Source organism: Geotrypetes seraphini, chromosome 12 (genome assembly GCF_902459505.1).
Source record: "Geotrypetes seraphini chromosome 12, aGeoSer1.1, whole genome shotgun sequence".
Lineage (NCBI taxonomy): Eukaryota > Metazoa > Chordata > Amphibia > Gymnophiona > Dermophiidae > Geotrypetes > Geotrypetes seraphini.
In genome coordinates, this window is record NC_047095.1 from 48,700,718 (window position 1) to 48,772,806 (window position 72,089).

The following is a 72,089-nucleotide window of genomic DNA, read 5'->3' on the forward strand; positions in this document are numbered from 1 at the left end:
GATTGTTCTATACTTGGCTCACATAAGAATTGCCATACTGGGACAGACCAATGGTCCATCAAGCCCAGTAGCCCGTTCTCACGGTGGCCAATCCAGGTCACTAGTACCTGGCCAAAACCCAAAGAGTAGCAACATTCCAGCATCTCAAAGAATAGCAAGATTCCGGAACCCCAATGAGAGCAACATTCCAGAGCTGAGATTATGATGTCATGATGCCTCATTCCACAGTGCCTCAAAGCCAACATCATCAATGATGTTACAATTGCTTGATTGTTCTATACTTGGCTCACATAAGAATTGCCATACTGGGACAGACCAAAGGTCCATTAAGCCCAGTAGCCCATTCTCATGGTGGCAAATCCAGGTCCATAGTACCTGGTCAAAACCCAAGAGAACATTCCATGCTACCAATCCAGAGCAAGGAGTTACCCTAGATAAACATCTTACATTGGAGAAACATTCTGACTTAGTATTTAAGAAGAGTATCTCAGTGCTTTGGAAACTCTGCACCATAAAAAAGTACTTCGACGATGCCTCCTTTCGTCTGTTAGTACAATCTTCCATTCTGAGTATTCTTGATTATTGCAACATCTGGGCGCCTTTAAGAAAATTATCAAGAAATTGAGGATGGTTCGGAATACGTCCGTCCGTCTTATTTTTGGCCTGAAGAAATGGGAACATGTTACCCCCTTCTATCAAAAGCTACATTGGTTGCCATTGGAATCCAGAGTTCTGTTCAAATTCTCATGCATCTGCTACAAAACAGTATTTGGTACATCACCGGGTTATCTCAACCCCCACTTCACTTTGAGTTATAACAATAAGAGCTCTCGAAGAATACATTTGTTTGCTTTTCCCTCATTAAAATTATGTCATTATAAAAGGTTCTTTTCAGGCGGCCAAACTAAATTCATGGCTCGCCAAAACTGTGCTAGATGCCTCTTCTTATCTTGATTTTAGAAAGCAGATAAAAACTCAATTATTTAACAGGCTGAGTTCTTAACATATTTTATTATCATAATCTTTTATTCTTTTAAGATTGTTGTACCCTCTTTATATGGCATGTATGTATTTTTCTTATATGCATATAACTTGTTGATTTTCAATGATTTGCATTTTTTGTATTACAATTAATTGTTGTGAACCGCCTAGAACTTTTTGGCAGTATATAAAATAAAATTATTATTATTATTATTCTCAATAACAGACTATGGACTTTTCCTCCAGGAAATTGTCCAAACCTTTCTTAAAACTAGCTACGCTATCCACTCTTACCACATCCTCCGGCAATGTGTTCTAGCTTAACTATTCTCTGAGCGAAAAAATATTTCCTCCTATTGGTTTTAAAAATATTTCCCTGTAACTTCATCGAGTGTCCCCTAGTCTTTGTAATTTTTGACAGAGTGAAAAATCGATCCACTTGTACCCATTCTACTCCACTCAGGATTTTGTAGACTTCAATCATATCCCCCCTCAGCCGTCTCTTTTCCAAGCTGAAGAGCCCTAACCTTTTTAGGCTTTCCTCATACAAGAGGAGTTCCATCCCCTTTATCATCTTGATCACTCTTCTTTGAACCTTTTCTAGCACCGCTATATCTTTCATGAGATAAGGAGGCCAGAACTGAATGCAGTACTCCAGATGAGGTCACACCATGGAGCGATACAGGGGCATTATAACATTCTTAGTCTTGTTAACCATCCCTTTTTTAAATAATTCCGAGCATCTTGTTTGCTTTTTTGGCTGCCGCCGCACATTGGCACCGTTATGTGGTTGACATGCGATCACTGGCCATTTTTTAGATAGCCAACAATGACCACCTTTTATAGAATCCAGCCCATAGGATCAGATTCTATAAACAGTGCCTAAGTGTGATTGACACACGGCTAGCGCCTTTTTTTTCTAAGGTGCCTGACAATTTAGGGGCTGATACAAAATCTGGCCCATAACCTATAGTATTCTGTAAAATGTATGTTTAAATTTTGGCTCTGTGTCTGCTTCATCCATGCCCCTCCTCTGTGAATGCCCTTCTAGTAATTATGTGACTGCCATTGTGGCGTGTCATTTTAGAACACTGCTTAGGCACGATACTGCCGTAAGTGTACATTTACTCACGTGGCAGGAAGATTTCGTAAACTTAAAATTAATGGCCACCCTCATACATTGTTAATTTTATCATCTGAATGATGTTATTGTACTGTGTTTTAGCTCAAACATTTTTGATCCACAAAAATTGCTAGATGGTAACGCTAAAATGTCAAAAACATCAACTTAACTTAAGATAATTAAATGTTGCTTAATAATATGTTTATTTTATTTATTCAGTTTTCTATACTGTACTTCCAGGGGAACTCAAAATTATTTACATGAATTTATTCAGGTACTCAAGCATTTTTCCCCTGTCTGTCCTGATGGGCTCACAATCTGTCTAATGTACCTGGGGCAGTGGGGGAATTGAGTGACTTGCCCAGGGTCACAAGGAGCAGCATGGGTTTGAACCCACAACCTTGGGGTGCTGAGGTTGTAGAGTGAACCACTGCACCACTTTAGAAATCAACATATAGTAAAAGTGAGCCAAGTACAGGACAATCAAGCCATTGTGACATCACTGATGAGGTTGGCTCTTAGGCATTGGTGGAATGAGGCATTATGATGTCACAATATCAGCTCTGGTTATCAGAAGCTGAAATTTTTCATGCTATTTATTCCCAGGGAAGCTCAGAACAGTTTACATGATTTTATTCAGGTACTCAAGTATTTTCCCTGTCTGTCCTGGTAGGCTCACAATCTATCAAATGTAGCTGGGGCAATGGGGGGATTAGGTGAGTTGCCCAGGGTCACAAGAAACAGTGTGGGTTTGAACCTACAACCTCAGAATGCTGAGGCTTTAGTTTTAACCACTGCACCACACAAAATAAGTACATAAAATTTTTCATTGAAATTCAAAGTGGTTGCTGAGAAAATGGCAAAAAAAAAAAAAAAAATCCCTCTAAGGGATTACTTTTTTTTTTTTTTTTTTTTGCCTCACCTTGTACATAAAAGCAGTGATATTCACTAACAGTGGATTTTGTATAGTCATATCACCACGTAAGATAAGATACATACATAGTTCTAAGAGTAATCTTATGTGACGATGCACTGTAGTAATGCTATGACTATTGAACCGTAACCCGTTCTGAGCTCTTTCAGGAGGATGGGATATAAAACTAAATAGATAATGGCCAGTGTTTTATTTAAATCCTGGCCACTATGGGGTTTTCTATTCCAGAATACTGACCCAGGTTTTTGGTGGCTGCCAGAAGGTATCAGGATCTTGCCAGTATTCAGCACAAGTACCTCGATAAAAAATATGAACACGTCACTCCCCTATTAACTAAAGCTCACTGGTTACCAGTAGAACACAGAATCACTTATAAAATAGGATGAGCTAACATTCAAAGCTCGCTTAAGTCACCAGCCAGAATTCATCAACAGGCTCCTCATACCTTATACCCCTCTCAAAACTCTTCGCTCAGTCACACATAACCTCCTCACTATCCCATCCCTAAAACATATTAATGCGATGCGATCTAATATCTTCTCCGTTGCCGCACCATCCCTCTGGAATTCCATATCGAATTACTTACGAGAAGAAACTACCCTAACCCCCCTCTTTTACTACGGTGCGCTAACCCATTAGCGCGTGCTAATTGAATTAGCGCATGCTAAACGCGACCGCATCCTTAGACGCGTTGGCGTTTAGCATGTGCTAAATCAATTAACGGGTGCTAAATGGTTAGCGCACCTTAGTTAAACAGGGCCTAAATCAAATCCAAAATAAAAAAATTCCTGCTTACCGACGCATTTGGACTATAACTGTCCTTATAAGGATAAAATGAATCCCATCTACTATGATATTTTCCTACCTCGTCTTTCTCCCTTTTTTTTTTTTTTTTTCTTTCCTTTCTTTGTAGTTCTATCCACGTCCCTTATGTTCAGCGTTCATCTTGTTTCAATTGTCAGTTGCATTAAGTCTCCCTCGTGATGTTCCACCGTACTAATTTTGTAACCTTGTTTTAACTTTAAGGGCTCCTTTTACTAAGGTGTGCTAGCGTTTTTAGTGCCCGCACAAGATTGGCATGCGCTAGCCGAAAAATTACCGCCTGCTTAAAAGGAGGTGGTAGCGGCTAGCGTGTGCAGCATTTTAGCATGCAGTATGCGCGCATTTGTAAAAGGAGCCCTTAATGTATTTTGCATAATCCTTTTTTTTTTTTTTTTGATATCTGAGATTTGTTATTACATGTTCTATATTTTGAGATTGTTGTACTCTATTCAGGAAGACTTTCACAAACAAAGTTTTTGTCTTTTGTCACTTTTTTTTAAGCGCCATTACTGACAATTTTTTTTTTTTTTTTTAATGTTTGCTGCAGTGTCAGAATATTAGCTTGATGAAAACAATTTTCAAAGAAACTTACCTGAATAACTTTGGAGGTAACTTTGTAAAAATTTCATCACATGAAACATGCCAGAAACAAAAATGGCTCCTACAAAATTCTGCAGGGGAATATGCTCTCCAAAGATATGTGCTAATAGGAGCTTTACTATAAAAAGGATGGAGTCGGTCCAGAGAAAGGCTACTAAAATGATGTGTGGTCTTCGTGATAAGACGTATGGGGACAGACTTAAAGATCTCAATCTGTATACTTTGGAGGAAAGGCGGGAGAAGAGAGATATGATAGAGACATTTAAATACCTATGTAATATAAATGTGCATGAGTCGAGTCTCTTTCATTTGAAAGGAAACTCTGCAATGAGAGGGCATAGGATGAAGGTAAGAGGTGATAGGCTCTGGAGTAATCTAAGGAAATACTTTTTTACGGAAAGGGTAGTAGATGCGTGGAACAGTCTCCCGGAAGAGGTGGTGGAGACAAGAGACTGTGTCTGAATTCAAGAGGGCCTCGGATAGGCACGTGGGATATCTCAGAGAGAGAAAGAGATAATGGTTACAGCGGATGGGCAGACTAGATGGGCCATTTGGACATTATCTGCCGTCATGTTTCTATGTACTACGTCAAAACACAGAAGAGACAGTCCCTGCTCTAAAGAGCTTACAATCTAGTCAAGACAGACAAACTGGACAAGAAGCTGCATCAATACACTGTGCTCAGGTGGGGAATAGCAGAGGGAATGATAAGACAAATATTGGTGCTTAGCAGGTGGGTTGGAGTTTGGAATTGAAAGCAGGTTTTAAGAAGTGGGCTTTGGATCTGGATTTTAATAATGCCATAGACGGAGCCTGATGTATTGAGTCAGGCAGTTTGTTCCAGGCATATGATGCAGCAACGTAGAAGGGACTTTTAATGTGATCTGTACTTAGGCATTCCCAGGGAGATATCGGTAGTTTGAATAAAATTGCAGTGTTTTGCTATCAGTAATCATTCTAAATGCTGTATGAAGTGTGTCTGTAGATATTCTGTCCTATCTTTGTCATCAGTCTTTTTCTTTTTCTTCTTGGTTTTTATTGATTGTACACCACTCTGACCTGCATGCCAGATACAGTGGCATATCAAATATTAATATGTGACTGCAGGAGATAATTATATAACAAGATGCCTAGGATATGAGAGTATGCAGGTGCCTAGTTCTAGTCTATTCTATAAAGAAGGCACCTACTTTTCTTTAAATGTTTCTAGTGCAAGTGGCAGAAAACATGCTTATATTTAGGGGGAAATTCATCAAGGGGCACTAACTGCGTTAGCGTACGCTAATCGCATTAACGCACACTACAGAATTAGCATGTGCTAAACGCTATAGATGTCCATTATACCCCCCCCCCCCCCCCAACGCATGATCACTTACACCAGCTCTATGGCTGGTGTAAATGCTCACACCTAAATGTTAGCCAAAACATATGTAAATTATAGAATACTACATTGTATACTTTATGAGCACATTTGCATGCTGTCTCTCTGCTCCACCCAAATCCTCCCATGGAAATGCTCACCAGCAAATTATGCGCCGTTAATGTGCATTCTTTTGTTTTGATTGGCTACAATAAAGTCAATGTAATTGCTTCCCACAGCATTCTATTGGCTCCTCAGTAAAGCGTGACTACCTCCCATTACATTTTATTGGTTCCTTAGGTTGAGTGTTTGTATGTATATATATATATATATTTTTTTTTTTTTTTTTTTTATTTCTAGCCCATTGTCCACAAAGAGCTCAGAACAGGTTACAGGAGTTACATTAGATTTGCCATAATTTTAGTACAAGTTTTTCCTAGCTAGACACATATGTGAGGGTCTAGTACTAATTTATATAATATACAGTTTACTGGTTATAATTTACCCTGGTTATTCTTACAGTGCAAGTTTTATCTTAATTGACACACAGTTTATAGGTTGGATTTGCCATAGTTATACCAGATTTTACCTTAGAAGCTTTCCTTACGTGACACATAACGGGTTCTGATACCAATGTACATTTCTTTGTAGTTCAGTAGTCAAGGGCAGAGGTTAGGTGAAGAGGTATATTTTTATTGCTTTCCTAAAGTTGAGGATATATATTATATATCTCCAGACACCATTTTGAAATACTTTTAATAGTAGATGGACAATGTGAGTTGCTCAATGATGGAATAACAAGGATGAAATGTTATTTTGAGTTAGATTCTAATATATTACACTGGCCAAGACCTGTTTCTGGGTATATTTGACCTGCTGATTCCAAAAATGGCACCAATTTTCTCCTATCAGCTTTAGCTTTTAAGATACAGGACATGTGCCATATACCACTCTTCACTCTGCCCATAAAAAAAAAATCAGGATATTTTAATGTAGTGTTTAAATTAATATCTTTTAAGCATGAAAGAAATATTAAAAATGAAAAGAAAAGTGTACAACATGAAAATCTACTTATTTCATACCAAAAGCACAAGTTTATGATATAAACTTTCCAGTCATTAGACACATAAGACTTCTGAAAGTGGGATCTGCCTAGACAATCCCTCATAAGATTCCAACATTAGTCTGCCATCGTGTGTGCATCCCATCATCTCATGTCTTGGTGAAATCTTTCACCTTGCTCTTCGCTTAAGTCACCAAGGTTCTCTGCAAAGCAATCTAAGTGACTGTGCAGATAATGGACTTTAACCCTCATGTTACAGCCAAGTCTGTTGAAATGAAAGAGCATATCCTCTACTAATTGTGTGTAGTTGTCTGCCTTCTTATTGCCAAGAAAGTTTTTCACAACAAGAACAAATGAAGACCAGGCGCATGATTCGCCTAGAGCTTGTATAGGTATGTGTGACACACAAATGGAAGAAATAAAATAAAAAATAAATGATTCTATTTCATTTATTGATGCTATGAAATGTAGGTCATTTATAAGTTGTCTAATCTGTGGACCATCGAAAATTCCTGCTTTCATTTTTTTCCATGGTAAGTCCAGGTAACATATGTGTAATGTATTCAAAGCCTTTACAAATTGATTCATCAGACCTAGCTTTATATATAGTGGTGACAGTATGATTCTATTTTGTGTTACCAAAAGTTATTTGATTACATTTTGTCCTCCAACCATCATATTCCCTTGGAGGCAGTGGCATAGTACCGGGGGCGGACTGCCTCAGGAACCATATTAGAAAGGGCACCACGTTTGCCCACGGCCCACCGCACCAGTGCAAAAAAAATCTAACCTTTTTTACTGATGCGGCCCCCGTGGCATCAGTAAAAAATGCCTCATGAATGGAGGATAGTAGGGTGCAAATAAGCAGTCCTTGGGCCTGTAGGGCAAGCCCATTAAGACTGGAGGCAAAAGTGGACAATTGATCATACTGAAATCATTTGCAGTCTGTTGGCATGCTGGCGACTGTAGAAGAGAATTCACTGATCCAGTGGTTGAAGTCTTGACTGATGATGACGCTGGAACTGGAGACACACTGCAAGTTGAGCAAGCATAAAGACTAGGCTGGCGGGCGATGGATGCTGCCAGGTCATGTGTAGTGATAATGAGGTTCCTGAATTTTAAGCATAACATGGCCACATTAGAAGTACATCAGAAGCATCAAGAGCTACTTGTGAGTATCATGATTTCATCTCTCATCAGATTGAAAAAACGTGCTCTCTTCCTCTTTTCCAGAGACATGAGATCATGCTCAACCCATCTATTAAAAATGTTTGGGCCTTTGGATTCATGAGATGCCACGAAAGGTACTTCTATGATGCAGTTTATTTTTTTAAAATAAGACAAGGTGGATATCTAAATCAAACAATATGAGTCTTTGTTAAAATGAACAAATGTTAAATAAGTCCCAAGGATCCCCGTTTCGGCGTTTCAACATAACGCCTTCTTCAGGGGGCACTTGATTGAAAAACACTGTTCATTCAAATGTAACGCTAGAGCAGAGCTGAAAAAGCCCGTCGAGCTGGGCACTGCAAAAACGAAAGGTGTTATCTTGAAACGCCAAAACAGGGATTCTTGTTGGGACTTATTTAACATTTGTTCATTTTAATAAAGACTCATATTGGTCAAGTTAGACATCCACCTTGTCTTCTTTTTGTTGTTGCACCTTTATCCTAAGACAAGGGGGCCTTCTTTTTTTTTGCCTGCACAGTTTATTTTTGTCATGCTAGTTATCTCTTGGGATTTTTAGATGGGACAATGACATTGAATGTTTCTATCATGTCCCCTCTCAGTCTTCCTTGAAAAGAGGAGACTGAGAGGGGACATGATAGAAACATTCAAGATACTGAAGGGAATAGATGTGAGTACATAAAGACAGGTTGTTCACCCTCTCCAAGATAGGGAGAACGAGAGGGCACTCTCTAAAGTTAAAAGGGGATTGATTCCGTACAAATGTAAGGAAGTTCTTCTTTACCCAGGTGGAAAACTGGAACGCTCTTCTGGAGGCTGTTATAGGGGAAAACACCCTCCAGGGATTCAAGACAAAGTTAGACAAGTTCCTGCTGAACTGGAACGTATGCAGGTAGGGCTGGTCTCAGAACACTGGTTTTTGACCTGGGGGCCGCCGCGAGAACGGACTGCTGGGCATGATGGACCACTGGTTTGACCCAGCAGCGGCAACTTCTTATGTTCTTATTCCAAGCTGGCAAAATGAATACTTGGTTAAGTGAAACAATCTCAAAGGCCTTTTCCTACCAATCGTTTAGGAAATTGTTAAAGACCTACCTCTTTGATAAATTTGCCCCTTCATAATTTTCTCTAGTACCCTTTTCCCTGTTATTTTATAACTGCTTTTGTATTTCTCGTCATTTGTACATCCCTGGTTGTCAGTTGCCTCTTATTGTGAACCGCTTAGAGCTTGCCATGGTATTGCGGTATACAAAATAAAGTTATTATTATTATGTGGAAAAGAGAACAACCTTACTTGCTGAATTCACTGGATTTTTGGTGTGTTCTTCATCGATCAGATCTCTCCTACATCTCTCTTCCCAATAATGGCCTATCTAAAGCTAATGTGGTCAAAGGATAGGTTAGTCTTTGCCTGATGACGTCAGCTTCTTCGTTTTTATGACATCAGCACAGAGCAAACACATCCTAAAGGTCATGCTCTGTTTTCTCTGGGCAGTAAGTGAGAATATAAAAAAAATGATTTTAACCAGTAAACTAAGCAAATAGTACCTGCGACTTACAGAGCTGCTGCACACAAGCAACGCAAAAATGTCACTTTTATACAGTGATGTTTATCACCAGAAAGACGTTTTAAGACTACCTGCGTAATCTGTGTAATAAAACCACCTGCCCATAAAGGTTGAAATGTATGACCCGGTGGCAGCCATAATAGACATGTTTCATTGTGTCTATCCTGCGGTGTGTCACTTAGCACACGGGTTTTAATCTCCAAACCTGTTCTAAGACAAATATAAACAACCATGTTCAAAGGCAAAAGGCCACCTGATGGAGCACAGAGCACAGGCACAATCAATATCCAGGCCAGCAAACAGACAGAAAATTTATTAAACCATTTATAAGGTGTACCCGAGAGCTTACAGAGTGCAGTAAGCTGCTTGGGGTGATGCACTTTTTGCTTAGATATTGATTGAATACTGGTTCTGTGCTCCATCCCTGTGTTCGCCAGATGTTATACGCCATGGCATGGATTCTCCAGCTTGTTCCTCCAGCTGTGACCGAAGGGGCAAACAACCCTTTTACTATGATCTAAAACTTTTCCTCCCACAAGCATTTCCCTTTGTCTAAACACTGATGCCAAGGCATTTCCTCATGCCAGGCATTGGATAGGCAGTTATCTTAAAGGAGCTCCTCGGTTCCCTCATATCTTTCTTTTTATCCTTCTGATAAAACCCACTCACCCCCAAACAGTGGTTTCAAGGAGATCATTATTTTGCTGGATTATACTACAGACACTCAGGAGGGCAGAAGTCACTGAGCAGGAGTTATAAGCCCCTGCGGTATGATATGATCCCTCAGTGGATAACAGGCCAGGACTGTCTAGAAGGAGATGTAGGGGGCAGGACATTCAGACTGTTGACTTTCACTGCTAGCTTAATACCTATTATTTTACGTCCATAAATAACTATCATTATTTACAGACATAAATTATAATTTTAACCTGTAGGGAAGAATATACCTATTGGAACATAGAACTGCAAGAATGTACTATATTTCTCAGGGAAGACAGACTCTTAACCCTATAGAAAAAGGGTAATCGTGCGTATGATGTCATGGATCTGGATTAATTTAATATGAAAATCAGTAGATTGGAGACATTGTTTTTATCGTTAGCTTGACTCACAGCTCTTGGATGAGAGATTTTTTTTTCCCAGACTGGAGAAACTGAACTGTAGTGGACTCTACTGGACTTTCCAAGAACTTATCTGAAATAAAACTAAAGCTCCTGAGGCTTGGATCTAGCAGAGATGCTTAAGAATCTTAGATCAGACAATCCTTTTGATTCTCCTATTCACTTTTAGATCAGGTCTCTCCTTAACAATTACTCTTAGCACTAAGTCTTCATAAAAAATTGTTCTTCCCTAATTGTTATTCTATTTTAATTGTTTATTTTAAATCCAATGTAATTTAACCTCTAATTCTTTACGTATCTTTAATGTAATTATGGATAAAATTGTATGTATATGGTTATAAACTGTTTTATTTGTCCCGTCCCCCCAATTATTATTATTGTTATACGCATTGAAAATACTTGATATTGCGCTTAAATCAAAATCTCAATAAACTTGAAACTTGTGATGTAACCCATATTCATGGAAACTCCTCCCAAGGAAGAAGACCCTGCAGGATATTGAGCAGCTGTTGATAGAAGTTCATTCTTCCAGGAGGGACCTGAGTTTGGCAGTGCAGAGGTGATAAAGCAATGACCCCTTCCAGGTGGGAGGGAAGTCTGACAGCTGACCAAAAGAAGGTGGTAACCCCCCCCCTCCCCCCGATATCAGAACAGATTAGGCACCACAAGTTTTCCAGGTATTTCCAAAAACCACCATTTCAGTTGCACTCCTGCCTATGGGATATACTTGGGAATATGGTGGAAAGGACAATGGGAAGGATAGCATTGTTTAATTTTCCATCTGCTCAAGGTTGTAAGAGCAAGAAATCTTTGGAACATCCACTAGCATTTCTGGCTGCTTTCTATGACGGAATTTAGGCCACTGTTACGTGGTGCTTGCTCTTACAAGCACTTTAGAACTCAATTGAAAACTCATCTTTTTTCAAAATATTGAGGGCTCCTTTTACGAAGGTGCGCTAGCGTTTTTAGCGCACGCACCGGATTAGCACGCAGTATAGCGCGCGCCAGCTAAAAAACTACCACCTGCTCAAGAGGAGGCGGTGGCAGCTAGCAAGCACGCAAGTCCGCGCATTAAGGCCCTAACGCACCATCGTAAATGGAGCCCTTAGCGAACTAATTTAAATCATCCTTAGGTTATGTTATTTTTAATCTTTTGTTCACCACATTGAACTTACGGTTATGCGGTTTATAAGTACAATGTTATGTTATGCTATGTTATAGCTAACACTAGGCTTGAGGGGAGATATAAGTGGGGTTTTTTTTTAAAATCTAGCTGGTAATATCCAGTTGGGCTTGGTGCTATAATTTATCTGAATGTTTTATAGGAATGCATAGGAGGTTCTTGCTAATCTTTGATCAGTTCTGCTATCTGTGCTTCATAAAGTCTGATACTTCTACTACTGTACTTGAGTGCACTGTTGATACTTGCTGTATACATATAGTAGAATAATTTAGTGAAATTTGTAAATACTGCAAGTTAATCTTATTCACGGTCTCAATCGTTTATGATTTTTCCTGGGGGGGAGGGGAATCTCGCCTGCTAATACTCTTCCTCCCCAAGTGGAGGTATCAGGTGCCAAAAATCCAGGGACAGAGTCTGCTCTACAGGGACACCAGCCAGCTTGGTCCCCGAACCCTGAATGTTCCCCCAGCACCTTCTATTTCTTCCTTTCTAATCCCCCTTCTCCCTCTGGTTGGTAGACGGAGAGTAGCCCTCTTCTCGCCTTTTCACCCATTGCCAGTCCGCAGCAGATGGAAAGGCTTTTACACTGTGAGAAACTCTCCTCTTGCCCATACATAAAGCTGTGCCTCTCAGAATGCCAACGTGGTTGGGGGTAATGCATAGCGGCCACTAGGAATTCAGAAAAGTTAGGTGGTACTGAAGAGGTAGAGGGAGGAGATTCGTGGAAAAGAGATATCAGAAGCAGGGGAATGTATGGCCCTCTGAAGCAGCTGCTAGCCATCAGAAAATACTTTCCCACATAAAGGGTGGAAAATACTTGGAACAGCCTCCCTGTGGCGGCGGTGGAAACAAAAAGTGTATCTGAATTCAAGAAGGCTTGAGACAATTACATTGGATCTCTACAGGATTTGATAGTAGACAGCATAATTAGGTAGACAAGATAGGCTATATGGTCTTTATCTGCCTTCATTTTTATTTTTCCAGTGGCATATTAAAGGGAGGGGTGTCTGCCCCAGGCGCCATGTTGGTGGGGGTGCCGGCGCCCCCTCCACCTCTTCCCACTCCTCCCCTTGCCACGTGTGCGCCCCCCTTCCCTTCCCCCGTATCTCTAGCTGTTCACCGCCGCGAGCAACAACTTCAATGTGTTCCTTGCGACCGCGTCGGCTCTCCTGCTGACGTCACTTCCGGGTGTCGTGCATCGAAAGTGACGCCAGAGGGAGAGCCGCCAGGGTCGCAAGGTGCACGTTGACGTTGTTACTCATGGCGGTGAACAACTACAGGGGAAGGGGTAGGGGGGAGCTCGGGGAAGGCGCAGGAGGCGGAGATGAGGGCGGGGCATCCGTTCTGGGCACCTCTCACCCTCGCTATGCCACTGTGTGTTTCTATGATATTAAGAACTGTTCTAGCTATGCTGAATTAAGATGTCAACCATAAAAAGTATATGGGCCCAATATGCAAAAACAGGAGTCCAGAGAGCAGTAGCTGCTCCCCAAATAAGCGCTGCTGACTGGACAGTACGAGGAGGAACATGGACAGAGTGAAGGCAGAACCAAAAGTAATCTAGCAGAGCTGCTAGCTCTACTCCTCTGTTCAGTGCCATTGTCCGGGATAACAATAGGCATTGAATATCTGAGTATAACTTCAAATACCATAGCCAGTGTTTCCATGAAATGCCAGCCTCGCAGTCCGACTAGTGACCTGATAAGATTTAATCTCAGTTTGCATGAAATCATAAGAACATAAGAATTGCCGCTGCTGGGTCAGACCAGTGGTCCATCGTGCCCAGCAATCCACTCACGTGGTGGCCCCCAGGTCAAAGACCGGTGCTCTAAATGAGTCCAGCCTCACCTGCGTACGTTCCAGTTTAGCAGGAACTTGTCCAATTTTGTCTTGAATCCCTGGAGGGTGTTTTCTCCTATAACAGCCTCAGGAAGAGCGTTCCAGATTTCCACCACTCTCTGGGTGAAGAAGAACTTCCTTACGTTCATACGGAATCTATCCCCTTTCAACTTTAGAGAGTGCCCTCTCGTTCTCCCTACCTTGGAGAGGGTGAACAACCTGTCCTTATCTACTAAGTCTATTCCCTTCAGTACCTTGAATGTTTCGTTCATGTCCCCTCTCAATCTCCTCTGCTCGAGGATGCCGTTGTACAGATCCATGGTGAGGCCTCACTTGGAGTACTGTGTTCAGTTCTGGAGACCACACTACCGTAAGGACATACTGAGGATCGAGTCAGTCCAGCGAATGGCGACCAGGATGGTCCTGGGGCTCAAGGATCTCACGTATGAAGAAAGACTAAAAAAATTGTGGCTGTACTCACTTGAAGAAAGAAGAGAACGGGGAGACATGATTGAAACGTACAAATACATCACGGGACGTATCGAGTCAGAAGATAAAATCTTCTGTCTCATGGGACCCTCAACAACCAGAGGGCATCCGCTGAAAATCAGAGGAGGGAAATTTCATAGCGACTCCAGGAAGTACTTTTTCACCGAGAGAGTGGTGGAGAGTTGGAATGGACTCCCACTGCAGGTGATTGAGGCCAGCAGCGTGACTGATTTTAAGAAGAAATGGGATACTCATGTGGGATCTCTAAGGGAATGAACTCTGGGGGGAGGCTAATTGCAATGGGCAGACTTGGTGGGCTATAGCCCTTTTCTGCCGTCATTTTCTATGTTTCTATGTTTCTATGAGGGAGAAGAGGCCCAGTTTCTCTAGTCATTTGCTGAGTTAGGAGGTTTAAATCTTCTCTTAAATCTTGGATTTCTTGCTGGGCCTTTCCCGGTGTGAACCATTACAGGTGCCAACGCTGGACCTAGAACTTGCTTAATTTTCTAATCTTTTGTACACCGCATAGAACTTATCGGTTATGCAGTATAGAAATGGATTTTTGTGCTATGTTATGTTAAAGCAATCCCCCCCGAGACATGCCATATCATTTGCATCTTTTTCTGTAAATGTTAACCCAAATCAGGAACAGCAAATTATGATGCCTTAAAGCCCACCCACACTGGAGGACAGGTGTTCTTAAAAGTTTAGTAATAAAGTCACTGAGAGCACATAAAGCGATGAACGTTATTCGTTGGGTTCCAACACTAACGGTTGATCTTAACGAAAAATATCGCAAATACAGCTCACAAAAAAATCTTTGCTCTTCCTTCCTAATTCACTCTCCAGTATCCTTAGGAGCAAGTTCTGTAAGTTGGTTTCTTCTTTCTGTATGGAGCACACCAGTCAAAAAAATAAAAAGAGCACTCAAACTGCAGACTTCTTCTCCGATATTACCTGCTGCTTGCACAGCTGGATTAATTAATGCTGAGCAGCCTTGGGCTACTCCCTATGGAATAACAATTCTTTGCCCTTTATTTCTTACATTCCATGCTGTAGTTCAAACCTTAAATGCACCTTCCCAATGGGAAATATCTTCAGCCCAACAAACACAAAACACAGCAGAATAAAACACCTTTCCAATAAGGAAAGCATTCACAATGGGCTCTTTTTGCATCAGGCTCACCCTTACTGCTTTCTGATTGTGGACCTTCTAGGCTGGCTCTCACTTCTTTTGACTTTGACTTCTGTAAATCCGGCCCTTGATTTTTCCTGATTTGCCAGACTATGCAGGGACCTCCTAGCCCGGGGTCATTCACCTGTCCTGCCCCTCTTCAGGCTTTTCTAACTGTAGGGAATGTTGTCCTGGGTTCTGCAGCCCATTCCATCCTGTTTGCCCTTTTCACTTCCTTTGACACCTATTATACTTCTCAGCTGGGTTCAGGAAGGCTCTTTGCCCCGCACCTTTGCCCTAGGTCTGGGATCAGGTCAGGGGTACCCAGCTCCCTTATTGGTGGCCAGACTAGGAACTGCCTTTCCCATGATTCAAGGTTCCTCCTCCCTCTAGGATGCACTTGCCTATAACACCAGGCATGTTAGTGTCTGCCCCTTCCCAAGGCTCCTAGTATCCGGCTCCTATTGCCTCTCTCACCAAAAGGTTCCTCCTAGGGCAGGGGTAGGCAATTCCGGTCCTCGAGAGCCGGAGCCAGGTCAGGTTTTCAGGATATCCACAATAAATATGCATGAGATAGATTTGCATCTGAAGGAGGCAGTGCATGCAAATCCATCTCATACATATTCATTGTGGATATCCTGAAAACCTGATCTGGCTCCGGCTCTCGAAGACCGAAATTGCCTACCCCTGTCCTAGGGGAATGTATAGAGCCAGCCACACTTTGCTCCTGGCCTTCCCAAGCCCAACAGCTAGGCTGACCTTCCTTGCTTGGTGCAGCTTCTCCAACATACCTAGGAGAAAACGGCAATAGGTACTATGGCCCTCTTTTACAAAGGTGCGCTAAGCGTGCATTAAATCTACGCATGCGCTAACCGCTAACGTGTCCATAGCGCGCGCTAAAAAGCATATCGCACCTTTGTAAAAGAGGGGGGTTTATTTCCCACTATTCCCTGAGGCTTCCTCCCCTCTCAGAGCTGGAGCTCTCTGTTTTGTGGCGTCCTCACTACTACTTCTTATCATTTCTATAGCACAACTAGATGTATACAACGTTATATATATATATTGGAATCAATTCTATAAATGGCGCCCAAATTCAGTGCTCAAAAAAATGTATACCATGCATTGTTCTCTAAATGGCACTCCAAGTTGGACACGGTTTATTGAATAACACTTAGCATCGGGATCAACGCCCAACTTTGGGTGTGAGGATTATACTTAAATTAGGCACAGTTTCCCCAAATTCTATAGCACTGCATGCAAATTACTTAGAAGGCCCTTGCCCCCCCCCCCCTCCCCTCCTCCTTTTGCATCTGCCTGGAAAAATGTAAGCACACATCTTCATAGAACACCAACTATAAATTCCAATTATTGCGAATAATTGATTGTTGCTCATTAAGTAATTACATTGTGTGCAGATATTGGGCACACACTCAAATTTGCATGCATAATTTGAATGCTATTCATTGGATTAGGAAGCCCTGGAATAAGTGGGCATAGGATGAAGGTGAAGGGGACAGACTCAGGAGTAATCTAAGGAACCCTTTTTAATGGAAAAGGATGGTGGATGTGTGGAACAGTCTCCCAGTGGACATGATGGAGACAAAAACTATATTGAACTTGAAGAAAGCCTGGAACAGACCCATAGGATTTCTAACAAAGAGGAAGAGATAGTAGATGGTATGGATGGACAAATTGGATAGGTCAGCAGCCCTTACCCCAAACTCTGTAGGTATGTGTGAGTATGGTTTCTATCCTGATATTGTAATGTCTTTCCTACCTTAACTCAATGTCTTGTTTCTTTGCACACCGCTTTGGTCTGCTAGTTAGTAAAGGCAGTTTATCAAGCCCAAATTAATAAATACATAAAAAAAAATAAATGTCATTTTCTCTGTTCCTCTGTTTTTAAGGTTCTGCCTTGCTTAGATGGCAAAGACCTCTAGTAACCTTATGAAACATTATCTTCATTTCTGCTTTGGTTATTAGATGGGATCCCTCCTTCTTTTTGTAATTCCCCTATATGGCTCTCTTTCCTATTTTAAAATGTACTTCTTTACCTTAATCCAGTGGTCTCAAACTCGCGGCCCGGGGGCCACATGCGGCCTGCCAGATATTATTTTGAGGCCCTCAGTATGTTTATCATAATCACAAAAATAAAATAAAACAATTTCTTGATCATATGTCTCGTTAGCTATAAATTACAATATTATTATTAAGACTTAGCCAAAAGGAAAGATTTATAAATTATAAAGTTTTACCTCATGCAAAATTGTCGTTTCTTTAATAAGACATTATCTATTTTTTCTGAGGCCCTCTAAGTACCTACAAATCCAAAATGTGGCCCTGCAAATGGTTTGAGTTTGAGACCACTGCCTTAATCCTATTGTTCCAGTCGGTCCTGTATGCGTATTAACGTAGGACAAAATCTTTTCCAGAAAAAGGAAAATGGTAAAACCAGAGGACATAATTTGAGGTTGAGGGATGGGAGACTCAAGAGCAATGTAAGGAAATTCTTCTTTACGGAGAGGGTGGTAGATGCCTGGAATGCGCTCCTGAGAGAGGTGCTGGAGAGGAAAACAGTGACGGAGTTCAAAAAAGCAGGGGTTGAACACAGAGGATCTAGAATCAGAAAATAATAGCAAATATTGAAGAACTAAGGCCAGTACTGGGCAGACTTGCATGGTCTGTGTCTGTATATGGCTGTTTGGGGGAGGATCGGCTGCGGAGAACTTCAATGGCTGGGAGGGTGTAGATGGACTGGAGTGAACTTTGACGGACACTTCAGCAGTTGGAACCTAAGAACAGTACCGGGCAGAGCTTTAGATTCTTGCCCAAAAATAGCTAAGGAGAAGAAGAACACCCCCCCACACACACACACACACAACATATTTTTAGATTGAATCAGGTTAGGCAGACTGGATGGACCATTCGGGTCTTAATCTGTCGTCATCTACTATGCTACAATGTTACCCTATTCTACTATTTTTATTATGTACAAACCGCTTAGAAGACTGATAGGCAGTATACAAATTTTTTTTTACTAAACTTGAAAACTGAAACAAGAGAATTGTGTTGTGACCAATTTCTCCAACAGGGGGAGGTGCTCTGCACCAGCGGAAGGAGCTTTGAAGGGAAATTTGAACTGCTCTCAATTAAACTCCAATGTGTTAATGGTCTTTGGCTGGCTAAGCCATTGCGGCACAAAGAGCAGTGAATATTTGTAAATGCTTTCCTATGTTAACGTTTATTCCATTTGAAAATATCTTCTTTAGAATACGCTGACAGGAATATATGATTTAATGCATGTTTGCATTTCTAAATTGTTTATCCCCGATTTACTCTTGTCTGTATAGGTTGATTGGTTTTTGTCATTTGCCATGGAATGGATCGTTTGATCTAATGCTTTTCGCTTCCTTAACTGTTGAAATTTGTTTTGATTTGGTATATTGTCATTTTTTAGGGAGGGGATGTTAACGGAGCTGTTATGTTTAATGTTATATGTATGGAAAGGGTAGGGAACGCAAGATATTATGGGCTCCTTTTACGATGCCGCGTTAGCGGCTTTATCGCACGCACATTTTTAGCGCGCGCTAGCTGAAAAACTATCGCCTGCTCAAGAGGAGGCGGTAGCGGCTACTGCGGCCCACTTCACTGCATCTTTGTTGTTGCCTGTTTGGTGTTGCGGTTTCCTCTGGTTCGCTTTTCCACGGATATTCTAAAAACCAGAGTGACGGGGGTATCCCTGTGGGTTGGAGTGAGAACCACGGCTGGTGCCAGCCAAAAGCCGCCGACTTTTTAACTTCCATGAAGGTCATTGTTCTTCATTTTGATGCTGGAGTGTAGCGTAAAAAGGCATTTTGCCACAAAGAGTTTGATTAATCAGGAGCTGCAATCTGACAACAAGCTGCAGTCATTTTTCACTCTTTTTATGCAGAGAATGTGAAATTATCGGCGAAAATGGACCAAATATTGTTGTTAAGAACAAGCCCTCTGATGTATTCCAGAAATTGAAATGCAATGGGGGAAATATCATTCATGCATTACAAAATATATAAAAAGGGCATTCAATTTTCTAAACTCCCATAACAATGAAGAAAATATAACTTTAAATGTTAACCAATTCACTCGGGCCTCCGCATTCATTTCTCTGAAGTGGAGGGTGGCAGCAGAGCCCTGGGCGCCAGGAGCCAATTGCTACGCATCGCACAGGAAAGGTCAAGCGGTGACCAGGTGTTCGCACCGCTCTTTGAAACTTTGCTAAAATGACAGTATGAGGCCGAAGTTGCATCTAAGGCAAAGCAACCTCAATAACAAGGAGACTCAGCCAAACCTCCCCCCCTCCCCCCCAAAAAAACCATTGCTGGTGATGAGCGTGACACGATACTGACATAATATCCGAGGTGAGATGAAACTGAAATCCTCAGTAGCTGAATATTTCACCTACTGATGGCTAAACCTGACCCTAAGCATTCTTATAATCATAGCAATGTCAGGGGGGTGGGGGGAGAGTTGCATTTCCAGAAACAGACAGCGTATTTACTGGATGCTTTTTTTTTTCTCTCTCTCTCTCTGTCTAGGCTTGTGAAATTATGTTGTTAAAAGTTTCAATACTCATCTTCACACCTTTCAAATCAATATCTCTAAAGAAAAAAAAAATCTAATTCCACATACTGGCAAAACCATGCTTTCTTTCTTCCCACCTACAGCAAGATATTTCCTAGCCAGTATTTCATTATAATATAATGCAATATTGGAACCTTTTCAATGCTACCTTCAATGTGACATTCTGTAACTCTGACTTGGAAGAGAAACATTTAAAACACTAGTTTGAGTCAACACTAAAAATTCTTGGCAAGGTTTATGTCATTTAAGAGCCTAAGTCTACAGGGGAACTCTCTTACAGGGGTTGATTTGCTGAGGATTTTTCCCATTTTGGATGACATTTGATAAGGCATTTCTCCTCTTTTTTATGGAATTGTCCAGGGTAAATGCAAAAGCTTGTCTGAACTGGAGGCGTATTTTCAAAGCACTTAGATTTACAAGTTCTATAGTATCCTAAGGAACTTTGTAAGTTTAAAGGGCTGATTCTATAAAGGGCGCCCAACTTAATTGGCAAAATACCATTAATGTGGTCAATAATTGCTAAACAAAAAATAGTAATAATTAGATGATAGATGCCTATCCGATTCTGTAAAAGATAGGCACCTATCGCGTGGTGCTTAGTGGAGCCTAACGCCTACGTGGGCATTTCTGTGGGCAGAGCGTGTGTGGTTCTCCAAAAACATAGGTGCCTGAAATGTAGGCCTTTAAAACTCTCATCTACAGTTCCGGCACCACGGTTCTGTACACAGTGCCACAGTGTGATTGACACGCGGCCAGCACCATTTTATTTTAGGTGCCAGACGATTTAGGTGCTTTTTATAAAATCAGTCCCATAGTGCTTTGAAAATGAGCCCCATTGGTCTGAGGCGTTTATGGAGGCTGGGTTTGAGCTTATGAGTGTATTTTTTTTTTTTAAATATATGAGCTCACGATTCGGAAAATGCTGAGCTGCTAAATTTATGCTGCAAAATGGGTCAATCTTCAAAGCAATTTTACCGGCCCAAAACAGTTTCTGGCCAGTTAAATTACCTGTTTGTGATAGAGAGTTGCACGGAGACAGAAATCCCACCCGTCCCCGCCAGGATCCTCTCCATCCCCACTCGTCCCCGCCAGGATCCTCTCCGTCCCCACCCGTTCCTGTCAGGATCCTCTACGTCCCCACCCATCCCCGCAAGGAATTATCTCCATCCCCGCCCGTCCCCATAAAAAGCAGCAATTACTTCTGACAGGATCATCAATTCCACAGTTTCTTTTGCTGTTTTCCTTGTGGAATCTCTTTGGTGGAACCCTTTTTTGATTTTTGTTCAGGTTATTAACTTATAAACCCCTTCTTTTACTAAGGCTGACGTGTCCATTATATTATATGGACGAACCCTACTTCCAAAGCCTTCCATCCCCGTGAGAGTCCCGTTGGCTAGAGGGGGGCCCCCATGGGAGTCCCATGGATTAGGGGGGATTCCTGTGGGAACCGCGGGATTACTGCGATCCCCGTTCCCATGGAGACCTCTAGTTTGTGGCTAACCAGTTGTTTTCAGCAGTACTTACATGGTTAGTGGCACTCAAAATGTCAAGTTAGTGCTTAAGCAAAACCAGCTATTTTAGGGCCATTCCAGGGGTAGATTGGGTACTTGCCCGATAAGTGCCAATATTCAGCACTTAAACAGCCAAGGTATCCACATGTACTGTAGGACTATTTGTCAGTGGTGCTCCACAGCCAGTTAAGTGCATCACTGTTTCTGGTCTTCTTTCAAAATCACACACTTTGGTGCTGTTTGTTTAGCGCTGGTCTTTTGGTACATTTTCATTGCATCTCAATTAGGTCTGGTTATCCTTCATATGTTTTGTTTTAATTTTGGAGAATTATTGAATCAGACATTAGGTCTGTTTGTCTTGCATAGTTTTGGTTTTACAGTATATGTCATTTTACTTGGGTTTAAGCCATTTTGTTTATTATGTATTTGTGTTTTTATGCATCTGATTTTATAATTCTGAGGTTTTTTTTAAAAATATCTCTTTGGTATTCTTTATAAATGATGACGTGTTTGATTTCTATGCTATCCTCAAAGATCTCACTGCAGACGCTCTGGCCAAATGCATCACTGTAGTCTTTTGCACATTTAAGTTTCAAGTTTAATAAGATTTGTTATCTACGCAGTATCATATATTTCAATGTGTATAACAATTTTCCAATGCATAAAAATAAAAAAAAGGGTGGACAAAATATGACATTACATACAAATCATATAAGTTCTAATACAAACTAATACAAAAAGGGTAAATAGGATGGACTACAGTCTTAAAAAAAAACAACATTTGGGGAGGAACATATAGGATGGGATCACATAAAATCCATTAGGATCTGAAGATTTTATATTTGGGAGGTTAAGCTGTCTATGTATTGAATGCATCCTTATACAGAAAGCTTTTTAAGGAGCGCTTGAATTTTTCTAAGGATGGTTCATTACGTAGGTACAGTGGTAAGTTGTTCCACAGCTGAGGAGCTATAACTGAGAAAATAGTGGATCTCCTGGTCCCTATTATTTTTAGAGCAGGAATAGTTAGTAAATTTTGTTGTATTGATCTGAGAGCCCTAACTGGAGAGTACGGTATCAAAAGTCGATCCAAAAATATCGGCGCGTGTAATTGTTGAATTTTAAAGGTAAGCAATATGATTTTAAAAGTTATTCTATGCGTAATTGGTAGCCAATGTGCAGCCTGTAAAAGTGGTATAACGTGGTCATATTTTTTTGATCTTGTAATAATTTTTATTGCTGTATTTTGTATTATCTGTAACCTTCTTATTTCTTTATTGGTTATGCCATGGTATAAAGTATTGCAATAATCTAACCTGGAAATGATTAATGAATGAATAAGAGTATTGAGAGCTTCAGGTTTTAGAACTTTTGATAATGATCTGATGAGACGTAATTTATAAAAGCAATTTTTAACTACTGAACTAATTTGATTATGATAAGAGAGTTCCTGGTCCAATGTTACTCCCAATATTTTTGTTGTAGTTACTATTTGGAGAGGAACTATACCGCCATACCACAAACAGATCTAGCTTATTCTCACACATCCATTGCTTTACTTTAACTAAGACAGAATTCAACTTCGGTTGAGTTATGGTCAGCAACCCTTCCATGGAAAGAAAGAGCAACTAATCATCAGCAAATATCCTGTACGATACATCCAAATCACGCAATAGTCCGCACAGTGGTACAAGATATATGTTGAATAACACCACCGATAATGAAGAGCCTTGGGGAACTCCTGGCTGAGTTTTCCTTGGTGCAGATCTTTGTCCATTAGCATATACCTCCTGTCTCTGGTCAGTAAGAAAGGAATGAAACCACAAGTAATCCTGCAACACTGCAAGAACAAAGAGAACAGTAGTGATAGGGGAAGCAGCCTCTTGTCACTGCTGTCAAATCTTCTGCTTTTTTTTTATGGAACAGATGTTCTGCGCGATTTAAACATGCACCAACTGTCCCATTAAAAAAGACACCCCCTCCCGCGCTAGCACCCCCGAGCCACTGCCTCCCCCGAACCCCAAAGAAGAAAAAGGCAGGAGGGATGCCCACTCTCTCCTGCCACGAAGATGCCCACGGCCACTCCCTCCCCTGAAAAAACTGGCAGTAGGGATGCCCAATCAGGTCTCAATCAGGGACTTCCTTAGGCTCCTTCCTAAGGAAGTCCCTGATTGGCTCAGATGCCTCAGGCCCTTCCCAAGGAAGGAGCCTGAGGCGTCTGAGCCAATCAGGGCCTTAGGCCCCTCCCCGTGCATCACATGATGCACCAGGGAGGGGCCTAAGGCCCAGTGTCATCGCGAAGAGAGGAGAAGCAGGAGGTGTTTTCAGTACCTCCTGCTCCCAACTTTAAGGCATGTGGCACGGGGGCCTGGAGGAGGAGGAGGAGGAGGCCTCCAGTGGCAGGCGGGAGTAGGCATCCCTCCTGTATTTTTCTTCGGGGAGGAGAGAGGCAAAGTCTTTCAGGGCAGAAGGGAGTGGGCATTCCTCCTGCCATTTTTTTTTTTTGGGGGGGAGAGTGGGCGTATTCGTGGAGAAGGGAGTGAGCATCCCTCCTGCCGTTTGTTTGTCGGGGGGGACGCAATTGTTAGGGGTCATTGGGGGAGGGCCATTGGCAGCGATGGGGGATTTTTTCATGGGGCAGATATTTTGTGTGTGTAATGGAAAATATCTATGCCATTGAAAAAAAAAAAAGAAAAAACAACCCAGGCAGACCTGTCAGTAACACAGTTACCCAAATTACATACACGGATCAATTTATAGATTATCCAACCCACACTGAGATGTATACAAACTAAATAAATGGGTTTTTTTTAAGGATAACTTGTAAATACCTAAATTCAACAATTTTATTTTATTTTAGCACGTGCTTCAATTTTATTAAGGATTTAATATAAAGATTCAGTTATATTGAACATGTGAACCATTACATGATTCAAAAAATAGAACTCATCCCTTAATGATGAGGTAGAAGTATCATAAATATGCATAATTCTCAGTAAAGAGATCTCTTATAACCTGGATGTTATTTCAAGTCTTCATTCTGAATGCATGTGATATAATCATCTACTTCAAAACTTCCTTCCTACCCTAAGATCTTTATTATTAGTTTATTAATTTATTAGTTTATTAATTAAAATGAAATGAAAAATATATATAATTAGCTAGAGGAGTACAATTTTTCATTAATTATGTGCAATTCCTAAAAATATTTAATACAAGAGCAACAACACTTATCTTGATGGCTTCTCAGCCAGAGCCAACGTTGGGGGACCATGAACTGCCCGACGCTTCTCACCAAATTTAGAGCGTTTCAGACAGTGAGGCCTTCTTCGGGGGACAATGTTGCTGTTGTGCCACTACGGAAAAGAATTTATTCAGCTAACCTGTGACCACTCCATTTCAGAGCTCTTATTGGAACAATTAACACTGTAATGTTCACAGCTTATATCAACCTCTAACAATGAAATAGTTACATTCAGCTCTTCTAAAACCTTTAAAAAAACTCCCTCACTTCCAACATACAATATGACTTAACCTACATAAACGCACATGTAAGATTTTCCCATTGTGCAGGCCTCAAGCCTTCCATACAAACATACCCATGCACACACACAGTACCTTGCCTTCAACCTTTGTAAACCTGCTTGCTTAAATGAGCAAACTCACTATGAGGTTATATATAAAGGCAGATGAGTTCCTGGGATGATTAACTCAATTACAAGCAGCTTTGTGAGAACGGAAAAACGTTCACAGAATACATCATGACGCTCAAAATTCTGCATCGGAAGCCTAGTAAATAATTAATTAATTCTATAGCGGGCAGCTTCATGAAAACAAAAACAAAACACAAACAAAAATCTCTCTCTATATATATCATGACGCTCAAAGATGAAATAACGTCATAATACTCAAATACAACATTGAAAGCAGAAAGGCTCGATTGCGAGCAATTTTTATAGAAATGGAATAATGTCATGACGCTCCAAAAAATGACGTCATGACGCTCAAATGCAACACTAAGAACAAATGAAGATTCCAACACCATCCAAGGTAAATACAACTGGTACTGCGGTGTACCAGCACGTGCTAAAATAAAATTGTTGAATTTAAGTAACACAGTTACCGTCAGGTCTACAGCAATCGGGTTTTAGGATTGGTAAAACCGGATGCTAAATATCTAATCAATGTAAGTGAATTGATAGCTTGGCTATTTTGCACAGGGTCTTAATAATTTGCATGGTCGGATCGGAAAATGGGCGATCGAGGGGAAAAACACGTGGTGGGCCGTTTAGTGAATCGAGTTGGTTTGCAGTGATCGTCGCTAAACCTGTGAAAACAAATTTAGCGACAATCGCTGACTAGTGAATCTAGCCCATAGTGTTTGGCGTTTTGCTCTGCCGTTGTGACGTTCTTCTTGGCTAACAGTTTTTTAAATTGTGCTGCATAGCATTTTCTCTTCTTGTAAATCTGATGAACTGTTCATGATTTATAATTACGTTTTTAATTCATGTCTATGATAAGCTATTAACTATGCTGTTCTTAAGTTCTGTCTATGCAAACTTATTTTAATATTTTTAGCTATGAATCTTAAGGTTTGTTTGTTCATTGTGTGTTGTTTTTTTTAGTTCAAAAAAATTTTTTATTGGTTTTTGGAAAACATAAAAAACATAAGTACAAAAAGAAGAGCTTCCAAGGAAGCACAGGTTATAAACTGGGTGATGACACCCATCCAGTATATCCAATTACATAATAAGAAGTGGCAATAACAAGATAAATGAACAGTAAACAGTATATCAATCATGTTAGTATGCACATCATAAAAGCATATAAGAACGAGGAACAAACTTCGTATGGGATAGTGAAGGGAGTAAATCGAGAGAGATAAGATACAATATAGTCCACGCTAAAACAGTACACGTGTGACTGTATATCGTCAGCAGACAATGACAAAATAGTATGAAATAAAATAAAGAGAAAATAAAGGAAAGATCAAACCAGAATACTATAGGTAAATGATCCGGATTATGGTCAAGGGTCTAAGTGCTGATGTTGGCCAGAATCGACCAAGTTTTATCAAAAGTCGCTCTAGATTTATGGCGGTCAGCCATATGTCGTTCAAATTTATTGTGGAGGCACATTGAATTCCACCATTGGTTATAATCTAATTTCGTAAAATCTTTCCAATTATGTAAAATAAGTTTTAAGATTATGTATGTACACGGTATTTTGTTAACCGTTTAGTTGTAAACGGTATAGAAATTTTTAAAATAAATAGATAAATAAATAACCTTCAAGTGTACTAAAGGCAAGTGGTTGACTCTTGAAAAAGGCACTTAGGTGCCAAAACACTGGCCATGTTGAGTCCAGACCCAATCAAGATTTCATTTGATGACATATTCCTGGTTGATGGCTTCTCTTCCTTGCAACTTTTGTGCTTCGATTGTCATATCCGTCATGGAGGTGTTTTTTTTGTCCCAGTTTGGGCATTATAAACAGCACAATTCAATAAAGAGCAGTACAAATTAGGTGCCAGAAATCTGAAGGCTAAGCTAATATTCTATAACCTGAGTTACACGAGCATGACTCAGCAGTTTTGTGCCAAAGTCTAAGCATACCCAGTTACACCATGTTAACAGCAGGATGTAAATGTGCTCATCTAAATGTAATATCCTGCGTACACAACTGACATTATTCCACAAGTCATATGTGTCACTTGGCGGCACACCTGTGGCCCTCCCTTACCACACCCATGTGAATGCTCTCTTGCATTTACGCATTGGAGCACTTCGGGAGGAATTTATCAAGGGGTGTTATGGCCTTAACATGCATTAAGGAGAGTGTGTGCTAAAATCCAAAGCCCATTCTATTCCTTTGGGTTTTCAGCATTTATTAGTTTATTTATTTCGATTTATATCCCGTTCTCCCAGAAAGCTCAGGACGGGTTACATGACACCATACATACCCCCTCTTTTACAAAGCCGCGCTAACAGCTGCTGCGTGGCCATAGCCCCGAAGCCCTTTAAATCTCTATGGGCTTCGGGGCCGTTACCGCGCAGCTTTGTAAAAGAGGGGGATAGCTTCATCTGACAGAGGGAAAATCAACCTACAGATAGGGAGGGAGGGAGCTTATCAGCGTATTTAGGGATCGATACTACAAACAGTGCTTTAAGTTAGGCATTGTACCGCCACCTAACTTAAGTGACCCACATCCTTAAAAACTATTTAACAGTGCATTTAAAACAAAAATGTAGCCACCTACCTGCGCCTCTCATTGGCGACACCATAATCGTGGTTGTAGAGGAGCCTACTGGCGGCTACGACCGAAGTATGCATGGCCAACAGCTGAAATGCCATTAGGTGCCGGTAGGTGCCCTCTGTAGACGTGATTCATGTGAAAGGTAGGCGCCGGGAATGTAGGCCTTCAAAACCCTGGTCTACATTTCCGGTGCCTACCTTTCACCCAAGTCACGATTCTGCAAACGGCCCCATCACATGATTGGCACGCGATCAGCGGTGCTCTTGTAGGCACATTAAGGTGCGTTAGGGTCATAATGCCCCTTGATGAATTCTCCCCTTAGGCTCCAAATTACAAATACAGTATAATCTCGTTATAACGGACTCGCTTATAACGGAACCTCGTCTATAGTGGACGAGGTCCGCTGGTCCCGGCCGTGAGCCTTTATAAATATGCAGAAAATCATCGCATATAGCGGACTCGCATATAACGGACTTTCGCATATAATGGACAATTTGGTCCCCAGAGCCGCTTTTAGCTGTAGTTTTGTTCGGCTATAATAGGCATGCAGGCTCCGCATGGCGTGCCGGTGATATAGTATCAAAATGCAGCCCAGTAGAAAATGACAGATTATTTTTCTTTCCAGTACAGTGCGACATAATGCTTTAGAACATCTTTTAGGGTTCTGGTTTTGCAATCATTTCGTGCCATACCAATGTTTGTTATTGATGTTGCTGCTATGGTTGTGCAGTGACTGTTGTTCATTGATTGTATGTTGTTTCAAGTTGACCTAAATAAAGTTTTTTAAAAATGCAACTCTGGATATAACGAACTCTGGATATAACGGATTGTTTTTCCAGGTCCCTTGAAATCCATAATAACGAGATTATACTGTAGTTCTTAAATGCACATTCACCTTCATTCTAGTGATTAGTAGCCATTGTAGCATGAAAGCTATACGTTGAATTAGCACCTAACTTTTGGCACACTATATAGAGATTATGATTGTAAGGGCAAATGCCACACCCATTGCAACACTTGGGACTTGCTGATAAAACCAGAGATCAAAATGAAAATAATTCTATTCCATGGCCACAGCCTCCAGGTCTAACAAAAATTGCATCGGATCTCAATGTGGCTGAAGAGCTCCTTGTAAAGCTTCTTTCATTACTTTCAAGGCAGCACTCTGGGGGATATTCATATAAAGAGGCCGCACATCTAACGCAGCCATAAATATTTTATCAGTTGTTACTCGTAAACTCTGTAACCAACATAAAAAATGAGTTGTATCTTTAATATATGCTCAAATCATTTTCAATAAAGGTTGCAGAAAACAATCCACGTGTTTGGACGTGCATTCCAGTAAAGAATCCCCGGCCGGTGAGTTAAATTTTTATGTATCTTCAGTAATATATAAAACAGTAATCAAATGTATTCCGCTTATTAAAAAAGGCTGAAGGAAGGTCAAACGACAGCCATCATGGTTAACAGGTGAGGTGAAAGAGGCTAATCTATCTAAAAAAAAAAATCCCAAACATCTTTCATATAATAGAAAAAAAATTCCAAATGAAGAAAATAGGAAAAAGCATAAGTACTAGCAAGTTAGATGATAAGAAAGGAAAAAAGAGAATTTGAAAAAGAAGTTTGCCATAAATGCGAAAATCATAACAAAAAACTTTTTCAGATATATTCAAAGTAAGACGCCTGTGAGGGAGTGACTTGAACCACTAGAAATAGGCACCAGCTCCCCCATATTCTTTCCTGCACTGCTGCCCAATTCACGGATTCGAATCCATTCACTTTGAATCCATTCACTGATTTTAGTGAATCCTGAGTCTCCTGACACATCCAGGTCTCCTAAAGTAGTAGTGGCGGAGGCTTGCCTTCTCTCTGCCGTGTCACTGATGACTTCACTGATGATGTGACAGCGGGAAGCCCTGGTAGGCAGGTCGCGAGAAGCCTGTTCACTGCCTGTTTCTCCCCACTGGCCTCCACTACTGCTGCTGCTGCCTTAGGAACCCCCCCCCCCCCTGTAGGCCGTGGGGCCCTCTGTCAAGGCTCCTCCTGCTGTACCACATGTGCAGGCTGCACAGATGACAACCTCCATGTGCTTCCTGAATTTTGGAACACGTGGCTTCTGAGAGATTCCAAAGTCCTAGAGGAAATGGGGTCCGTGTCATCACGAGTTTGAATCCCACTACTGAAGTCCCAGTGGGATTCAAACTTCAAATATAAATTCACAGTTGGTCGATCAGGAAGTGCTGCACAGGAAGATAGGAGGGATGGAAAGCTGCTGCACTAAGGAATGGGAGGGAAGGATGGAAAGCTGCTATACAGGGGGGGTGGGGAGAGGAGACAGGAAGAATTGTTGGACATGGGATGGAGGAGATGAAGCGAGAGATGCAATAAAGAGGTAGAAAGGAGTGAGAGGGAGAAATCCTGCATATGGTGGAGGGGCGGGAGACATGAATGGATAAGAGAGAGAAAAAAATATTGGACATAGGGTGGAAGGCAGGGAGAGATGGTGCATGAGGAGAGAGAAAGAAATGTTGCACATAATGGAGGGGAGGACGGGAGAGATGCTGCATAGAGGGGAATAGAGAGGTTTGACCCAGGGCACAAGGCAGGGAAAGAGAGAGAAATGGTAGACACTGGGAAAGAAACAGAAATGTTGGATATGGCAGTGGAAGAGAAGGTACAGAGATGGAAGATGAATGGTGAGAACAGAGAAAGAAGAAAATGTCAAATGGGCAGGAGACTCTGGTGAGTGAGTTAACAGAAGACAAACAGAAGCCAGAGCCTGGGACCAACATGATTTGGATATTAAAATGACCAGACAACAAAAGATAGAAAAAATAATTTTCTGTTTTGTGATTACAATATATCAGGATGGTGTCCACGAAGTGGATTTGGAGCCGTTTGCGTTGATAATGTAGGAGCGTGCGCGAAGGAAGTTTGAGAACCACTTTAGGACAAAGGAGTCTATTCCTATCTCAGAAAGTTGGTAGATTAGTATGTCGTGGTGCACGACGTCGAAAGCTGCGGAGAGATCGAACTGTAGGAGAACAGCAAATTTGTTTCGGGCGTGTAGTTGTTGCAGCTTTGAGATTAAGGAAACTAGGAGGGACTCGGTGCTGAAATTGGGCCTAAATCCGAATTGGTAGTGTTGGAGGATGGAGAATCTCTCTAGGTAAGAGGAGAACTGGGTTGCGACTATGGTCTCCAGAAGTTTTGTTAAAAGAGGGATGTTAGCTATGGGGCGGTAGTTCGATGGTAAGGAAGGGTCAAGATCGGCTTTTTTCAGAAGAGGGGACAAGGCAATGTGACCCATTTCTGAGGAGAACAGGTCCGATAGTAAAGCTTTGTTTATAAGGTTTGTAAGGGAAGAGATGGCCTGCGCTGGGATGTTTTCGTAGAGGTAGGATGGGAAAGGATCTAGGATGCACTTGCAGGATTTAAGTTTGAGGCAAAGTTTAGAGAGCTGGGGCTCGGATACAGGTTCGAAAGTGGTCCATGATCTGTCAGCAGGGATAGGGTTGGAGTCTTTAAGAGGAAGAGAGTTGTAAGAGATAGCTGGGGGGAACGAACTCTTTATGGTAGTGATCTTCTCGTTGAAAAAAATTGGCTAAGTCATTTGGAGATGGGGGGGGGGGGAGGGAGAGGAGTCGTTTTTAGAAGTTAGGTTTCACCAGATATGGAAGAGTGTAATGTTTTGGTTTTTTGATCTGGAGATTTTATCTCCATAGAAGTTCTTCCTAGCTTTTTTTATATTGGTACTAGATCTGGGGTGGGCAGCGAGGGCCACAATCCAGTTAGGTTTTTGAGATTTCCCCAATGAATATGCATGAGATCTATTTGCATGCACTGCCTCCATTGTATGCAAATAGATCCCGTGCCTATTCATTGGGGAAATCCTGAAAACCCGACTGGATTGCGGCCCTCGTTGCCCACCCCTGCACTAGATCCTCAGTATGTATCACATTAGGATAAAAATTTATATTGAAAAATCTTTTAGCTATGGCAAATTGTAACCCAAAAAGCTGTATATTAACCTGTTAACTGTATGTCAACCTGTAACCCATTCTGAGCTCATTAGGGAGAACAAGATAGAAAATGAATCATATAAATACCGGTAAATAGATGTCTTTCACCAACACTGCCTCAGATGGATCTTCAGCGTCAGATGGAAAGACCAATGGGGCCATCCTAGAGAAAACATTGTTACAGAAAGACACACCCATTTTTCAGTGCACATCCTCATTCTACTACACAATTTCCCAACCAAAGTTGCTATGCAACAGACACCAGAAGGAGTCAAAAAAGGAAAGGCTTGACTCTGTATCTCATGGTGACACAAACGCATTGAGAAACGCCTGGAGACGAAGCAGGAACCATCACATAAAATCTCAGTAATTAAAAACTGCTAGCTGCCCAATGTTTCAAAAAAGGAACTAAAATTAAAGATGTGTGCTAAAGCAGCCAAGAACCTACACCTACTGTGTTGCGGAGGCAACTGACAGGGACACACACTTGGGAAAATGTCATGCATATAAGCTATTATTCCACTCTGGATCTAAAATCACAACTGGGAACATCTCTTCACAGTCTGGTTGAAAGTTTGCATCCTATGGAAAATCATGCATGCTTTTACCCAGGCTCTTCCAAGAAGCCATGTTACCCTAGAAGTTGAGGAACTACCCTAAGGTACGTTATTAGATAGATTGATAAAGATATTTAAACACAGAAAACAAATTATACAGAATACCCTTCTCTAAACAATAAATGTACTGGATTATCATGTTAAATATTTTCTTGATACCAACTATCTATGAGGGGCCGCTGAAAGTTCTCAGCCCAACCAAGAAGAGAATGATGTGGAGCCATGAAATTTGCAAGTTATTCCACACTTTTTGTGTCATTTCTTATCCTTGAAAAGTGTCAAGAAAAGTGTGGAATAGCTTGCGAGTTTTATGGCTCTCCATCATTTTCTTCTTGGTTGAGCGGAGAACTTTTCAGCAGCCCCTCATATAGACATAGAATTATAACTATTGTTATTTAGCTAGTGCTGTGAGATGGATAGATGGATAAATAGATAGACAAGGTCTGTTCAAAAAGTTACAGGACACAAAGGGAAGTTCTTTTGAGACATGCTAGGTGGCGTTGAGTAGCTTGAAAACTCATGAGTAACCTCCTTTTTTCCGTTTATTGATATCTGTTTTCAACTCCAAGCTACAGCAGTTTTTATGAAAGTGTGTTTTCATAATTGGCTATTTTTCATCATGGGTGACCTCAATGAGCATCGCTACAGCGTGAAGTTCTGTTTTAAATTGGGTAAGACCACTACAGAAACTTATGAAATGTTGAAAGTGGCTTATGGGGAACAAGTCATGTGTTGTGGAAGATGTTTTGAATGTGTCAAAATTTGCGAATTTTGCACAAAAACACAATGACAGTTCTTCCCCCAGCCACCTTACTCTCCTGACTTGGCCCCTGCTGACTTCTTGTTTCCTAACCTTAAATCCACACGGAAAGGAAAGCAATTCGACACCATTGAAGACAAAGCAAAATTCAACGCAGAAACTTTTGGCGATTCCTGAAGATACGTTTAAGGACTGTTTCTAGAAGTGGAAACGACGTTGAGAAAAGTGTATACGTAGGGAACGGGAGTACTTTGAAGGGAACCCAGTGGAATAAGTTGTAAGATTGTTTAATAATTTTTTATAAAATTAGTCCTGGAACATTTTGAATACACCTCGTATAATATATATATGGCAACCAAAACCTTCTGCCAAACCTAGAGATCACTCTGACTTCAAGAGAGAAGATAACCATAAGCAGATCATCAAGGATACTTGGATTAATCCTTGACTTGGACCTCACCATGAGAGACCAGGTCAGCTCGCTGGTCAAGAAATTCTTTCGATTAAAGCAGCTGAGGACAATTAGATCAGCCCTAAGCCATACCAATTTCAGGATAGTGATCCAGGCGGCCCTCCTCCCCTACTTAGATTTCTGTAACTCCCTCTACTGCCACATCACTGAGGAAGACCTTAATAGACTACAGTTACTCCAAAATACGGTGGCTGATCCTATACAAGACCAAATTTGAGAGGGCAAGCCCATTGCTTAAGGAACCACATTGGCTACTAGTCAAGGGCAGGGTCCAGTTCAAAATTGCAGGCATACTACATAAAGCCATATATGGAGAAAACTCAGCTGGACTCACTTCCGACATTCAGGTCATGCAGTCCTTCAACAACTCAAGAACAATCCAACGCTGGAAACTACCACTCCCTCCCCATGCCTGATTCGGAGGAAAGCTCTCTTCGAATCCACCTTTGAGTTCCAAGTCCCCAAAATCTGGAACAGCCTCCCGGGCAGCATGTGCCAAACACCTAGATACCTCCAAATCAGGAAAGCGTTGAAAATATATCTATTTTCTTCACTGCACTGACCTTGTCCTCTGCAGTCATTTGTATGATATATATGTCTCTGTAGGTTCTCTAATATTATGTAAGCCACAATAATTCCTAGCTGACATTTGCAGGATACAAAAACGGTATGGTATGATATGGTGTGTATACATATACAGTACTCCCCCAAAATTTGCGGGGGTTATGTTCTCAGAGTGACCGCGAAAAGTGAAAAAACGTGAACAATGGATGTGGTACAAAAATGCCCTCCCCACTCCGTTTTTGGCGGCTGCCATTGGTCGCCGTCGGCTGGAAGGCTCCATCGCGCGTGTACTCTCTACCACTGCAACTGCCACCGATCTCCTCTCTCTCCCCCCACCCCAATCTCCACACGGGCACCAGAAGTAAGAAGGTGCCTCTGCAGCAGCTGGCAGGCCAGATTTCACTGCACAAGGGGTGGGGGTGGGGGGGTAGGCAGATGAACACCAGCACAGGGCGCTGGGAACCGTGTCCTCCGTGTTCACCTAAGCGCTGGCCCTTCTCGAAAGCAGCAGGACAAAGAAGAAATTAAACCCGCGAATGACTTGGGGAGCAAATTCTGAACCGCAAATTTGCAAGGGAGTACTGTACCTGGTTTCCCTGAAAATAAGACCTATCCCAAAAATAATCCCTAGTTAAGATCGACCCCCGAAGGCCCCCCCCCCGAATGTCCCCAACACTCCCCGACTCCATACCTGACACTAGTGCTGCTTGATTTACCGAAAAAAATCGGACTCGGCAATTCAGCGATCCCCACCCCAGTGTGACCTAACATACCTCCGCTCCGAGTCCTCCAAAACTGTTTATGGAGGCCTTGGAGTAGAGGTATATTAGTCTCACGGTGGGAGGGTCAGTGGGGTTCTGCTGCACAACGGGATGGGAGGGAGGGATAGAAAGATGCTGCATAAGGGGATGGGTGACAGGGGAGGAAAGATGCTGCACATGGGGGGTGGGGGTGGGGAGAAAGGAAAGAGGAAGAATTGGTGTGAAGGAGAGGAAGGGAAAAAAATAAGACATCCCCCGAAAATAAGCCCTAATGCGTTTTTTGGACCCAAGATTAATATAAGACACTGTCTTATTTTCAGGGAAACACGGGTATATATACATACTCGTATACACCCATATACATATACATACTCTAAAAACTCACAAGTTGACAGGTTGTCAGTAATCCAATGAATCAGCATGTATTTAAATTAAAAGCAGTCAACACTACATTAGTTCTATCCCTGGACTTGTCAAATCACAGCACAGATTAAATGTCTGACTCCCTTCATCCCGTACATTGCTCCACATGAGACACTTCTGTCACTATTTCAGCGCCTCGGCTTTCTAAGATGCCACAAAGCCTAGGGCGACCTCTGCTACATTTCAGTGTTGTTTATTGATTTCTGACCCACTGCTTAATAGTTTTCCCAGTCCCCCTGAATGGCTTTTGTAAGCAATAGGGTTTGTACATTTCTACGATCAATACCTTTTATATTTACAATAAAATTGAAACCGCTTCTGCTGGGGGGTAGAGCCCAGCATTTGTCATCCTTCAGTGAGGGAAAACTATGTCATTATCTGAATTAAAACATTTATTTCTGATTAAGAGAGTGTCCTATCTCATTAATTTTTCTCTTTCCAATAGAAAGGGAATAGAATCGTATTGATTTTTGCACTTTTACACATCTCCACTGCTGGAAAGATAATTGAGAACTTAGCCAGAATAAATGAAGTTCCAAGTCTGGCGGGCCAGCCAATACCTTCCAAATTCAAGGTGTTTTTATGAAGCTGGATTTTAATTTGTTGGCAAGCTGGAGCAGTGGGACTTATTCGGCTGAGTAAATTGGATTAGGAATAGAATCTCCTTGAAGCATGTCTTGGTGAATGCTGAGGGGCTTGTTCCCCCAAGACAGTCAGAGATCTGCTTTAGATTTACAATCAGACAGCTCCCAAATTGCTCTTCTTCAAAACTCAGGCTGGCTTCAGGAAGTGTGGATTAGTGGACCAAAAGCCCTATTAACTTCATTTTCCACCTAGTATCCTTTCTCTTTAACACACACACACACACACACTAAAAAAAAAACTAACAACAACTTAGATCTAATCTTAGGTTGAACCAGACCTTCAAATTGTCTGCATCATTTGATTACGAGGGACCAACCAATTTCCTAAATTGTGAGTGTTATTTTGCCGCTGCTGCTCAAAAGTGTGTTATTTCGTTAAGTGCCAATTTGCAGAAACAAAATTATATGTTTCGACGTTGTTCCAGGTCATTGATTGAACCATATCCATGTCATTCTCTTCTTGGTTGGGCTGAGAACATTTCAGCACTCTCTTGTAGTGTGAAGTGTCTCAGTCACTGGTAACCAGAGCTCAGATTGTGATGTCATAATAATTCATTCCACCAATAAGAGCCAACCTCATCAGTGATGTCACAATGGCTTCATTGTAACAAAAGTGAGCCAAGTATAGGACAAATGAGGGAGTGCTGAAAAGTTCTCAGACCAACCAATCAACTTCCTAAATTCTGACGATTATTTTTGCCACTGTAGCTGAAAAGAGTGTTATCTTATTTCATTAAGTGCCAATTTGCAGAAACTAAATTCTGTGTTTTGACATTGTTTCAGATCATTGATTGAACCATTTCCACGTCATTCTCTTCTTGGTTGGGCTGAGAACTTTTCAGCACATCCTCATACTGTGAAGAGTTTCAGTCTCTGGTAACCAGAGCTCAGATTGTGATGTCATAATGCCTCTTCCACCAATAAGAGCCAGCCTCATCAATGATGTCACAATGGCTTGATTGTCTTATACTTGGCTCACTTATGCTACACGAGGGGGTGCTGAAAAGTTTGCAGCCCAACCAACCAAACTCTTAAATTCTGAGCGTTATTTTGCCACTGTAGCTGAAAGGAGTGTTATCTTATTTCGTCAAGTGTCAATTTGCAGAAATGAAATTCTCTATTTCGACATTGTTCCAGATCATTTCTTGAACCATATCCACGTTATTCTCTCTTTGGTTGGGCTGAGAACTTTTCAGCGCCCTCTTGTTTGCTCTATTAAAATAATAGGATTAAATTGGAGCTCCACGTAAAGGAATTCAGCTTCTGAGGATCTCTGCTTCTGCGAAACTTTGCTTTTCTTTAAGCACCGGACAAGCAAAGGTTTAAGAACATAAGAAATGCCTTCACCGGATCAGACCCTAGGTCCATCTAGTCCGGCGACCCGCACACGCGGAGGCCAGGCCAGGCTGTTGTTTCCTCTGCATCAGTGGTCTCCAGTGTATGTTCTCCAAAGTCCTCCACTGCATCCCTCAAACTGTTGAATGAAATGCTCGTCAGATCCTGTAAATGTGTTCATTTCAATCTTGCCCACTTGATACACTCCCTCTTTAACTAAGACGCACTAGCCGTTTTAGTGCACGCTAAACGCTAACACCTCCATAGAATATAATGACCCCATAGTAAAATGACCCCATAGTAAAATGACCCCATAGTCTCTTAAGTGTGTTGCTCAGGTGTATCATTTATGGAATTTACTACTGTCGGCAATCCAAATTAAAGTGAGTTTTTAAAATATATCCTTGATTAAAATATATATCCTTGATCAACAGGATCCATATTAGTGTTAATTTTTTATGTTTCATACCCAGTCTGAATAAACAGGTCAAGCCAGTTTGCAAAATGAGTAGAATATGTAAGCTTGAAATGTTTTGGTAGCCCTCAGAGCTTTCTCGTACTCACACTGCAGCCCTTTACATGAAAAAGATTAGAGACCACTGGTCTATATTATGGCCATTAAAATACATTCTCCAGGGCTTCTTTTCATCTCACCATTTAAGAACCACCTTTTTTTTTTTTTAAGTTACAGTAGGTTTCTAAGGGGCCTTTTTACTGAAGTACATTAATTACTTAAAATACAGTTGACATGCAGTAATACGTTAAAGCATTTTACCTGTTATCATACATTTAACGGCACTGTGATATATTAAGGGTTTTTTTCTCCTCCATGCAAATATTATACCCCCGGGCAGCAGAGGACACAAATCAGAAAGAGAACAGACTACATTTCCCAGAATACCCTGAACTATGGGGCTCAGTACTGAGTTAGAGGGGCAGGACTCAGGGAGGCGTATTGCTGCCCAGACTTTAATCAAGGAGAAGGAGGTCCCAAGTGAAGAGGTTCCTGGAAGAGAGAGGAACTCCCCAGTTTTTTTCCTAGTTGTGGGCTGAGGCAGAAGCCCTAGGGAAGCTGTCTGAACCTGAGCTGAGAAAGAGAAACTGTCCAGGTGAGACAGTTACTGATAGCCTGGCTGAGGTAAGCCATTTTCTATATTCAAGTTGTGGATTGTATTAAATTGGCAAAACTATAATAAATAAAATTTTGGGTTCAGTTACACAGTGTATCTTGGCTGTATGTGTGAACCAGCTCTGTTCCATGCACATTATTGTATTTTTCTGAATTTTTCCTTGAAAGGGCTTGCCATGGGCAAAGAGTGGATGTGGAAGCATTAGCCAGGTAGCACGATATATTTGCCTCAACCTAACTACCTAATGCAGAGTTAACGCAGGAGTGCTAGTGCCCCCTAAATAAGAGGTGGTAAGTAACCCCGTTTTAACTCTTTGCAGGCACCATGTGCTAACAGTAACATTAAAGCTCAACCTGCAATAAAAATATGGAAGCCCTCAAAACGTGCTACATAAAATTTAGTTATCACAAGGTGAACCCCCACCTTAAAATGCATTAACTGCACATTGTAGTGCGCTTTAGTAAATGAGCCCCTAAATTAATAATCTTGTCATGTGTTCTTTTTCTTCAAGACGGCCACATGGAAAATGCACAAAAGCAAGCTTTTCAGACATCCAAGCATCCAGCATTCTTAGCAAACTGTTAACAGACAGCTGAGCACAGCAGAGGGGCACTCTTAAGAGGTACTGTCGTGAATGTCACATAAAAACTCCAAGGTATAGCCTACTTATATTGTATGGTGAGCCCTCCTAAGCCCACCCAAGACTTACTATACCCGCCTGTGCACCGCAACAATAGTCCTTATGCATGCAGGTGTCATCTTTATGCAGGTACAGTAGGTTTTTGAGGGCTCACCATACAATATAAGTAAATTATAGTGACCTCTGACCTGGAACTTTTAATGTGACATTCACTGCAGCAACCCTTAGAGTTCCCCTCTGCTCTGCTGTGGAGATGTATGAGAGCTATGTGAATTTGTAAGACAGGCTGGAAAGTACTGGGGGGTTTTCACATATTTGGGTGGTGGGAGGGTGTCTGTGACCACAGGGGGAGTAAGGGGAGCTCATGTTTTAATCCCTCCAGTGGTCATCTTGTCAGTTTGGGCACCTTTTTGATCCTTATTTGTTTTTAAAAAACAGGTCTAGCCCCAAACATCTAAATGGTGCCCTGGACGTTTTGTTAAAAGTTTGATTATCCCTGCAGAACATCCAAGTCCTAAGTCCACCTAAAACATGCCTCTAACACACACCCTTATGATTTGGACGCACTGGAGAGAAAGTGGCCAGAAAGACGATTAGAAAGTCTATTTTGAGAATGTCCACTTGGATGTTTTGACTAATAAGACATCCAAGGGCTGGTTTATGCTGTCTTTTGGATATCTATCTTTTTTGAAAATGAGCTCCAATGTTTTCTATGGAATGGACTTTTATAAAATTGCAAACTATATACTATAATCTTCTGCAAAAAGTGAAAGGGTCTTCAAACATAGAGGGTCCAACAACCACACAAATGAGAGTGGAGGAAAAAACCTCAGCACACTGACAGCCAAAATAGCAATGAATTGCATTAATGACATACACACAAAACACCATCAAAGGTTTTTTAAAAACTCCATTAAAAATATGAACAAACCTCTATTAATGAAAAACAAACAAACCAGTACATAAGAACATAAGAACTGCCTCTGCTGGGTCAGACCAGTGGTCCATCGTGCCCAGCAGTCCGCTCCCGCGGTGGCCCCCAGATCAAAGACCAGCGCCCTAACCGAGACCAGCCCTACCTGCGTACGTTCTAGTTCCACAGGAACTTGTCTAACTTTGTCTTGAATCCCTGGATGGTGTTTTCCCCTATGACAGCCTCCAGAAGAGCGTTCCAGTTTTCTACCATTCTCTGGGTGAAGAAGAACTTCCCTATGTTTGTACGGAATCTATCACCTTTTAACTTTAGAGAGTGCCCTCTCGTTCTCTCTACCTTGGAGAGGGTGAACAACCTGTCTTTATCTACTAAGTCTATTCCCTTCATTATCTTGAAGGTTTCGATCATGTCTCCTCTCAGTCTCCTCTTTTCAAGGGAAAGAGGCCCAGTTTCTCTAATCTCTCACTGTACGACAACTCCTCCAGCCCCTTAACCATTATAGAACAAGAGGCAGCACAGTCATTAATCCAGGAATTGTAGAAAGTCAACATAATTTTAAAAACTTAGCTGTACGTTGTATGCTGATCATTTACGAAAACCTTCAGAACTCTTGACTCTATCATCAAAATCACCAAATCACCCGACAGGGCAGCCCTGTTTGCACGGTGCTGCATCACTCCTATGAAAAGGATGGAATGAAGAGTCCTGGAGGTTACAGTACCATAAAGGTTATGAACTGGCATAACCCAGCATAAAATCTTTGGTTGTTTCATTTTATATACAACTAGTCTTTAAGCCCGTTACATTAACAGGTGCTAGAATAGATGTGTGTGTGTGTCTTTCTTTCTTTCTCTCTCTCTCCTTGGCTGCTGTCTGTCTTTCTTTCTTTCTTTCTGTCTCTCTCTTTCCTCGGCTGTCCACTACCAACCCTTCCCTGCTCCCCCTGTCCAGCAGTAGTACTTCTAACTTCCTTTTACCTCCCCCCTCTCCAGCAGCACCTCTTCCCTGCTCCCCCTGTCCAGCAGAAAGCCTTTTCCCTTCCTTTTATCTCCCCCCTGTCCAGCAGCACCTCTTCCCAGCTCCCCTGTCCATCAATACCTGTCCAGCAGCACCCCTTCACTGCTCCCCCTGTCCAGCAGCAGGCTTTCTCCCTTTCTTTTACCTCCCCCCTGTCCAGCAGCACCTCTTCCCAGCTCCCCCTGTCCATCAATACCTGTCCAGCAGCACCCCTTCACTGCTCCCCCTGTCCAGCAGCAGGCCTTCTCCCTTCCTTTTACCTCCCCCCCCTGTCCAGCAGCACCCCTTCCCTGCTCCCCCTGTCCAGTAGTACCCTTCTCCTTTCCCTGCTCCCCCTGTCCAGCACCCACTAGCCCGGGCAGCCTCGGGGCTTTTGCTAGGCCAGCCCACCTTGCATTATCAAAGTGGGCCGGCCTAGCAAATGCCCCGCGGCTGCTGCATTTGCTGTTCCAGGAGTGAGAAGAGGCGTCCCGGCAGCGGCAGTGCAGGAAGTCAGCCGGCATTGGAGATCAGGGCAGAAGGCAGGCAATGCGCATGTGCGGTAGGGAAGCCCACATCACAGTGGCAGGGATCACAGCATCGTAAGTGCGCATGCGTGCTTATGTTTTTATTATAGAGGATAATAACAAAAGATTCTGTTCACTAACATATGGTATACTTTTGCATTCAAAATAATAAAGACCAACAATTTCCCACTTTTGTGAAAAAGTGCATAGACAATACACTATACAACTAATCTATCTATTACTGGAAGGGCCTCAGTCACGGAGCCTACGCAAGTCATATTCACTGACTACAAAAGTCCGTGTAGTTATTCAGCTCCTTAGCTCCAATCATTGGCCTTATTCCAGTCTCTCCTTATTCAAAATTATTTATTACAATCCCTCCTATTTTTTTATTTTTTTATTTTTTAATTTATGTAATTTAAAGCGTATCAATAACTTATTTTAAAATAGTATCTATCTAAAACTTATTATCTTGCAACTATATTCCTACAATGCACTTATTCAGCGTTATGAGACTTCGTTTCAACAATCTTAACTTCTATATACTATATACTTTTGCATTCACCATACTTTAACAGAATATAAAGTAAGTGCAAAGGCCATGTTTAGCACAGTAAAATGGTCGATTTTCGCATTTTAGTATTAACGGCCATGCAATAATACTGCCATTAGCGCCTGGCCATTAAAAAAGATTAGTGCACGACGTATTCTGTAGGCTGTAAGGGCTCACAGGCAAATCACACACTAATCAGTGCATGGCAATGTAGCTAAGCTAACTGATTACCGCAGAAACAGCCACTCTCTACCCGCAGATATGGCCCCTCCAAGGTAAAAATAAAAATCATTTTTTACCATATGGTGTTTATGCACTAACCCAGAACTTACAACAGGATGCCTAAGTGCTTACCACAGCTTGGTGAAAGGGCCCCCAAGTGATAATGTGTGTTAAGTACCCCCCCACTAACAGCAAAGTGGAGTCCACACCCACTTGCTATGCAGTTCGTACAGGATTGTTGGAGTGCTGGCCATTTTTAGCACTCGGTAGCCATGAATTCTAAATCCTGCATTGACTGCTCAGCACACTGTAGTACAAAGACTTCCTAAATGAAATGATTATTTTCATCTTTTCATGGGTTAAACAATGTTTATCAGGGTTGGTTTGGTTTTTAAATAATAAAAGAATAATACATTATTGTAAAAAGAGCATCATAGCATGAGGCCTAGAGTTATCAGACATCCAGATTTCCCCGGACATGTCTGGGAGTCCATATGGCTTTTCAAAACCCACCACTTTGACCGGGATTTGAAAAGAAATCACGTCGGGAGGGAGCATCTGCGCATGCATGGGTGCCTTTCTACCTGACGAACAGGCAGCGGAGGCGGGGCTGGGGGCGGAGCTGAGGGCAGAACTGGGCAGGGATGAGTGAAACTAGGCACGCCCGGGGGTGGGTCTAGGAGGGGTTTGGACTTTACTGATGTAAAACCCTAATGAGGCCTAGCAGAGTCTACAACCAAAAGAAATATTCAGCCAGTCATGTTGTTACCATCCTGTAGAACTGTCTTGGGATGTGCAGATTTCTTTTAAAAGATGTTTGCTAATAATTCTAGTAGAACCCACCAAGAATACTTTAAAAAAAAAAAAAAAAGGCTCGAAGTCAGAAATTCATGAAATAAATCCTAGAAAACATCACCATGGATTTCCATGGGCCCAATGCTGAGGGACCCTTATTCTGTTAGCGCTCGCTAACCTTTAGTGAAAGGGCCCTCAAATCTCTTAACACCCCCCCCCCCCTTTTACAAAACCACAAAAGCGGTTTTTAGCGCAGGCAGGTGCGCTGAGTGCTCTGCGCTGCTCCCGACGCTCGTACAAAGTCGGGAGCAGCGCAGAGCATTCAGCACGCCGGCCTACACTATAAACTGCTTTTGTGGTTTTCTAAAAGGGGAGGGGGGGATAAGAGATCTGTGAGGAAAATGATGTGGGTTTCTCCAGTTGGATCCTTAAGACGAGCACAGATGTCAAACTTGAGCTAGACTGAAATGTGGTTCAGGTTTTACTTCTGAAAGTTTGTACTTCTCTAGAAATAACAGCAGTGACTTAAGCTGGTACTAAATAAAGTTTGAGTTATTTTAAACTGAGGTCTGGAAAGGTGGCAGAGCTGAATAAATTGCCTGACTTTCTCAGCAATTATAGCTCATAATTAGTTTTCCAAGAAGAAAATGAAAGAAAAATTTGAAGAGAAAACATTTCTAGAGCTTTAGTTATGAGAAATCCACAGAGCTAGATTACAACATGCTGTGCCACTGAAAGACTTAATTTCTGAGTGCTTTTTAATGCATGCTTCAAAGTACCAAAGTATGCAAAAGGTTGAATACATTTATCACAAACAGGTCTGTTTTCCCTTTCTACACCAAAGAGAAATTACAAGATTTCCAATGACCTTCCTACCAATGCAGCACTTTAATTATGGTCATCTATTATACTAGTTAGATGAATGGCTGGAATTTACATAGAATAAAAATATTATCTAACAGCTGTGTTATTGATGCGTAAAGTGTAATCCTAATTTGTTTAAATGCTATAAATATATTGATAATGCATTCTTTTCAAATTATGGACCTGGTAAGTAGCAAAACTTCCCCTAATGCCGTTTCCTCATCTTTGCAGATCAGTGTACATAAAGACAAATCCCATAAAATATTCATATTTACTTTCCAGATTTATTACATCACGTTTTCATTCTTGGATTCTGTTTTAGAATCATTTCTATCCAAATTTTTTTTAAATTATGGCTATTCTTCTTTTGCTTAAAAATTCCTTTTTTTTTCTGTATTCTGTGTTCACAAAACTAATTGGATATTTTTTCATGTATTCCTAATTCTCACAATTATTAATCTGAATAGGGTAAGGTTATTGGATAAATCTATGTTTCTGTGTTTTATTGATTAAGCTTTGGTTGGGTGGGGGGGGATAAAATGGTTGGTTATTTATATTTGTAAGTTGAATGTGCCTTTACTGACTTATTATATTATATGTTATATATTTGTGTATTGCACTATTGACGTTTGGAAAATTAATAAAGAATTTTAAAAATACATATATTTCTGTTGGACAAGATGAAGAGGAAAATATAACGAAACCTATTAAGCCTTTCTTGATGCTGTTTACTTTTCCAGTAGCCCAAGCTATTCCCCAAAAGAAGATCCTGAATTATTTTGTTTTCCTTATATATATCTATCCATCTGTCCATCAATGTATATTACCTCTCGGCCCATCTCTTTTGTATTCTGTTCCTTTTGCGCCTGGTTGTCATTATTCCATGTTCATCGACAGAAGAGTTAAAGTTGGCAAAAACCTATCAGGTAAGCTGGACACCAGATAATTGAGGTGATGATCAGTCCGAGCAAAAGACAATTGATAGTGATAGTGTCAGAGGCTGTACCTAACAAGATCTGCACCCTCTGTCTCCTTTAGCCTTTCTTCAGATGGACGGAATATGGAATAACATGGACATGTCTGATATCTAACACTAGATAGGATAGCAGTGCATAATACTTCCCAGGACTGCTCCGTGATGCCTGTAGCTTTTGACAGAGCTGCAGGTTATTAAATGCAAGTATGAACTACTAATAGATTATCTTGACCCTCAATATATTTTTATCCAAGTCAAAAAAGATTTGACATCACTGAAAGGTCTTTATTGCATCAGGAGCCTTTACTATTGTTGCAGAAAAGTAATTGGTTATGGTGTTGAAGAAAAGCAGCACACGAAATGCTGGTTTTGCAATGGAAAACAGTAAATACAGGGAAATGCATAATTCATCTTGTCAGATTTAAGAGATGTTGTCATGCCCTTAGTTGCTAAATTAGAGGGATATGCGATTTTGATCATGCTTAATGGCATTTATTCTTTTTTTTAGATTTATATATTGGGTTTTATTAACCACCTTTATAAAGAGATTCACCTCAAATGATGTGTCACAGGTATAGCTTGATATAAACAGATTACAATTTTGCTAACAGCATAAGAATAATTAACCCCCTCTTTTACTAAGGCATGCTAGCCGATTTAGCGTGCGCTAAATGCTAACATGTCCATTTTGACGCTTCGAGGGGGGGGGGGATAAGGTGCTAACACGAATCCATGTTTCGCCCAAACCGGGCTGTTTCAAGGCAAATCCCCCTCTGAAGATTTTCTAGAGTTGAACTTACTGAAGTCTTTAAAGATAAGAGCTTAAGAATTTCAGTCATTATATAGAGTAAATTCATGCTAAAAAAGTTTCCTAAAAAACTATTTATACTTCAAGATGGACTGATGAAGAAGTGATGTTCCTGCATTATACTATGCTGAACAATATACAGTGTATACCTCTGACAGTCCAAAATTACTAAAAGTCACGTTCATAGTAACACAGTAAATGATGGCAGATAAAGACTTGAACGGTCCTTCCAGTCTGCCCATTAGTTATACCCATTAAAAATACTAGATTAAATTAACTTGTCTCTTCTTTGATATTTCTGGGTCACAGACTGTAAAGTCCACCTGGTATTGTCCTAGCTTCCAAATGCTGAAGTTGCCATCTAATCAAGCCATTGTGACATCACTGCTGAGGTTGGCTCTTAGGCATTGGTGGAATGAGGCATTATGATATCACAATCTCAGCTCTGAAATGTTGCTACTCTGGGTTTCTGCCAGGTAACATAGTAAATGAGGGCAGATAAAAGACCTGAATGGTCCATCCAGTCTGCCCATTAGTTATACCCATTAAAAATACTAGATTAAATTAACTTGTCTCTTCTTTGATATTTCTGGGTCATAGAGTAAAGTCCATCTGGTATTGTCCTAGCTTCCAAATGCTGAAGTTGCCGTCCAAGCTCACTCCAGCCTATCCAACCATCCTGTTTGAAGGATATCTACCATAAAGTCTGGCCAGTAACATCCTCATGTTCCAAGTTAGTGGAGTTCCCATTGATGCCCTCGCCAGCCCATTCTACACCAAATCACCACCTATGGGACACAGGCCGTGCAAGTCTGTCCAGTACCGTCCTTAGTTCTTTAATTCACATCCTTCGTTTTTTCATTTACCCCAAATATTTTTAAATTCCATCACCGTTTTCCTCTCCACCACTTCCCTCGGGAAGGGCATTCCAGGCACCTACCACCCTCTCCGTGAAAAAGAATTTCCTAACAGTTCAGTGTTTTGTGTATGTCCATTGTATTTGGGATGCTGAGGTGGTGCATATATTTTAGGTGATACATTAAGTTGGGTGTGTCCTTTACTACTCCAGAAAAGGGAGGACCGATTTGAGACATCCGGGTTTTACTTCCATTGAAAGCAACGGAAGTAAAACTCTGTTGTCTCAATACATCCTCCTTTTTCGGGAGCTATAGGGTAACCCTAATAACATAGATAGATTTGATTAACATAATTAGTGCAACTCTATAAGCAGGCACCCACATGCATCAAAGGGGCCATTAATTGCATTACGTGTTATTCAATAAGGTAGTGCATAAGTGCCATATGCCTAACTGCAAGGAGCAGACATGTGGTTGGATCATGGATGGGCCATGAGTGTGTCTCCCAGTTACCCACGTAGGCCCCGATTCTATAAATGGAGCCTAAAATGTAGGTGCTGAGGGGCACATGCCAATCACAAGTTAGGGGCTGTTTATAGAATCACGCATAACAGAGCCTAAAACGGTCTTAGGCAACGGTAAGCATTGAAACCTTAGGCAAACTCTATGCCAGGATTTTCTTGGCCTAAATGAGTGTGCCTAAGTCAAAACATGCCAGCCGGCTGAGCTGATCGATTAGCTAAGCTGGCAGAACTCCCCGAAGTCGTGGCTTAGGAGAGTCCTGCCGGCTCAGATGATTGGGGGGGGGGGATCCCCCTGCCATGATCAGCTGATTCCAATCTGCTTATGTACAAAAGATTGCTGGGCAGTTTTTCAAAGCACAGCGAGCGATGATGAAGGGGGTTTACCCTATGAAACTGAGCTCCGTTGGACTCACATAGCACCCAGATCGTTTGGATTTCTACAGCATGGGATAAGCAAAGTACTGTGTTCAATTTCACCTTGTGAACCAGCAAACAAGTGACTCTTGAATTTGTTGCCAATCGTGGCATAGGCAAAAACTTTGGTTGCTGCACTACCCCTTCAATTTGGGGGGCAGCTGATTTAATTATTTTAAGCACTTTAAGTTTTATGCACTTACCAAAATTCACATTTATTTCTCACTAGGGATAAGGTCCTGGGATGTTCACAGGTGATACCCTTCTGGGTTTGCTATTGTGGCAGCTGTGCTCTTGAGCGGTTTCCCAGGCAAGCTGTGAAAACTGAGGACCATCCTGCACACACAAATATTTAAGTCTAAAAGGGTTCATCAACTAGAGTTCATTGATAGACTCTTACTTCCTTACAGTCTTTCTAAATCGCTTCGTTCAATGTCACAGAATCTCCTTGTCGTACCATCACTAAAATCAGTCAACACGTTGAGATCTAACAATTTCGCTGTCACTGCACCTGCTCTTTGGAATTCGCTGCCTAATCACTTACGCATCGAATCCGTATTAAATCAATTTAAATCAAAATTAAAAACATTCTTGTTCCAGGATGTTTTTGGACAATAACTGTCCTTTTAAGGACCAAAACAAAGCTTTATAGCTTTTTACTTTCACCTATTGTTTTTTTCCTCTTTTCTTTAAAGATTGGAGTTCTTGCCCTTTTTTTTTCCCATTTGTGTGAAGTAAGTTTATATGTCTTGTTATGTGTCTTATTAACCTACCCTGATCTTGTTTAGTATCTCTAATTTTAATCTGTTTTTATGGAATTTTTTGCATTGTACACTGCCTAGAAATTTGATTAAGCGGTCTAAAAAATTTTAATACACTTGAAACTTCATTGATTAGTTAGTAAATTTTATCTGCTGCTGACCCGTCTTGAATGGGATTGGGGAGATTTTTTTTCTAGTGTTTATATTGTTCTTCCCATAGAGAGCTACGCCTCTGCCTTTTCGACCATCTCTGTCCTTCCCAAAAAGATCACCGTATAGCCTAGTATGTTTGTGTCCCATCCATGCAAGGCCGGATTAACGGATAGGGCTAAGAGGCACGTTTCTAGGGCCCGAAATTGTGAAGGGGGCCCACTCACCGTCATCTTTCCAATTTTTTTTTTTTTTTTTATCGGCCATGACAGCAAGATCGGACCTCCCTCTGATGAAAGCAAGATCAGGCCTCCCTCTGATGAAAGCAAGATCGGGCCTCCCCCCCGATGACAACAAGATCGGGCCTACCACCCCTAATGACAGCAAGGTCGGGCCTCCCCACCCCTGCTCCGATGACAGCAAGATCGGGTCCCCTCTTCCCCCGATGACAGCAAGATCGGGCCCCCCCCCCCCCGATAACAGCAAGATCTGGCCTCCCCCCTCCTGATGACAGCAAGATCAGGCTCTACCACAGCATCAACAGCAAGATCAGCCCCAGCACCTGCAAGCAGTGATCAGCCCAAAGTTCCCCTCTGATGCAGCTTCCTGTTTCCGCCTGGGTATTTCGCGACAGAGGGAAGCTTTGGGCTGAGCACCGCTTGCAGGTGCTAGGGCTGATCTTGCTACCCGCTAGCTGTATGAGCATTCTTCGTCTATGGGATGTATGTGGGAGCCTCTGCAGCAGGTGAGCGCTGTGGGAGGGGCAGCTCCAGAATGCATGAAGAGGGAGTTCCAGGGGGGAGGGTTTAATACAAGTGTTGCGCGCAGTGGAGAAGGAGGAAGAGGAGTAGCTGGTGGCGTGAAGGGTACTACAAACTGCAGCTCCTCTGAGAAGTCCGTAGAGGGAGTGCAGGGCCTGGATGCAGTGGGGAAGAAGGAGCTGGAGAGGAGTGTGGGCTGCAAGCACCCCGAGGAGCTGAGGGGGAGAAGTAGAGGAGCAGGAGAAAGTGATGGTGGAGAGGGTTACAGGCCACAAACCATCCAAAGAATAATGAATAATGTAAGTAGTGACCCGTGCAAAGGTGAGGGAGATGGACCTGGGGTGGAGACTCAGAGTGGGAGAGAGAGAAAGGGGCAGTTGGTAGATGATGGAAGTGGGTTGAAGGGAGAGAGAGAAGAGGGCAGACGGATGTCAGTTGAGAGGGGAGAGCAGATGCTAAATGGAAATGGAGAAAGAGAACATATTACTGGATGGAAGGAGGGGAGAAAGAAAAAGGCATATGCTGGATGGGGGGAAGAATAGAGTTAGTGAGATAGTGGAGGGGTGAAGGAAAGGGGTGGCAATCTGTGGGTAGGCACAGTGAAAAGAGGGAAACTGAGGAATGAATAGTAAGAGAAAATTTAATTTAGACAGAAGAAGAAAAGAGAGAAAAGAGAGATGCCAGAGCATGGGGGAAAGGGGGAAGGAGGCAGAAATATCAGATCTAAGTGGAGGAAATGAGAAGAGAGAGGGAGATAGAAGAAGAGAGATGTCAGGCTATGAGGGGAACAGAGGGAAGAAGATGGATGCCAGACCAATGGGGCAAGAGGAGAAATGGAAAGATGGAAGGGGGTTGGCAGACAGTGCATGGAAGGGGCAGACAGTGGATGGAAGGAAGAAAATGAAAAGATAAGGAAAGCAGAAACTGGGAGACAAAGTTGTTAGGTCCCATCAACTCGTGCTCGAGTCCTAGTCCATTATTAGATGAATATTGGAGAAGAGCAAAGAACACCAAAACTCTCTATACCTTTGTTTCATCGACTACAGCAAAGCTATTGACTGTGTGGATTACAATATACTATGGAGAACTCTACTGCAAATGGGAATACCCAAATTCAGCTGATAGAGAGCCTATATGAAAATCAAGACGAAAAAGGTAGAAAAAAAAATTCTATTTTTAAATTTTTTTGTTATAGGATAAAGTAGTATTGTAGCTGTGTTAATAAATGTTTATAAATAGAAAATGGAAATACAGTGATCGTATTATTGGACTAATTTTAATACATTTTGGGCTAACTTTTAGAGGCCAAATTCTCCTTCCTCAGGTGAGGACAGAATACTTTACTGACCTAAGGAAAGTTTAAGTTTCAAGTGTATTTAAATTCTTTGATTCACTCGCATATTCCAAATCCAATGCGATTTACATAAATTAAGCATTAGGTTAAAATAAAAACACACAAACATAACAATTAGTACTAATTATAATAACACATTTAGGGAAATCGGGACTGACAACAGTTGGCTTAAATACAATTCTAAAAAGAAAAAGAAAAAAAACCAAACAGGAAGGTCTCATATACAGAAGGTTGGGGAACAAAAACCTGCTTGATTTTACTGGATCGTCTTCCTAGTCTATTGTAACTTTGAATAAATCCATTAAAAAGCGTCCTTAAATAACCAACTCTTTAGAGACTCTGAAACCTAATTAAAAAATGTATTAGTCCAATAAAATGATATCTTATTTTCCATTTTTTTTTTTTTTTAAATTTGTAAAGTGATTTGAATCTCCTTATTGTCTGCTGATCTTCTTTTCTTCCACATTGGATTCTTTGGTGGACCGCTTGCCTTGTTGTTTTGTTACAAATTAGCATACATGGAGTGGAACGTACCAGAGGAGGTACAGATTTGGTTGTTTATACATATGGGTTAAAGTTGGATGACAGAGTGAGGCAGTTGAGACGAATTGCAAACTTGGTTATTAATATAGACTTATGTTTTGGATAGTATTACTGCTTTACAATGCATTTGAACACTTTTATATACGTATGGAAAGGGTTCAGAGTTAAAATCCTGGGCAAGTAGGTGGGAAGGGAAGGAAGGGAGGATTTGTTCAGAGATGTTTGGGGATGGCATAGAACTAAAACTGTACACTGGCACTGGTATGGTAATCTTTGTTTGTTTTGAATTTTATAATAAAAGAAAAAAATAAATACGAGTGGAAATAAAGAAGTAAATAATAAAACAGGTAAATAAATGGGGGCGGGATGTGGGCGGGGCACAGGTGTGGGGTGTGGGCGGGGCAGAGCTAGGGGGGCCCAGTGTACTTGTGTGCCTAGGGGCCCTCGAAGAATTAATCCTGCCCTGCATCCATGGTAATCACTGAATCATGTCTCTGTGATAGCAACAATCTCTAAGTTTGCCTCTAACACCAGGGCTTGCAGATCCTGATTTTTGTTACTTAGACTGTGAGTGTTTGTGGCCATTGCTTTCTAGCTACCATTCCATGGCAATCTCATTTTATGTATAGTTTTTAGTTTCATCTCATTTCCTGTTAAATTGCTATGAAGTGAATTGCTAATATTGTTGTTTTCATTGATGTCTTTAGAACCATCATAGCTTGTCTTTTGGTAGGGGTGGCCACCAGAAATGACCTGCATACATATGCCACCCACCTTCGAATTTAAACGCCTAGAAACATATTGTCTGAATTTCTAGATAGGATTCTTTTTCCTGCCATAGTAAGGTCATTACAATATATTCACTTGTTTTTCCATGTATTACCCCATCCTCCTATATACTTAAAGCCTTCTTGATGACACCAGGCTTTGAGCCACCTATTGAAGTTCTCTGTGTTTTGTACTCTTTCCTCTCCCTTTCCATAAGTAGGCAAAACTTCTGAAAAAGCTAGTCTTTGTGTTTTATGTTCTTATGACCACCACTAGGCTTCTTTTGACATCATTTTGAACCTAGTGGCCAAAAAGACATATGCAATTGTTCTCTCAGATCCAAATTTTGTGTCCTATAATATCCCTCATGTCATAGGCACCAGCTCTGTGGGTGCTAGGGCACCCCCAATATTTTTTTGCAGCACTGCCCAGACATCAGAGCTTGCATTGAAAAGCAGGAAGTAAGGCTGTACTGTATCTTCCCAGCTGCATGCTCCTGCTTCCCCCTACAGCCTACTGGTCAGACATTCATTAGCCAGCCAATAAGCTGCAAAGGAAGCAGGACTGGTGGCTTAGGAGACACCATTGGTCAGACTGTCTTTAGCCAGCCAATAGGCTGCAGGGGAAAGTGGGACAGAAGGTTGATGTCTCCTAAGATACTGGTCCTGCCTCCTCCTGCAGCCTATTGTTAGCTAAGGGATGTCTAAGCAATGGGCTAATAGCAAAGAACAAAAGAGAGCAGCAATGTAGGTCAGATAGGCTTCCTGTATTTGGTCTACCATAGAGAGGGGTGGAGTTCTCAGGGACTAGGGTTACCAGACATCCAGGACCGGTGCTATTTAACTTGATTTGGAAATTGGAACTTCGAGTGAGATGATTAAATTTGCAGATGACACTAAACTGTTCAAAGTTGTTAAAATGCCATGTAGACTGTGAAAAACTGCAGGAAGATCTTAGGAAATTGGAAGACTGGACGTCCAAACGGCAGATGAAATTTAATGTGGGCAAATGCAAAGTGATGCACATTGGGAAGAATAATCCAAATTATAGTTGCCGGATGCTAGGGTTCACCTTGGGGGTCAGCGCTCAAGTAAAAGATCTGAGTGACATCGTAGACAATATGCTGAAACCTTCCGCCCCCAATGTGCTGCGGCGATCAAAAAAAGCAAACAAGATGCTAGGAATTATCAATGAAGTTTCAAGTTTATTAAGATTTGTTATCTACGCAAAATCATATATTTCAATGCGTATAACAATTTTTAAAAAATAAAAATAAAAAAGGGGGAGGACAAAACAAGACATTGTATACAAATTATATACGTTCAAATACAAACTGGTACAAAAGGCAAGGGGGATGAACTACAATCTTTAAAGAAAGAAAAAGAAACATTTAAAGAAGAACACATATGGTGGGAGCACATAAAAAGAAAATAAAGTAAAGTAAAGAATAATTTGGCAACCTACTCTTAAGATTCATTAAGGTCTAAAGATTTAATACTTGGTAAGTTATGCTGTCTATGTTTTGAATGCGTCCTTGTACAGATAGCTTTTTAAGGAGCACTTGAATTTTTCTAAGGAAGGTTCATTACGTAGATATAGTGGTAAATTGTTCCAAAGCTGGGGTGCTATGACTGAGAAAATAGTAGATCTCATGGTCCCTTTTATTTTTAGAGAAGGAATAGTTAATAAATGTTGTTGTGTTGATCTGAGTGCCCTAAATGAAGAATACGGTATCAAAAGACGATCCAAAAATATCGGCGCTTGTGATTGTTGAATTTTAAAAGTTAACAGTAAGATTTTACAAGTTATTCTATGTGTGATTGGTAGCCAATGTGCGGCTTGTAAAAGTGGTGTAACGTGGTCATATTTTTTTTGAATTTGTAATGATTTTTATTGCCTTCTTATTTCTTTATTGGTTATGCCATGGTATAAAGTATTGCAATAATCTAGCCTAGAAATGATTAATGAGTGGATTAGAATGTTGAGGTTTTAAAACTTTGGATAATGATCTGATGCGACGTAACTTATAAAAGCAATTTTTAACTACTGGACTATGATAAGAAAGTTCCTGATCTAATGTTACTCCCAATATTTTTGTTGTAGTTACTATTTGGAGAGGGATGTTATTTAGGAGTATCTGTGATGAAAATTTAAGATCGTTTTTCCATGGGAAAAACATTACAGAAGATTTTGTTGCGTTTAAGGCCAACATATTGTCCTTAAGCCATTGGCTTATTTGTTTTAACTTGTTATTTATAGTTATTATCTCCTTTGGGTCTGCTGAGTTTAAAGGGTACAGAAGTTGGATGTCATCCGCAAATGCAAATGAGGAAAATCCAATAGACTGATTGAGGGTTAGGAAAGGTGATAAAAAGATATGAAATAAAAGTGGGAATGGTAAACAAGGAATGATAAACAAGACTAAGAATATTGTAATGCCTCTGTATCACTCAATGGGGCGACCTCACCTTGAGTATTGCATTCAGTTCTGGTCTTCTTATCTCAGAAAAGATATAGCGGCACTAGAAAATGTTCAAAGAAGGGCGACCCAGAAGATAAAGGGGATGGAACTCCTCTCGTATGAAGAAAGACTAAAGAGGTTAGGGCTCTTCAACTCATCAAGAAAAATGTGGAATAACATATAAGTTTCATGGCTGCACATCATTCGCTTCTTGGCTGGACTGAGAACTTATCAGCGGTCCCTCGTGTATGACTCATTGATATGGCATAGAGGTCTGCATGGGAACGGGGATCGTGCGGGAATCCCCTCCTAACCCACGTGACTCCCACGGGGATCCCCCTTCTAGCCAACGGGATTCCCACGGGGATGGAAGGCTTTGGAAGCAGGGTTCGTCCATATAATATAATGGACACGTCAGCCTTAGTAAAAGAGGGGGTTTATAAGTTAATTACCTGAACAGAAAACAAAAAAAGGGTTCCACCAAAGAGATTCCACAAGGAAAACAGCAGCGCAAACACAAAAGAAACTGTGGAATTGATGATCCTGTCAGAAGTAATTGCTGCTTTTTATGGGGACGGGCGGGGATGGAGGTAATTCCTTGTGGGGATGGGTGAGGACGGAGAGGATCCTGGCGGGGACGGGTGGGGATGGACAGGATCCTGACGGAGATGGGTGGGGATGGAGAGGATCCTGGCGGGGACGGGTGGGGATGGGTGGGATTTCTGTCCCCGTGCAACTCTCTAATGTGGCAGCACTTAGCAGTTTTCATACAGGAAGGCTCGGTTATATCCTAGAGCTCACAGACAATACAACTCCTGAGGCAGGCAGTGGGCCACCGAAATACGGCTCCATGTCGAGTCTGTTATCTGAGCTTTTCGATAAATAAATATTATTTATTTATTTAAAATAAATTATATACCACTATCAAGGGAAGTTGAATTTCAAGGAAAAAGAAAACATATCAATATACTCATGAGTACAGAGCAAATCAGTTGTATAGCCTACTAAACAGTCTGGACGGTGATATCAGTAGGCATCTGTGGGGCTACGGAAGCAGCTTTGCCCTCCAGGAAAAATTGTAATTGATCAGGTTCATAAAAAACATATCTGTTAGCTTGATAATTGATACAAAATTTACAAGGGAAGCGCAGCTGAAAGCTAGCTCCTAAACTCAAATCTGATTGACGTAACATTAGAAATTTTTTCCTGGGGAGTGGGGGGTATGTTCTGGGATTGATTAGATGGTATGGTTGGGTTGTTTATAGATATTTTTATGAATTGTTGTCCAATTTGATAAATGGGTGGGGAAAATAAGTCTTCTTATTGTTTTTAAAAGTGTATTGTGCTGTAATGTTAATATTTTATGTAAATGTATCATCTTTTGTGCACAGTTGTAGTTTTAAAAACGAATAAAGAAGTTAAAAAAAAAAAAAAATTTTCCAACGCAATTGCATCCATTTAGAGACATCAGGAAAAACAGCTATTTTAGTACCATAATATTCAACATTCTCGGCTCTAAAGAACAGACGAAGAACAGCTTCTTTGTCTTGTAAGAAAACAAAGGTCACAAGAAGTCTAGCCCTTACAGAAATTTCAGATTGTGAAGATTCAAGGAAATCTGTAATATTTAGTTCTGTTGATTGATTTTCCAAATCCTGCTTTATTTCTTTGGGGATATTTAAATAGTATCATTTCTGTAATGGGGGTATAGATGCCTCCAGATACTTTAAGACAGAAATTAAAAACTTGATAGTGCTTGATTCTCTCACCTTAATTGTGGACTAATATCATAGTACAGCTTATGTTAATATTATATATTGGATATTGTTATTTTCCTTATCAAAGGTATTTTCTTTGATGTTAAATAAAGACAAATAATTTTTGTTTAAAAATTTATATACCGTATAAACCTAAACAGTTTACATATCGTTACATACATAATTCAGTAAAACAAATAAAAACAAACATTAGCATATAATCATCAGAAAATCACATAAAGTGCCCTTCAAAAGAACAAATAACTGCGTTTTTAATAGTTTTCCGAAATTACCCTTGTCGTAACATTTACGGAATTGACCGACAAGTGAGTTCCATAATTTGACCCCCGCACAGCAAAAGGCCATTTTACTGGTCTCAGCATATTTTGGATTAGCATTTGGTTTTAATAACGCTAAATTCTCGGAACGCAGAGACCTAGATGGTAAATAGTTTGACATCTTATGGTTCCATACAAGAACTGATGGCAAATCATTAATGCTTTATATTGAGATCTAAAAACAACAGGCAGCCAGTGTAATTGTTGGGGATAGGGCGAAATGTGATCATATTTAGATACGCCTGTTATCAGTCTTGCTGCTGCATTCTGCACAACTTGCATTTACCTCTGGGGCTTGGTTTCATCTTCTTAGAGGCCCATTGTCTCATCCCTACTTTCTGCGATTGTTCACACACTAATGTCCCCATTCGTGCATGGCCATTAGCGTGTAGCCGTTAGCTCATGAGCAGTTAACTGCCACCTGTTTTGTAGGTGGTAAGAGTTCATGCAATAATCCTATATTAATCAGTTAGTACTCGGCAATACCCATTGGCTAACTAATTAGCATAGCCACGCCCATTCTTTGCCCCCAGACATGCTCCCAGTAGTAAAAAAATAAATTGTGCCTCACAGTAGTGCATTTTATCCTGCAGTACGTAAACATTAATGCTTACCACAAGTTACTATAAGGACCCCATAGAATCTACCAAACACTCAGCTTTCTTTTTTCTCACACTGACTGTGGAATGACCTTCACCTGTACTCCTCTCAGAACAATCCTTTCCTAAGTTTATGACATTATTAAACACTGCCTTCTATGAACTTTTTTTGGGTCATATGCTTGGGGCCTCCTAATCATTAGGCAGTATTCTTAGAGAATTTCTCCTCCAGTCTTCCTTACCTCTAGTTTAATGACTACTGTGTTTGAATTTTACTATTCCATTTTAACTGGTGTTCCTGTTCATATTTCACTTTATTTTTAATTTTGTTTTGTGTAGCCCACCATGACCTACTGGTTAGAAAAGGCAGTATATCCAGAATCCACAATAAACATAAATATAGACAGGAATAACAAGTCAAACAGAAGAAATATTATTCATTATATATAATAATGAGCTATTTTGTATGTATTGCATTATTACTTTTCCTGTATGCATTAAAAAAAATCATGTAGTGAAGGCAAATAGCACCCAAGTTTGCCACTCAACATATATTATTTGGTAAAAACTGTGTATTCTTGCATTAACACACATTAGTAACTATGGCCCAAACAGGGCATTTTTATAAAGTACATTCTTTCAGTTATGTGTATTTTTCATTAGAATAACGGCATGTACATGTGTGCACATATATACCAAAATTCTACTAAAGTGCTATTCCATAATTACTTACGTACCTTACATTGTATAGGTACATAGTATAGGTAGGACAGAGATCAGAATCACACTTTTACTCTGTAGTCAGTCACCCAAAGGTGTTTAGACCAGCTGAAGAGAATCTTCACCACTATATATGGAGCAGCAGTCCACTGAAATAAGACCGCCTCATTTGCCAGCAATTTCCTTCTCACAAAAAAAGTCCTTCTACAGTAATCTCTTTCAGAGACTCAAGATCTACCTTGTGATTGTTGCTCTCTCAGGTCCTTATGGGAGTCGCCTTTACTCTCAGGGTGAGAAGAGAAAGTTCAACACAACATTCATTATCAGTATAAGTCTTTTATCGTTAGTTTAGAGAAAACAAGTAGCAATCTTTGACACAAACTCTCCCCCTTGGGGCCAGAAAAGTTTTCTCATATCTTATTTCCTTAAAATATTCTACCTCTTTATGCAAATACAGTATGCAAATAATGTATATCAAAAAGCACCTTCTAGTTTCAAGACTCTCGCTCAATTTCAGTAGTAGGTTAAGGAATCCAACTTATAGTGATCAGCATTGCCTCTTCCTGGGGATTCTCAACAAGTCCACCCCTTCAGACTGTTATTTCTCCTGATAGGCTCTGTCTCACCACCCCAATGTTGTCACCCTGAGGAGAAAGGGACAATTGGAATGTTCTGCCCCCTCCTAACTTTCATATCTATCTCTTGGTCTCTGCTTGGGTCTTTAACACAAACACATGCCTTGTGCTCTGTTGCTGATAGGTGATCTATTCCAGGTTTCTCTGGTACATCCATGGGAACTATCTCCCTCAGAGTTCTCCTATCTAATGTTCAACTTCTTTTACCTCCATGGGAAGAAGTTGCATATTGCGCAACCCATGGGAGCTCATCCTCCACGGCAAATCTGCCAGATTATTTCCAACAGTGGTAAAGGACTCTGACTTCTTTCTGATTGTGACAGCATGTAACTTATATAATATATTATGTTATCACATGTATTTTCAGTACTTAGGTGCAAATACACCATAAGTTCATGTCTAATGGATGCATATTTTTAGTTACTTAGTATTCTATAAAGGAAAGTGGATGCCTTCTTTATGGAAGAGGCTTCTATCTGGTATCTAATTATAGAACTGCCCCCATATTTTATGAAGGGCGAGTATTTTAAGTCTCTATAGTAAATACAATGGTATCTAAATCATTTTCTCAAAAAATTAAGAGCTATATGTAAATATTTTGAACAATCAGTTTTCCAACTTCAAGTACAAACTCTCATACTATCAAGAATAGATTACTGTAAAGTAGTATTTGCATGATGTTCTATTTTGTCTATTAGAAAGCTATAAATTGGGCAAAATAGTTCAGTTGAGTTCAATTTATTTGATATACCTCGGATATAAAACATAATTAAAATCTAAGCAGTTTACAGTAAAAAAAAAAAAAGTTTGCAGCGTGGGGAAACAAACTAATACAAGTTTGACAAAGCAATGAACAGTACAAGACCCAATTGGAACATGAGGAGAAGAAAAAAAAAAGGAATGGTTAAAATAATATCGAGAATCAAGGGGTGGGAGAAAAACATAAAGGGTATTGGGAATGCGTATTACTGGAAGGAAAGTTGATTCAATCACGACCCAACAGCGGCAACTCTTATGTTCTTATGAGGGAAGCTATGCATCGAAAGGTTGTGAGAAATAATAAGCTTTTAGATTTTCTTCCCCTCCTTTATTTGTGCCATCGATATTCATTTCTACTTTTTAAATAGTACACGAGTATTCACTTTAAAAAATTCCATACACAATGATGGGGCGGTGGATTCGGCTATAGGAACTTCGGCTTTTGGCTGAATTATGTGACAAAAAATATATAAAAGATTTTTTATATTTAATTTATTTAACAGTTCCCTTTTTTAGGAGTTCCATACAGCATTGATATTTCATACTATTTTGACCTCCTAGATTCTATGAGATATAAGAAACTAGCCTCCCTACTTTATTTATCTATTGATTATGTAACATATAGTAGATGACAGTAGATAAAGACCCGAATGGTCATCCAGTCTGCCCAACCTGATTCAATTTAAATTTTTTAAAAAAATTTTTCTTCTTACTATTTCTGGGCAAGAATCCAAAGCTCTACCCGGTTCCAGCTTGGGTTCCAGCTTGGGTTCCAGCTGCTGAAATCTCAGTTAAAACCTACTCCAGACCATCTACACTCTCCCAGCCATTGAAGCCATCCTCCACCAAACGATCATATACAGACACAGACCGTGCAAGTCTGCCCGGTCTGCAAGTCTGCCCAGTACTGGCCTTAGTTCAATTTTTAATATTATTTTCTGATTCTAGATGTTCATCCCACGCTTCTTTGAACTCAGTCACAGTTTTACTCTCCACCACCTCTTTTGGGAGCGCATTCCAGGCATCCACCACCCTCTCCGTAAAATAGAATTTCCTAACATTGCCTTTGAATCTACCACCCCTCAACCTCAAATTATGTCCTCTGGTTTTACCATTTTCCTTTCTCTGGAAAAGATTTTGTTCTACGTTAATACCCTTCAAGTATTTGAACGTCTGAATCATATCTCCCCTGTCTCTCCTTTCCTCGTCTAGGGTATACATATTCAGGGCTTCCAGTCTCTCCTCATACGTCTTCTGGTGCAAGCCTCCTATCATTTTCGTCGTCCTCCTCTGGACTGCTTCAAGTCTTCTTACAATCTTCGCCAGATACGGTCTCCAAAACTGAACACAATACTCCAAGTGGGGCCTTACCAACGCCTCTCTTTATACAGCACAGCATCCTTCTGGCAGCAGCCACTGCCTTGTCACACTGTTTTTTCGCTTTTAGATCTTCGGACACTATCACCCCAAGGTCCATCTCACCGTCCGTGCTTATCAGCTTCTCTCCTCCCAGCATAAACGGTTCCTTCCGATTATTAATCCCCAAATGCATTATTCTGCATTGAATTTTAGATGCCAGGCATTAGACCATTCCTCTAACTTTTGCAGATCCTTTTTCATATTTTCTACTTCCTCTTCGGTGTCTACTCTGTTACAAATCTTGGTATCATCTGCAAAAAGGCACACTTTTCCTTCTAACCCTTCAGCAATGTCACTCACAAACATATTGAACAGGATTGGCCCCAGCACCGAACCCTGAGGGACTCCACTACTCATCTTTCCTTCCTCCGAGCAACTTCCATTAACCACCACCCTCTGGCGTCTGTCCAACAGACAGTTTCTAGCCCAGTTCACCAATTTGGATCCTAACTTTAGCCCTTCAAGTTTGTTCAACAGCCTCCTATGAGGAACTGTATCAAAGGCTTTGCTGAAATCTAAGTAAATAACATCTAGCATATGTCCTCGATCCAGCTCTCTGGTCACCCAAGCAAAAAATTCAATCAGGTTCATTTGGCACGATTTACCTTTTGTAAAGCCATGTTGCCTCGGATCCTGTAACCCATTAGATTCAAGGAAATACACTATCCTTTCTTTCAGCAGCACTTCCATTATTTTTCCAACAACTGAAGTGAGGCTCATTGGCCTGTAGTTTCCTGCTTCATTCATGTGACCACTTTTATGAATAGGGACCACATCCGCTCTCCTCCAATCCTCAGGAATCACTCCCGTCTCCAGAGATTTGTTGAACAAGTCTTTAATAGGACTCGCCAGAACCTCTCTGAGCTCCCTTAGTATCCTGGGATGGATCCCGTCTGGTCCCATCGCTTTGTCCACCTTCAGTTTTTCAAGTTGCTCATAAACACTCTCCTCCGTGAACAGCACAGAATCTACTCCATTTTCTCGTGTAACTTTGCCAGACAATCTCGGTCCTTCTCCAGGATTTTCTTCTGTGAACAAAGAACAGAAGTATTTGTTTAGCACATTTGCTTTTTCCTCATCACTCTCCACATATCAGTTCCCAGCATCTTTTAGTTTAGCAATTCCATTTTTCATCTTCCTCCTTTTATGCCATTTTTCTAATGAAATATGCAAATAATAAGTACATAACTGTGGAAAATGTTATAGGGTGTTTAGTCTTATCTACGAGGTAAGTAAATTAATGAAAACACTTCTAAAACAAAGAATAGTCAAGTTTCTGGAATTCAATGATTTACAGTATAGTTTCACTAGAGGCAGGTCTTCTCTAGGGTTATCATATGACTCCAGAAAAAGCACGGATTGAAGCATCCGGGTTTTACTTCCATTTCTTTTAATGGAAGCAAAATCCGTCCTCCTTTTTCTGGAACCATATGATAACCCTAGTCTTGTCAGAGAAAACAGGAATTTCTTTGACTGGATGACCAGAGAATTGGATTGAGTGAAAGTGTTAGATATGATGTATGTAGATTTTTGCAAAAATATAAACCATGTGATGTGGTTTTCAAATATATATTTTAAACATTTATCTCTTAACTTTCTGGTGCATGTTTATGTTGGTGGAAGATTGCTGTGCCTTTTTTGGTTACATTACATGTAGGAGATTTTTTTTTCTTCTCCTTTTGGTTATAGCCTTTGGGTACTTAGATTTTAGCAAACCTTTGACAAGGTCCTATATAGATGGACAAAGGGAGAGGCAGTTTATGGGAGTTTGTGCAGAAAAAAATGTAGTTCATTTATGGACCATTTTCAGTTTTTTTGTTATTTTGTAACATTCTTTTGGGTTTTGTTCAGAAATTAATATATGTAAGTTTTGTTTTAACCTACATAACTCAACTTTCCATGCATTAGTGTGAAGTTTATAATGTTCATAAATTCAATCCAGTGTGCTTTTCTTATGTACCGGTAAATAAAATTTTCTGAACCAAAAGCACTAATTGAATGCACATCCCTATACGAAGCTCTGCTGACCTCTTGCTGGTTGGAGAGAGGAGAAGATTTGCGAAGTAGCAGAAGCGGTGGGGAGGGGGGGAGGTCACTTCAAAGGAGGGACTGAAAATCCTTGCCAAAATGACATCAAAGCATGCCCCTCCCCAAACTGCGACACCCGGGGCAGGCGCCACTGTTTGCCATACCTTAAAGATATGGAACTGAGGGCTATGAAATAAAATTCATGTATTATTTATTTAAAAGTTTCTAATCCAGCCTTCGCGCTCTCCCATAGCAGTGAATATTCAAAGCGCATAAATCTACAATTAAAATAATCAATGAAGAACAAACCAAAAATCAGACGTGCTCTCTACAACATACTACTACTAATAATAATAGTTTATTTTTATATACCGCCAAACCATCAGTTCATGGCGGTTCACAACAATAATGCACTAGGCATTGGAAGGACTAAATTAAACAGCAATGTTAAAAAAGGAAATAACACTGATGTGGAAGAGGAGGGATGTGAAGGATCTTTCTTCTCTCCCAGGCCGCATTTTTCAACGTACTTGGGAACCTTTTTGGACAACTTTGACTCCTCTGGCTCGTAGCCGGGTGCTTAACTGTTGATTCTTGTTTTGTGCTTCCTTTTGTTCTGCTTGGTAAATTAACTTTCTTTTTTGTTTCTTTGATGCCGTGTATTTGGATGGAGGACCCGGGAGTGGGGGGTGGGTTAGGGGGGTTGTTTGGGTGGGGATTAGGGGGGTGGTGGTGGGGTTCTTTGGGGGTTATTCTATAACCTTCTAAGCTGTTTTGGTTCTTTGTATCATTGCTCTGTTGCTGTTGTGTTTGCTCAATAAAATATATTTGACTATAAAAAAAAGGAAATAACACAAATCTAAGTAATACAACACTAGGCAAGAAAAGAGCATAATAACATGGCATCTGCAGCAGATGCAGTCAGGTTATGAGAATGAGTTTGATTTCACTTCCTTATGAAAATGTCATTAATATTACTTATTTAGGGGTCCTTTCAGTGCGTACTAAATGCTAATGCGGCCATTATAGTCTATGGACGCATTAGCGTTTAGCACGTGCTAAAATGGCTAGTAAAAGGACCCCTTAATTTATTTTATTTTTTTCTTTATTTAAAACACTTATATTCCGCATATCGAAAACATCTCTGCGGATGACAAAAAAAAAAAAATTACAAATAAAATAATACAAGCAATCGAAACAAACACTAAAATCACAAAATAAAATTATTCTCACCATCATTGCCGCCTTTCTACTATACACAGGCCCCCTTTTATTAAACCGTGCTAGCAATTTTTAGCGCAGGGAGCCACGCTGAATGCCCCGCGCTGCTCCCGATGCTCATACAGTTCCTGTGAGCGTCGGGAACAGCGCGGTTTAGTAAAAGGGGGGGGGGGGTGACAGTTCCCTTCATAAATATTATTTGTGTTTAATACTGCCCAAAAGGTCATGCCATAAAAGTCGGCGCTCTCACGGAAAACGCTTTGAGGTCCTTTTATTAAGGCACGCTAACCGATTTAATGCGTGCTAATCTTTAGAGCGTGCTAAATCGGTTAGCGCGCCTTAATAGAAGGACCCCTTTGATTCTAATTGTGTTTATTTTCATTTAAAATAGAATCATGACGCAGACACGGTGCCAGTAGCTGGCAAAGCTACTGATCATTATTTCACACATTAGGCTAATTAACAGTCAGCTTTGTAAAATAAATTTTGCAGGCTTCGTACCTCCTCTCCTTGTCTTCCCTAAGCTATTTCTCCCTGTGATATTTCTGCTCTGCTCTTCCTGGCGGTGAGCTTTCAAAGCCAGTTACACACCAGCTCAGGGGCACTGTCTGAGTCTTCTCTCTTTTACGTTTCCCTGGGGCCTGTTGCCTTTGGGAAAGAACCAATACAGATTAACAGAAAAGATGTACTACTGTACCTAATTCATGGCATTCAGCAGTCTTTAACGGCAGCAGCTGAAATTGGATTCATGTCATTTCAATCAGAGTCTCAGCTTTCCTATTAGTAAATAACTCTGGGTTAAGGAACGGAGCATTGTCCCTCATGACGTGAGACGAGAATTCGAGCAATTCTAAGAAAGAGCCGAGTGACTGATGAACACGGAATCGGCGCTAAGTCATTCGGCCGATCAGAGAACTAACAATATATTTGGAAATTTTTACTTTTGTCTTTCTTTCAGGGGTGGTACGAGACGCAGGCGTCGGTGTTTTCAAAGAATACTTAGGACCGGAGTATGCCCTCCCTCGGTCAATTCCGTGCATTGAGCGATGACATCTGAAAATATTTCACTGAGTATGGATTGATTTATAAGCCAGATTGGATATATTTGTATTGGCATGGGGAGTTATATACCAGTCATTCCCCATAAGTACTATAATTCAAGTACAAAATGGCAACATCTCTGAATTTTATATTCATGATTATAAATTTGATTTTTGGCTTGAAGAGAAGTGCAGATTTGCAAACAGCATTCACGACATTAGCCCAAACGTAATGCTATCTATCAAGGCTGGTGACAAGTATGGTGGATGGGGGGGGGGGTCTTTCCTGCCACTGTCTGAAATATCAAGTTGGATTAGATATCTTTGAGTAAGGCTTTTCTATCTTTTATTCCCTGCTAAGTAGTGAATGGTATCACATGTCTAAAAATAAGGAGGGGGGGGGGGTAATATTGAATTGCTGTATCCAATTAATTTCAGAGACAACTGGAAAAACATTAGATTTTAAATTTTAAGACCTGTGAACAGATAACTACAACATAACATAATATAAAAATACACTTATATACCGCTGTACCTTTCAAGTTCAAAGCAGTTCACAAAGTAAGAAAGTTATACAAGCATAACAGATCATAAACTCATTTATAAAATTTATCAAACAAATAAGTCTTCAATGTGACCTGTCTTTTTTTTTTTTTTTACCCATTTTTTATATTTTAAATTATTTTAAAATTTTGTACAATTATAAACCACTTTGGTAATAAAAGCGGTATATCAAGACTAAATAAACTTGAAACTATTATTTAACAAAATTCCTTTCCCATAATGCAACCTGATAGGCTAAAATTCTTTGGGGAAAAAATGCTTATAGGCTATTGGTCTGGGAATGCAACATCCTGTCAAAAGTATTTCACATAAAAAAGAGTTTTAGGAGGTTTACTGGGCCAGAGCTCAAGGTTCACCAGATGGCAGTAGCATCAGACTCTACACTCTGCAGACCACGCATCCACCTAGGGGGCCAGTATTTGAAGGGCAGAAGTGCAGCATTTTATCTCCCTCCTTTTCTCTTTCCCATGCTGCTGTCTTCTCTTTTTACAGGCTAAAGGGATTTTGAAATTTGAACCACAGGCCCATGCTCCACCACTGACGCATTCCACTTCCTACTTCCTGCCTAAAAGCGATCCATTTTTTTTAAGCTAATATATTCAGTAGAGTCAATATAAGCAATGTTGCTACTCTTTGGGTTTTGGCCAGGTACTAGTGACCTGGATTGGCCACCGTGAGAACGGACTACTGGGCTTGATGGACCCAGTATGGCAATTCTTATGTTCTTATGTGAGTTAAGTATAGGACAGTTAAGCCATTGGACCATCACTGATGAGGTTGGCTCTGAGGCACTGTGGAATGAGGCATTATGACATCACAATCTCAACTCTGAAATGTTGCTCTCATTGGGGTTCCGGAGTCTTGCTATTCTTTGAGATGCTGGAATATTGCTACTCTTTGGGTTTGGATACTAGTGACCTGGATTGGCCACCGTGAGAACGGGCTACTGGGCTTGATGGACTGTTAGTCTGACCCTGTAAGGCTATTCTTATGTTCTGTAAGAGCCACCTAAATTTAGCCAGCAGAAATGCACAATGGCAGTATTCTAGTGGCCACTTACAGGTGTAAATGCATTCTTATAGAAAATCAACTTGCAGAAAAATACACACCAGTGGGCACCATTAGCAGCTGCCTACAAAGTGGCCACCAATTACGTGTCAATCAGATGACGGCGCCATATAGAGAATTGCGCCTCCAGGAAAGATAAGCACCAGAAATGTAGGCCAGGTTTTCTAGGCCTATATTTCTGGTGCCTATCTTTGTCATGTAGGTGGTGCTTTAGGCTGCCTCATGCCACTTCCAGTGTTAGACATGCCCGCAGTGGCGTCAGGCAGCCTAAAGTACTTACGGAGGCACGATTCCAGTGCTGATATTTTGGGTGCTGATATATTTGAAACTGTTAGAAATATCATTTGTTTACTGAGCTTGGGCAAGGTACTGGCGCCTAAAACATAAGTGCCGTTTAGAGAATCCAGGCCTGTCTGGTTAACATCTAGGACTAGGCATTATCATTTACACCCATCATGGATTTGGTGCACATGATCTGCCACTTGAGCTCCAATACAGAAAGTAGGTGTCTACTTTTCTTTATACAATAGGCTTGAAGAAAGTGTTTGCTAACCCTCTTATTCTAAGTGCCCTTTATAGAATTACAGTGTTCCCCCGGTCGTTCGCGGTCGGCGGTTCGCAGTCCCGGTCCAACCGCGAACCAACAACAAGCAGAGGGCAGCGGGAGAGGCATGAGAGAGCAGCCGGAGTGCCGCGCGTGCAAGAAATCACTCGTGGTACGCTCCGACCTCCTCTTCCTGCACTAAGTCGGGCCTTATCCAATCAGGAGCTGCTTTGATACGCAGCTCCTGATTGGATAGCAAATTTGAAAGAAGAGAGCGTTGGTTTGAAAGTTGGTGGCCGAAATATAAACAACCTGCGCTATGCAGATGATACAACGCTCATCACCAGCAGCAAAGACATGCTGTTTCTACTGAGAACAATCAAAGACGAGTCATAACATGGGATTAGAAGTGAACATAAACAAGATGAAGATCATGAACACGGAAAATGATGAAGATTTTGAGCTTGAAGGTGATAGAAGATGTAAAGGATTTCAATCTCCTGGGCTTTTTTGTAAACAAAGACACAACTAGCAGGGAAGAAATACTCCACAGAATAGCACTTGGTCACTCTTTAATGAAGGCTCTCAACAAAGTATTCAAAAGTAAGAAAATAACACTCCAAACGAAGATCAGACTTGTCCACGCTCTCATTTTCTCAGTGGTCAATTACGAATGTGAAAGGTGGACACTAAGGAAACAAGACAGAAAGAAGATTGGCTCATTTGAGCTTTGGTGTTGGAGAAAGATTTTATGTGTGCCAAGGACCACTAGAAGAACTAACAAATCAATTCTGGAAGAGATCAAAACAGCTCTATCACTAGAAGCCCAAATGATGAGGTTACGACTGTCTTATTTTAGTCATACTGTTAGAAGAGAAAGATCATTGGAGAAGGACATCATGTGTGGAAAGACTGAAGGAACCAAGCGAAGAGGGCAACCTGCAATCAGATGGCTGGACATGTTGAAAACAACAATGGGGATGATGCTGGAGGACCTTACCAGACTAGCACAAAAACAATTTCTTGTTAGATCTGTAATTCATCAAATCTCTAGGACTTGAGCACAAGTCGATGGCACCTAAGAAGAAGAATATATAATTGGGCCCATTGTGAGTAAAAAATATTCTATATTATCAGGGTTACCAGATGCACAGATTTCCCCGGACATGTCGTCCTCTTCGAGGACATGTCTGGGGGTCCGGACGGCTTTTCAAAACCCGGCACTTTGTCCAGGTTTTGAAAAGCCTCCTCTAAATCGCGTCGGGCAGGAGGAAATCCACACATGAGCGGATGCCACGTGATGATGTCATGTGCAGGCGTGCATGTGCGTGACATCATTGGTGGCATCTGCTTATGCACGGATTTCTTCCTGCCCAACGAGAGCAGGCAGCAGGGGGTAGGGCAGGTTTTGGGGTGGGGGTGGGACTGGGACGTAACAGGGCAGGGATGGGTGATAGTGGGCGGACCTGGGGGGGTTATGTCTAAGGGTCCAGATTTTACTATAGTAAAATCTGGCAACCCTATATACTTAACAATGTGAATCGATGGTCATTTTGGAAGCTCTATTTACATTTTAGATGTGTATAAACTGTCACTTAAATGTATATTTTGCATAGAGAATGATATGGGGACAAATTTGTCCCCATCCCCATGGGATCTATCTCCATCTTCGTCCCATACCTGCAAGCTCTGTCCTCATCTACACAAGCCTTGAACGCTTTGATTTTAGTGTTCAAGGCCTGCATAGATGGGGACATAGCTTGCAGGAAGGGGGCAGGAGCAGAGACAGAACTAGGATGGATGGGATGCGAATGGAGATCCCATGGGAAAATTCTGATTTTAGAATGCTGAGATACACACATCCAAAACTCGAATGCATGCATTTAGCAAGAGGGCATGGCACTGGGATTTACACCTGCCCCCCAGGAACATCTAGGTGAGAGAAAATTGCTTGATTTGTGCAGTGCTCCATTGGAGGCTTGAAAAGTGGTTTCCCTTTAATCTCCCTGACTGAAGGTTTTAGTATAATTTCCTGATTTTATACGATCACTTTTGTATAAGTGAAAATCCATGAACTGCAGATCCTCATTGCACATCATCACCGTGGAACATCTATGCTAAAGATAAGTAGTAATATAAAGCTGGTTATTTTGTGAAGTTGAGTAGATATATAGGTGAGAACACACATGTGCGATGATGGTTCCCAGCAGTCACATACACGGTTACAGTGTTTTGCGTGGAGGAGAACTGAGCACGTTGTAAAGAGTCTTTCACTTAACAAAGGTTGTGGATATAGAGCGTTAAGAAAGCATATAAAAAAATAATTTTTTAAAAAACAGTAAAAAATAATAAGAAACATTACAGCGTTATATTTTTGAAGTATTAAGAAAATACACATGTACGTTTCTAAAATGGCTGACATGCGCATGTATGTTTTGGCACCTGCACGTATATATGGCCTTGTTAACCCCATTGACAGTTTAATATTAGAGGTTGATTTTAAAATGAATGCACCCACCAGATGTAGCCAGCGCATAAATGTTCGTTCCTACACAGGGCGTTTTTTTTTTTTGAAGGGGTAGTCAGGGGAACTGAGTACCAGCACCTTGTCCATTGCTTGATAAAAATGACCCACGGATAGGGTTGCCAGATTTTACTATAGTAAACTCCGGACCCCTAGACCTACCCCAGGCCCACCCAGTTCCACCAATCCCTGCCCCGTTACGCCCCGGTCCTAAGATCAGGATTCACATTTCGAGAATCAGCCCCTCAGCGCTACCTTTCCATGGCTTCCAAGGCTGGTTTGCAGGGAGCCTGGCTACTGTGGAGTGGGACCCTCAGAGATCACCCCAGTTCCGAAGAATGGCGTGGTATTTGAGCACTGGCACCTTTTTGGCTAAATGCACAAAGTACCATAGGTTTCTATGGTATTTTTGTGTGTCTCAGTGCTTTGAAAAACGAGCCCCTTGTCAGAGAAATATTCCCCACGGAGATTAGTAGGTGCTGTTGCTTTTTCATTAAAGGAGGTCATCGAGATTTGTCAAAGACTTCCCCTTGGTGTTTTCAGCTACACCAAGGATGCTGTACTTGAAAAAGCAATGTGATTATTTGAACGGCACAAAGCCAGAAAAAGCCAAAGTTGTCAAACGGGTTCCCGTCAGTTTGGAATTTTTTGACACGATTATGATAAGTGCTTTTTCTATCCACTTTATACTATGGATTTACCTCCTCTTTTACAAAGGTGCACTAAGCCTTTTAGCACGCACTAACCACTAACACGTGCATGTTATCCTATGGACGCGTTAGCGGTTAGCGCACCCGTTGATTTAGCGCATGCTAAATCCGCGCTAAAACGCTTAGCGCGCCTTTGTAAAAGAGGGCCTAAGTTAATATCTAAGCAGGCATGTGATTGAAGATTGCCAGCAATTTGTGGTTATGGGATTTTGTTGCAACCAATTGAATTTTTTAGGAGAAGGGTTGCTAGGAAAGCCCAAAGCCATTCGTTTGAACTTCTCTGCCTAAGGGCTCCTTTTATCAAGCCGCGCTAGTGGGGTTAGCACGTCGGACATTTCATCACGCGTTAACCCTCGTGGCCGGCTAAAAAAACTAATGCCTGCTCAATGCAGGCGTTAGCGGCTAGCGCGGCAGGCGGTTTAACGCGATTTAAACCCCTACCGCAGCTTGATAAAGGGACCCCTAAATCTGTCCTTTTGCATTTATATTGTGTGCCAACGATATAAATTCATGAGACGTTTCATTTGGATATAAATGTTTGTTATGCCAAAGGTTTTCTTCACTCTTTATTTATCAAAATAATTTTTCCTGAATGGGATCATATATAGAGAAGTAAAAAATTTAAAAAGAAAAAAAAATTATAAATTAAACATTTTTTGAAGGTTTTTTTTTTTTTTTAGGATTAATGAAAGATATCACAATTCATTGATAACCAATATACAGTCAACTAGTCTATGGCTTGGATTTCTCAGATCCCTTTTCCTTCATTTTTAAGCATATCGCTACTAAAATGTATAATGATATGTGAATGTGCATTTTCATAGAACTAATGGCGTAGTATTTGAACACCGGCACCTTTTTGGCTAAATACACAAAGTACCGTAGGTTTTTTGTGTGTCTCAATGCTTTGAAAAATGAGCCCCTTGTCAGAGAAATATTACCCATGGAGATTAGTAGGTGCTATTGCTTTTTCATTAAAGGCAGTCATTGAGATTTGCCAAAGACTTCCCCTTGCTGTTTTCAGCTATACCCGGGATGCTCGGTCAGAATATTTCCTCTTTCCAATACATCACTTTCCATCAGTATCAACTTCAGACCGAGGCAGGATCCTTGACCCGACGGCACCATACTGTCAGCAGGATCCGCCTGCCAATGTGGCCGTCCACCATAAGTTCCCATCACGCCTTAAGCATCCTAGAAATTGGTGATGCAGCTACATTTAATCCCTCTTATCCCTCTTGAGGGCACTTTTTCTCCAGGCTATTCCCATATAGACAAGAAGATTTTGTCTCACTAGACCTGTTTATTGACCGATGCCATCACCTCTGCTCTGACCTTATCTGAATATTCAAATCTATGGCAGATCACAAGTTCAAATGATTTTTTTACCCTTTGAAAGCCCTGTTTTCATAGTGAGCTGATTACAAATGACAATATTATAGGGGGTGTCATTGAGATTCTACAAACAGTTTGCACCTTGGATTTGCAAACCTAATGCATGCAGAAATACAGATGTTGCTGACACTTCCATTTTCCTAAAACGACTCGTATCAATAATTAACTTCTTTTCCATAAAAGGTCACTAGCCTTCCGTGATCTACAGCTGTGCTTTCTGATAGATAGGAATTTTCCCTTACATTCTGCTCTTCCCCAGCACTTTCTTACTGCAGATCTTTTTGGCTTTTCTCTTTTTTT